General features: G+C 39.9%; 1 protein-coding gene, 2 long non-coding RNA genes and 1 pseudogene across 6 annotated transcripts; 3 read left to right on the top strand and 1 right to left on the bottom strand.

Moving 5' to 3' along the window:
• The first annotated feature begins 4,412 nt into the window (after positions 1 to 4,412).
• Positions 4,413 to 8,983, top strand: LOC144710540 (uncharacterized). Of its 3 annotated transcripts, XR_013583314.1 has the most exons (3): positions 4,413 to 5,557; positions 8,343 to 8,429; positions 8,573 to 8,983. It is a non-coding gene; the product is annotated as an uncharacterized LOC144710540 (long non-coding RNA). The 3 variants fall into 3 exon arrangements; XR_013583313.1 differs by lacking the exons at positions 8,343 to 8,429; positions 8,573 to 8,983 and adding an exon at positions 6,576 to 6,807; XR_013583312.1 differs by lacking the exons at positions 8,343 to 8,429; positions 8,573 to 8,983 and adding an exon at positions 5,637 to 6,128.
• Positions 8,984 to 29,308: 20,325 nt separating this feature from the next.
• LOC144710470 (long-chain-alcohol oxidase FAO4A-like) lies at positions 29,309 to 32,513 on the top strand. The gene is made up of 3 exons (XM_078584263.1): positions 29,309 to 29,654; positions 30,252 to 30,521; positions 30,654 to 32,513. Exons 1-3 carry the CDS (start codon positions 29,424 to 29,426, stop codon positions 32,391 to 32,393), a joined length of 2,241 nt encoding a protein of 746 aa, XP_078440389.1. The 5' UTR covers positions 29,309 to 29,423; the 3' UTR covers positions 32,394 to 32,513.
• Positions 32,514 to 40,052: 7,539 nt separating this feature from the next.
• Positions 40,053 to 43,332, bottom strand: LOC144710597 (uncharacterized; annotated as a pseudogene). Its single transcript, XR_013583347.1, has 5 exons — positions 42,886 to 43,332; positions 42,003 to 42,503; positions 41,369 to 41,570; positions 40,829 to 41,245; positions 40,053 to 40,595 (listed from the first exon to the last, which is right to left on the bottom strand). The product of XR_013583347.1 is annotated as an uncharacterized LOC144710597 (transcript).
• Positions 43,333 to 48,229: 4,897 nt separating this feature from the next.
• On the top strand, positions 48,230 to 50,917 carry LOC144710658 (uncharacterized). Its single transcript, XR_013583363.1, has 2 exons — positions 48,230 to 49,559; positions 49,719 to 50,917. It is a non-coding gene; the product is annotated as an uncharacterized LOC144710658 (long non-coding RNA).
• The last annotated feature ends 21,172 nt before the right edge of the window (positions 50,918 to 72,089 follow it).

Raw genomic sequence — 72,089 nt, 5'->3', positions numbered from 1 at the left:
TGGGAGTCCAGAAATAAATGGGCGTAGCAATCAGCGGTGACGTCCACCTTGGCGATCTCTACAGACAAAGGGCTCCCAAAACGCAAAAAGAAACGGACGAACTTCTATGATGAGGGGAAGATGCGCGAGAGAAGCCCTAGAACATCATCTTCTTCATGCAATATCTGTCTTCAGACTAACAACGATTACAGACTGCCCCCCATGATCACTCCTCCCATCCTTTTTAGTATAAGGAGGAGCAGTTGTGGAGTGCCATACTGGGGCCCTTTTAAGGGGGAAGCTTATTGGGCTTCCTCTGAAAAGGTCCTTTAAGGGAAAAAGAAGATGGACTTCTCCCCCTAAAGGTGAAAACCAGAACATCAAATAAACAAGCACACATGGGGGAGGCCCGTACACACATAGGAGGGGGCCTCCTTACAGTCAAGGGACACTGAAAAGGAGTAAAACGACGTGATGACGGGCCCGTACACGAAGAATAGGCTGTCATAAAACCATAAAAAGACACGACACGAAGCAAATTGATGTGCATACAGCTTCTCAAACCTCATTGCAGAAATTTGGATTCTTTGCATCGACTTGAGTTCTGCAAAGTGGCTGATGACGAGTCCGAACATGCTCAACTGGATGGTCTTCCATCACATCAACACAGCTCACATTCATGATTCCTTTGGTCCCTTAAATAGCCATGTGGACCTGCTCAAATATGCAGCCTCCAGAACTATCTACGTGATCCTCGGGACGTTGACTATCCTTGCATTGATGAGCTACATTTATCCTTCGTCCTTTTTATGTTGTCATGATCACATTCAGAATTGAGAGGAGCAAATGGGAGAAAGAGAATAAGGGGAAGGCCTATCAATAATTCTTCCCTGATTAAATTTCACTGAGGGCCTTCCCTAGTTATACAAAGTGGGTATTTTCATAAAAACACCCAAACTTTAAGTGCATCTTCTGATGTCTTAAGGAACATTTGCGTGTTACTCTTTATGCTCATGTATTAGTCGAGTAACCAACACTAGTGACCCAATAACCTTGACTAGCCTAACATATTAGTTAACTATATCACCAGATAGAGTAAGTAATGCTGGATCCATTTAACCTAATCCTTAGGTCGAATGTCCAATCCATATGATGTAGACCTGCACCTCATTCTCTAGTAGATACAAAGAAGTGTGAGTGGACTCAACCATGGAACATGTTTGTCATTGATTACCGTGTATGTACAGTCCCTCATCTACTTGCTGCTCCTATGATGACTTAAGGTATGGTCAGCCATCAAACCCTAATTGGTCATCTCAGTTAGTACTCATGCCTTCAAATATCATCGAATAACTCTTATCTAGTATTTCCCTGCCCCACTAATAACACCCTAAATCGGGTCTTTATTTCAAGCAATTTTGCACAATTTTAAACATTTAACGAGGTTAAAAGGGTTTGTCATCATATATTTACATGAAATTAATGCTTTCAAGTGATTTCTGATTTTTTCCTAATTTTCTGTTAATTTTATGAATTTTTAGGGATTTATTTGAGCTTGAAATAATTATTTTTAAATGAAAATGGCAGGTTTGATATTTAATTTGGAGGTTAATTAGTATGGGGATGAACTATTAATTTTTCTAGAATTTTATGGAATTTTCTATATTTTTAAGGATTTTATTGGATTTTATGAGATTTATTTAAGTGACAAATGAATTTTTCAATAGGAAAAGGATATATTTATAAGGAGAAAACGAGCTTTAAAATAAGTTTTACTCTTTTTGGAGCTTTTCGTAATTAATCCCTAAAACAGCTCTAATAAGTGTATTTTTAGGGATTTATTAAGTGTATTTTATGTACCATAGAATTGAACCAATTCCCCGGGGGGAAGTTATGTTTACATAATGTAGAGGTAGTTTCTGAAAGAACTTGCAATGGGGGAACCGATTGATCCAATAAGTCAAAGTTGCATACAACGAATAAATGTTTTTCTATATAAGCCTTTCCATTCTTTTTAACTACAGGTTTATTATCACCCATGGAAATGGACTCAAGAGAGATCAATTTTCTTTCAATCATAAACTTAAGCAATCTTCTACCTATTTCAAATTCTTTACCTTTTTTATGACTGATATCACCTTCGTTACTACTATCAACTCGAATACTTGTCATTTTATTCTTATTAATTATATTAGACCGTGTTATAAATATTCTATCTATGAGTCCCAAAAATGTAGATACCCTCACAACAAATTGCGTAGTTACAATTATGTAAAAGTTGCAGGGATTTAATTGAAAATATGTTTGGTATTTTTGTGATTTCAGGAAAAAATCAGAGGAGAGAGAATGCACGAGGGGCATATTCACAATTACTTTTTGGGCGGCGTTCAGCAGCAATTCCACGCTTTCTAAAGGACTTTTGTGCAAACAAAGAATTCAAAATGCGCCCGCCAATGAGAGCACGACACATCATGGCGTGCTAAAAAGGAAATGAATAAGTAAATGAATTTAAATCCAATGGCCTAAATTGGTTTAAAACTCATTTATTAATAACTTTAGATCCTGAAGTCCGATTGAGATGATTTTTTTATGGATTTGCTCGTCTTGATCCCCTCCTATTTGTATGTTGGATCATTCAGATCAAGCCTACATTGATAGATAAAAATTAATTACTAAATGGGGGGTAAAATGGGAATTTTCACCATGGAACCTAAGTATAAAAGCTGGATTTTGAGAGGGGAAGCTCATTCTAGATGGTGCTCTATACAGCTGCAAGACATAGAGGAGCTCCAGCTTGGATCTACTTGTTTGGTATTTTTTCCTTCTTTGTATTTGAACTTTTGGTGTATTTTTGGATGTTGTTAGTTGAATCTCTTAATCTTTCCTCTTGATCTTTGTCTGAAATTTTAAATCGCTTGGCTTAAGCAGTATGTACAAGCCCTGACTAGGATTGAGAGGAGAAATTGAGAGATTTACCTAGCTATTCGAAGTGCATATCAAGAAAACTATATAAAAAAACTTATAAAATGGGTTAACTTTCTAGGAGATTAAATTTCCATTTTATTATCCAATAAAGTAATTATTCCTGAATTATCAAACCTACAAAACCAACCAAAACAAATCAAAATTTTCTTCTTAATCTCTCTAGTTGAATTATTTGATCCTTTCAATTGGATCAATTAATTCAATTTAGAGCCCCATATTTTTGTATTCCTCTCATCTCTCCTATCTCCCTTTCTAAATTCCTCATTTAAGTCGGGTGATTTGATCTTCATTCAAGATCAAATTAACTCTAACTAAGATTGCATTATCAAGAAAATCATCAAACTGAATTCCTTACTAGCTTCCCTTAGAGGATACCTCTACTTATCATTATACATCTTAAGGTTTTATAAATTTTATTGTATAAGCCAAAATTGACAACGACAAGTGATTAAATTTGGTAAAATTGGCCCCTATTTTTTTCGCTTATCAATTGGCGGGGACTTCATGATATCTTATTCCTAAATCCTTCTCCTCTTATACAGAGGGAAGAGGATTCCATCTTGACAACTTAATCCTCTTTGTCAACTTCTTGATGGATGGAGAATTCTAACAGTATCTTGATAGGTGTAAGGACCACTTACACAACGGTGGTGTGAATCTATCTTATTGATAGTTTGGTCGAATACCATTCAGGGATTGGTATATATCAATTAAAGACAACCTACTGTTGATACTGTTGATAGCTTTGGGAAAGGCCATACTCATCATATGAGTGAGGTTAGGAAATGCTATTATATCAATATACTTTAATGTTCTTCTCGAGTATCAATCGAGAAGGAAGATTAAGAAAACATTCTAGAGACTAGTGCTATCCATATTAGTATCTAACCACACTTCAATAATTTTGACCCAGTATCCATGGACTTCATTGTAAGCATCACATGTGCACTATAGTGAATGAATTCTAGAAATAAAAATGGAATAAGATATGAAATCTGTGATTAGCTTGCCAGCCACGTATATTTCCATCAATATAAAGGAACCTGATGGTGCACGCCATTGGAGATCGTCGACGACGTCGTCCACGATGCCCGCCACCGTCGTCGAAGATTGGGTGACGAATGCTCAATTATCGTTTCTTGTTTTCATCGTTGTTTCTTTCATGTTTTATGTTTTCCTGTTGAGTCGCTGGGTTTTCATCGCGTTCGCAACTCGTTCCGTACATCCTTTATCGTCGTCAAGGGGAAGGGTACCTAGTCTTTGCCTTCCCCCCTTGTTCTCTTTTTATGCTTTTCTTTCCTCTATTTTGTAATTTGGGGAGCCCATTTGTATAAGAGCTCTCCTAATGGGCCTTCCCCCCCCCCCCCCCCCCCTTTTGTTGACCAACTTAAGGGCCCATCCCTTTCCCCTTTATAAGGGAAGAGGGGGGCGCCCTAATCCTTCGACCAAGAAGAAAAAGAAAAGAGGAATTTGTATCATTTTTGTCGGTCTCCCTCCCTCGTTCAGAGAAGAAAACAAAAGGGGAGGAGAGGAGCACGATTGAAGCAGCCCGACACGAGAATTACTTGACGGAGGTAAGGGAACCATCCACAATCTTCCCATCCCTCCCCCGCAATTCTTTCCACCGATTCTCCCTTCCCGTGGAGAGAATTCCCTGACCATAGTTCACAATCGTATTGGTGAATCTCCCGTACCTACCGGTCAACAGACGCTCGCCACGTCTTCCATCTGGTCGGAACGCACGGGAATGCAATTTGGGACTTCTCCCCCTCATGATTCTGCCGTCTCAAGTCTACGTCTGTCCCTACCGACCATCTCCATCTGCTGGTCTCGAACATTTTACTGGCCACGACACACAAGATTGTGACCCAATTGCGCCCCCGTCGACTCAGGAATTCTGATGGGAAGGATCTCTGTTCTGGTATGAGGGCCTCATCGAGGTCGCAATTCTCCATCCAGCACCCCTTTGTCCGTGAGATGCCGACGCCTGTGTGCTTGTTCACTGACGCCTGTTGACGTCGTAACACCCAGAGCTGTCAACGGTCATCGCACAACCTCTTTGGTTGTTGTTGAGACCGATAACCACTATGGTCGCCGTCTGATTCTCGGCAAGGCCCAAGAATTCGTGACTCCTAAGACCATGTTACAAGTGGCCGAGAACCAGGCCTGGTCGAGCATCACTCAATCCGGGCACTCTGTTATTCAGGCCGGTCACTCAATCCGAGGTTTCTTTCCAGATGAGAGCTTGATCGATTGGGTAAATTTGCGCCAGCTATGAGCTCTATTGAATGAAATTTGGCTGGATCTGGCTGCGGACCCTGGATGTTCTAAGCCATCAGCTGCCGGCACATTCCCACTTGCTTCGCCATCAGCTACCAAGCACAAATGGGACTCCATCGAATCCACAAAGTTGCTCGAACCGCATCACGATCGTGAGAAGCTCCATCGTCTCCTCTCCTCCAACCTTTTATGTATAGCTCCAGCACTTTCGTCGCTCGCCGAGCTGCCGCCTGCTCTCCGGCGTTTCTCTGCCCCACTCGCTCCGACCGCCATTGACTATCATCAATTTCTGCACCAAGAGCCCGCCGACGAGGTACGCTGTCCTCTCCTGGTGCTTGTTTACTTACTCCTTGCAGTATAATTTTGGGTTGACTCAACCGCGCTTGGGCTAGGTATTGAGAGAAAACTACAAATGACTTTGAGTGTCTTACTGGTACGGAGAAGATCGTCCGTTACATGTAAGCCCAACGGACAACCTCCGTTCGGCCATAGATGCCTACGTCGCTCTGACATGGTTCGAGAGGCCGCCGTCGCTATCACTCCGTGACACCTTCCAATCTTGGAGCTCAGCACCTCCCTCGAGTCGGAGCCTGCATGTACGAAACGTAGGGCACTCATTTTGCGCATCATAGTTACATAACCCGTTAGGGTGGCATCCGTCGGACGACAACACCGTCGACGTTCGATACCATCATCACTTATCGGCACCTAGCCATCATACTCGGTGTCGACCGGACCACGTCGTAGACGACGTCCGACATCAGAACCCTACTAGGAGAAAACTCTCATCACCTTTTTTTTTAGGCGAAAATTCTAGTCATTGTGAATAATGTAGCAATGTGTTCCTTGATAAAGGAATGATAGTGAAGATTTTTATCTGTAAAGGGATTTAGGAGAGCCTACCAACATACTTGATATATGAATCTATAAATGTATGTCAATAAGGTGATCACCATTCTCCAAATCCATGGACATAGTAATCCCAACTAAAATGAGGTTTTCAGGTGGAGAACTTTGAGAAAGGTCCATTGTACTATAATAATAACATTCATTAGTGACACCATTCTGCCTTCAAGTCCTAATTTTGGTTAAGCTCTAACTATCATGAGCAATAAAATGAAGTGAGATAAATTCTTGATTGAAAACAAATGGGGGTGTTGATGGTTGATGTAATGGTTCACATATGGAAATGGGATAAAATATAACAAACCTTTTAAATTTTACTTTTCTTTAATTGTTTGGGTTTTTTCTTTGAACTCCAAATGTCACAAAGGAGAGGCGCTACAAAATACCCTTGCGTCAATGTAAACACTAGTGAAATTGGAATGCAGGAATCTTCATTTTCAACCTGAAGTCGCTTGAGAGTCGCCATCGCTGCCGTTGCCAATGACCGTCGCCACTTCTCTAAGCTTACCTATGACTCATTGTCATCCCTACCATGATTGTTGCTGTCTCCCACTTGATGTCTTTATCTTCAGTGTCATCATCACTGCCCTCCAAAATTTTCATAAATGAATTTGGAAACAAAGTCGAACGATCTTAATGGATCCATCTCCACCACAACCTCCATTGCTGATTCTTTCTACCCCTTACTACGATGCACTTTTGCAATCATGGTCGAGGCGTTTTAGAAGATTGCCAATAAATTCCAAAGGTTTGAACCTAACATGGACAGAGTTCTTCTTGAGGGTAAGAGGGCTCCATTTTCCCTTAAGACTTGTTGTCTTGACACTCCTAATACCATCTCAAGTTGTACCCTGCATTGTGGATGTCTTTTCACCCACTGCGTCTTATGTCAATGACATTACCATCAGTCACCTCCATAGCCTCCACCATCCCTCCCACCTCAAGTACTAATTAAGCTATTGTTTCCATTATAATGACAGCTGTGGCAAGCAATAAGTTTTGAAATGGTCTGTCATCAAATCTGCCATAGAGCGCTTGGGTCCTGTGGTCCCATGAGATAGGTCCCATCAGATCCTATCGCACCAATGGGCACTTTACAGGTCCCAATGACCTACGAATTAGGGCACCTGTGGATCTGTTGCACTTGGTTAACAGGACCCACAGACCTCCCCTACCAAAGGGATTGAAACTGGTCAGCCTACAAGAGCGTTATGTATCACAACCTCTATGGTCCCCATAGCCTGTTGTCATCATACTGACGTACCCAACTGCCACTCCGTTGCCACCTTTGCTCATCAGTGCACTTCATCGTCCCCCTACTTCACTACAGCACTACCTCATCACCGACACACCTCCATGATCCTGTGGTGCTGCATCACCATATTGCTGCATCATCACCACACTTACACTATCACTTCCATCATTGGGCTGCCATGGCTGCATCACTATTGCTACAAATGCATTGTTGCTACCACCCTCATGCCACCTTGATGTAACGCAACGTACCGGGATCAAATGACTCGTGTTACACCGTAGGGGACGGACGAGAAAGCTTGATGCAACGAGGTCAAATGATGTATCATTTAGTAAATTCAACAAGAAGTACGATGGAAAAACCAACTGATCTGACATGTAGGATCAGATAATGACACGAGGGGACAGGGCACAAACAAGCTCCCAATGACCCGAGTAATCGGCTCGAAGGCCAACGGAGTGAGGGATGTTCACCGTCTGTGTGCGTCCACATCGTCGTCACAAGTGATGCCAATTTGTCACTGATGAAGGAAAAGTCACTAACACAAGTACGGTGGCTAGTCATATAACACGTATAAAATCGCTTGAGGCAGCGGAGCAGTGAGAATTGGGACTGATGAAGATACTAATACTGGAATGACGGAATGAGGGTGTGACATGTGAGTTTGAGCTCATGTGTCCAATATGAGGTGCAACCACCGCGAATAACCAAGTTTGTTTCGGATGGAAAAGACATCGAGTAACTTATTGTGGTTATTTTGGCTCTCAAGATCTCCTCCGCTGATAGAGTCCGCACTCTCATTAACGCAATCATTTGTCCACGTGGTTTCTGGGATCCGTTTGTGGCCGGGTTATTGCATTGATAGTCTACTCACTACCGCTACATAAACCAGCATCTTTGTGTTACGACCTATCAGACATATTGTTCTGGGATGCAGCCGATCGACCAGTCTTCTAGGAGGCCTAGCTATTTCTCACCAACAACAATTAATTGCCACCACAAGCTCCTAGCATGTAACTAGCAGGTCTGTTCTCCTTTCATTTTTTGCGTTAATTATTTATTTCAGTGTCGATTTATCAATTGCTCATCGCCAAGAGAGAGTTCCACGCGTTTTGATAGGATTAGTCACCATAATTGTGATAAGTACGGTTTTGTTGACGGTGTCAGATCTGAACATTTTTGTCAACGGTGCGGACGCTTTTGGGCATCGAACGTTCCTCACCTCATTGGTTTTCGAACTAACTACGCGGGACATTGGGTGCTTGCTCGTGACAAAAAATGCCATCCCGTGTCATCCAATTGAGATGCGTCTTGTGTCATTCGATGATTGACATACTTCTCATCTTAATATTCCACGTCATAAACATCGCATCTTAGAGTTTCCCCTTTGGCTGTAACACAAATTGTCCACTCTGACCATCATGTTACATCAATTAATACTTTGGAACGTTAACAAAGGAAGAGGTAAGTCCTAAATATTTACTCTATTTCCCCATCTTTATATCCATTCCACATTCTCATATCACTTCACTCTTTGTTGTAAGTTATTAAACTCAATGAGCAGGGATTAATGGCTTATAGCACCCATTCCTAATTAGGGTTTTGATAGGAAACCCCTAATTGTGGTTTCTTCATCACATCCATTCATTCCTCTCATCCTATCCTCACTTCACGATTTTAATACTGTCCTAATCTCTATTATAAGTTTATAATTCTTAAAAATGATAATTAAGCACTTATACATATAAACTAATTTAATTAAATTCACAATATATATCTAGTATCTCTTCTTTCCATCCTCTATTATCTTAACCACTTTCTAAATATCAATCTTAATTACAAATCCTTCTCTTTGGTTTGACCCCTTACTCACTGATTTACATCAGTAATGAGTAAATTAGGGTTAATTATAAATATTATTGTGTAATACTCAAAATTACACATCGACTAGGTTAACCACCTAAATTTTAACTTATCATGGTCCTCCATAAACAAAAATGAGCAAAATGACGCAAAAATGCGATAACGCAAAAACTCAGAGGTCATCAAATCGGTTAGCAAAAACTCGGGTTCTTCACGTTGGCTTGGGCTATGAGACGTGGCTGATGATGAGTGTGGAATTTCTCTACTGGATGTTCCTCCATCACACCTTTACTTCTCTTGCACTGCTGCCACACTCTTATCGCCAAACTTGTGCCCACTATCACACTTGCGCTGCCACCACACTCGTACCACCATGCCACAATTCACTGCCATCACTGCATCCTACTACGGCCTCCCCCCTATCTCCGTTGTTGTGTTACACTGCCCCATAGACATCACACTACCACACTTCCATCCATCTAACTCTATCATCTTGCTCAAGTGCCCCCAGCCTCTTCATGACAATGCCTCATAGAACATATCATGCCCTGGCCCATGCATAGTCCACTCTAGCTTGCATGTGCGTTCAAGTGCCTACCCCTGCATGCTCCACACCAACCAACATGCACCTACCAGTAGGCATGACATGTGTTTAACACAATCCCTCCACATGATCCCCTCTTCTACACCTAGAACGTGATTCACTTGTCATTAAGTCTCCAACACTTACGCTTTATACTAACCCACTCAAGTCACTAGAGTTGAGTTCTTTACAAGGGGAAGAATTGATAAAGATTGAATGGGGACGCTGACCGTTAACGTAATGGTAGATGTGACGAAATGGGATAGACAGTCAAATATGTTTTGAAATCTCCTTATTTCAATACTTTGGTTTTTTTATTATTTGACATCCAAAACTCACACGAGAGTAGGATATAAAAGTCCCAACCTTCATGTAAGCGGATATAAAATTTGAATTGAGAAATCTTCATTTGCACCAAAGGAATTTCTTGCGGGCCATTGTGGCCACCTTTGCCTATAGCCACTGCCACCTCAAGCTCTCCTCTCACCTGCAGCAATTTTATTCATGTCGTCATTGTTGCCATCTCATACTCCTCGCCTTCATCTTCATCAACATTAAGGATAGATAATTGGCACTCTTTATAAGAAATTTTTTAGTGAATTGATCCCTATGAATTCCTGAATGGTATTATACTAAAATGTAGTGAATGGACAATGTATGTTGACTAGCACCTAGGATTTTCTAATCATGGAATTCCAAACAGTGGTAGTTTATGTTCAGCAACAAATTCATGAGGATAATTGAGTTTTGAAGATGCAACCCTCCTCCACTTGTATGAGAGGGTACATATATGGGAAGACAATCCAATAAACTGCATAGCCAAGGTAGTGGAATAAACCCAAAGGATTGTCCAATGATTGAAAATGCCCTACTTTGTCCAAGGAGTGTGAAGCGGACAAGGGACTACCTGTTCATGGTAACTAATGAGAAATAAGTTCAATGAGTAAATATACTCATTTGGATCTTCTACAGCACGGGGCATAGCTTGGCACTTCATGTGCTAGAGACCCAACCTATTTTATAGATTAAATTGATCAGCTAGTACATAATCATATCATTATATAGTTATTTCAATTAGAAGATCAATAAAGGTTATTGGGCCATTAGAGCAATTAAGTACACTGATTTAAGGGCCATGATGGTCACACATGTAAATGGTTCGAATATTATACTCTGAATTTGGAGATCTTTATTCAGTTGTTATCAGGTCTCGTTTACTGAATCGTGATATCGAACTCATGATCTACCTAAGGTGATGTGACACAGGTTTTGTGTTTTCTACTTGAAATTGGGCCTGGTAGACCCAATTATGATATCTGATTAATGATTTGTCATGGTCTACCCAATCATGATATTAAAGGATGTGCCTTTTCTAGCTCACGAGATTTGAAGATGATACACTCCACAATCCTCTGACCTTATTCAAAATGGAATCTCCCCCTTGCCATTCTGGACTGAGTAAATAAGGGGTGGGTTTACGAGTAGGTTTTCCAACTAATAAAGGAGATGAATATTTATACTTTGGTTAATCACGTACCACACTAATTCTGCTCTTAAAGTCACCTTTTGTTGCAATCACTTTTAAGCTTGTGCTTTGGACCCTGAGCTTAGCAAGTTTTTGAATGATGTGTCATCGAGTCACATATGGCTGAGTTTTACTTATGATATCTGCATCATTGGGTGTTTTTCAGTACCTTAGTATCAATACTCCTCTCATATGAGATAGGAAATACAATTTTACCATAACATGAGGGGGAGTGGAAATCAGATTAGCATGCATATAATTCTTGGGAGGCCCAAAAACATTTCGAGTATAAAAAAACCAAATGTAGAAAGTATTTCAAAAGGCACCTAACTGATAAGCCAACAAATGCACGTAAATATGTCGTTGACTTTGGATTTAGACTTATACAATAAAATTTATGATTTCCCTTAATTACTAAATATGGAATATAGAGCAAGTAAGGGGTCAAACCACAAGGAGGCAGCAAGTGAGAATTTTATCCAATTTCAATGAATTAATTCAAAGATAAATTAATTTTGCAAATAATAGTCTTAATTATGCTTAATAATATTCTTTAATTAATCAAAATTAAGCAAGACTAAATTTTGATTTTAAATATTTTGGTCAGAAAATTCAAGATAGGAATATTTTAATTTTGAGATCAGATTAATTCAGATTATTAATTTCCCAATTATTATAAATTTTAAAACAATTTTATGAATTGAAATTGGGAATTAAATAATCAAGAAAGGGATTTCTAAATTGGACTTCAAGATGGATGAATTTTCAATTCAAATTTTATTTTTAGGTTTTTTATATATGTAATTAAATTCCTAAACAATAAAACTCAAAATCTAGAGAGAGAAACTAGACAAATTTACCTAGAGAGAGAAAATGAAGAATTTGGGGGAAAGATGAAATCCGACCCTAAATTAAAAATCTAATGATGTAGAAATATTCTAAATTGATTAAGAATTAAAGATCAAAAATCAGATATTGAATCAGAATCAAAATGAAGTGCTAATTTCATTCAAAATAGACTTCTAGGGCATGTACATTTTGCCCATGCCTTGGCGTTTTAGAATCGTTCAAGAAGATGATTGAAATACAAATCAGAGACTTGCAAATTTGAGTTCCAAAGCAAGATCTGTCGACTTCGAGAGCCCCTGCTGTGTCCTTCCTGGCCAAATGCTTGGGGAGAGCCTCCAAAAGTGAATTTCGCCCATTTCCAAACCTCCATTTAAAGATCCAACAGTCTGGATTGTAGAGGGGGAAAAAATGAACCGACCCTCAAAATTTCAGCCCAATCGGACGTCTAGGTCTCAAGATATCGAGGTTTTAGTGAGGATAAATTTGGGCCGTTGGATCTCTTTCATCTTTCTTAAAAAATTGGATTTTTCTATTGGCTGGCATTTATTTTCTCGTTTTCCCCATCCTTGGATCGTGCACTGTCATGTTTTTACGTGCTTGAAAAAGTTGTAATCATTGTGAAAGAGTGCCTCGCTTGAATGATCCAGGGAACGCCACGTCACCCTGTTCTAATAAAAAAAACATAAAAGACAAAAGAACACTTTACCTTTTCGTCGAGCCGCAATATTTGACCGCGTTATTCTTTAAGAAAATAATAAAAAACAAAGCGGTAAGGTTACCTGCGCCGTTTTCTTTAAAAAAAAAAAAACGCAGCGTTGATTTTCGCGTGCCTTTTAATGCACGCGGCGAATCAACGCCGCATGCATGAATAATAAAAAAAAAGAAACTGTTTGTACGTGCTTGTCGGTTGCTGCGTGCGTTAAATGCACGCGGCAACTCGACGCCGCATGCACGCCCTGTGCGCGTGCATGTCGGTGACGTATTAAAAAAAAACATAATCTCTCTCTCTCTCCTTATTATTTGACAATAATCATCCAATCATTCGCCCGAATTTCGGGCGAATGATGTGGATGCCCTTAAGTATATATAAAAATACCCAATAAATTAAATATGTATTATTTAAATATATAAAAATCATTTCTTGCTATACAGAGGTTGAAAAATTACATAAAAGTATGGGAAAAATCCAGAAAATTTTGAATAGCCCTTACCAACCTTTAGCCAAATATTTAAGGCCCTACAAAAGAAATATTTCTTCACTGAAATGAGGATAAATTCCATGTAAAAAATGATAAAAAATTAGAAATAATAGTAAAATGAAAGTGTAAGTGATTTATCTTTATTTTAATATGATAACATGCAAATATAGTCATTAAAACACAGAAATATAATGTAATATTCATTAATTAATCATGTTAATTTGCAAGTTATCATAGCCCCCCACTTAAAACATTACTAGTCCCTTAGCAATGTACCATTATTTCTTTAGATGACTTCTTCATCCATCAATCCTCATTCATCTGCATGAAGTGTTAGAATTATCAATAACATGCTCAAACGAAACTCTCCTCGACAATTTGGATTCCACCTTGTAAGGAATATAGGTGCCATCCTCTTGGTTTTGGGTAGAGCTAATGAAATGAATAGAAAGATGTACTTCTCTCCAGATATTACACTATGATCAAGAATGCTTCTCACTGCAGTCTTCAAATGGTGTACCTCTCGCCTCTCATATCAAGATCACTCTCTTCCGGGTAGCGGCTACTTGTGTTAAAATTCTCCACTAAGTTTCCTCCAACTATAAGATGAAATCTAGACATTCTCCGCCTCCCAGTTAGCACAGAATATCAAATAGTGTGATGGCATGGGTAAGAGAATAAGAATGAACGAAAGATAGCATGCTCAAAGGGGAAGGGATGGACTTCGAATGAAAGGTTTCATCAAGGATACATCATTTCAGGTTGCCTTCTCCCAAGACTTAGACAAATGAGAAATAAATTGAAAGAAAGAAATTATGAGTAATTCCCTTACTAGATTTTAACTTGAAACAAAAGTAATGTACTAACAATGCCTATCACAAAAATCCCCCTTTTTTTTCCTCATATTTTGCTTGAACTTGAGGACTTTTCTTTTCTCTCTCTCCTTTTTTTTGTTTTTTTGTAAGGGGTAAAGAATATACTAAACATTGTGAACGAGAAAACAGAATGGAATTATCATTGACTCTAATAAGGGCATTATTTAAAATCATTGAAGAGAAGAAGAGGTAATAAGAAATTGAAGAGCGAAATTAGACAGAAATGGTGATAGAGATGGGATAAAGGTGATCCCATTGAAAGGGAGATAGAATGGCTTGGGAGATGGCTACCATTCATAAAAGGCTGTTTGGTTAGAAAAAAGTTCAAGAAAGTGGATAGGTATATGGCTCATGGTTGAACAAATGGAATGACATATAGTATGACATGGCGAGGTAGATGGAGAATCAAGAAAAGGAAATTCTGTGCTTAAAGACTTGGAGAAATGCCTATCTTCCACCCTAAAGTGAGATTGACTTAAATGAAAGAATAAAAACATTCAAGTAGGATCGACTCAATTAATGGTGCCGCGGTGGGGGTCCTCAATTCACTCAACTCTCTACCATTTTGAGTCATAGTGCTTCAATCCTTTGATTTTCCTATCCCCTACACACTCACTAGATACCCTAGCCATTTGGAAATTGACTCCCAAATTATCCAAAATCAAGGTTTGTTTAATTTTTGCATGATCATGATCTGTTATATAAAACCAAACTTCCCTACACATGTAATTTGAATTCATGGATGAAGGTCTCCTAAAGGTGGGTTTTCAATTATACATGGAATTATATGACACAAAGAAAATTAAAGATTTGCACTCCTAAACACATGAAATGTTCTCCCCCCCACTAAATCATACAATGTCCTCAATGCATGGGAATGGATCATAATTGTAATTCAGAAGTTCAGAATTGCAAGCCTGCTTAGGCATGATCTTTGAAGAACTTACTAATGATGAGCCGACATCTCGTGTTGTGTCTGAATTGTACTTCTTCTTCTTCTTCTTCTTTATTCCTGGAAAAGCCATAACTGAAAACAAAATAAAAAAAGAAAAATTGAGAGCTAGGGAATTAGGTTAATTCCCATTATTTGCAAAATCAAAATGCAATAAAAAGAGAAAAGTTCTAGAATCCAAATCCTAGGTTGATGCTTCCTGTATGGTGGGTTCGATCGGATTTAGTAATATTGTTGTTGTGGATTGCGATAAATCTTCTGCCTCCACATATGGTTTTAATCGCATGCCATTTATTGTGAACTCCTTCCCTGTCTTAGGATCAAAAATCAAAACAGCTCCATTATCAGATATGTCAGTAATTATAAATGGTCCATCCCATCTTGATTTTAACTTTCCTGGAAAGAGTTTCAACCTTGAAATGCTTCATCCTGGGTTTATAGATTCTAGAATTTTCGTAAGCTTCATTCCTCAGCTCCTAGAGTCCGTGCATCTGCAATAAACGCTGTTTTCCTACTGCATCTAAAGAGAGATTAAGTTTCTTAATAGCCCAAAAAGCTCTATGTTCTATTTCCACCGGAAGATGACATGCTTTACCGAAAACAACCCTATAAGGAGACATCCCTAAGGGTGTTTTGTATGCAGTTCTATATGCCCAAAGAGCATCATATAACCTACTTGACCAATCTTTTCCATCAGGCCTAATAATCTTTTTAATAATCTTCTTAATCTCTCTATCTGAATTCTCAATTTGACCATTGGCTTGTGGATGATATGGTGTAGTGATTCTATGTTGAACCCCATATTTTTTAAGCATGGTCCTGAATTGAGAATTGTTGAAATGACTTCCTCCATCGCTAATAATTGCTCTAGGATAACCAAACCTGCAAAGTATATGCTGTTGAATGAATTTAAGCACTACTTTATGATCATTTGACCTAGTGGGGATTGTTTCAACCCATCTGGAAAGATAATAAACTCCCATCAAAATATACTCATGTCCATCTGAATTTGGGAATGGTCCCATAAAATAATCCCCCATAGGTCAAATATTTATACTTCAATGATGGGCTGTAGTGGCATTCTATCATTCTTTTTGATATTTACCACAACTTGACATTTTAAAAAACTAGAGCAAAACCTAAAAGCATCTGAAAATAAGGTTGGCCAAAAGAACCCACAATTTAAAACTTTAAATGCAGTTAATTTTGGAGCATAATGTCTAGCACATAAAGAAGAATGGCAAGCATCTAATATGCTCCATTGTTCTTCCTCGGGTACACACCTTCTAAACAGATAATCAACACCTAATTTAAAAAGTTCAGGTTCATCATAATAATAGTAATTAATATCTTTTTAAAACTTCTTTCTATCATTAACATCCCAATCATTAGGTACTAATACTGTGACAAGAAAATTTACAATATGAGCAGAACCATGGAAGCTTTTTACTTTGAATTTCTAAAATATATTCATCAGGAAAATCATCATGGATAGGAATAGATAATTCTGTAGATAATCTTGAAAGATGATCTGCAACAGTATTATCTATTCCACGTTTTTCCTTTATTTCTAAATCAAATTCTTGTAAAAGTAAAATCCACCGTATTAATCTAGGTTTGGTTTCTTTTTTATTTAATAAAAACTTCAAAGCTGCATGATCTGAAAACACAATTATTTTACTACCTAACAGATAAGAACAAAATTTTTCTAAGGCAAAAATAATAGCAAGCATTTCTTTTTCGGTTGTTGAGTAGTTTATCTGTGCTCCTCCTAATGTTTTGCTTGCATAGGAGATGGCAACTGGCTTATTGTCAATTCTTTGTCCTAAAATAGCTCCCACTGCACTGTTAGAGGCGTCACACATGATTTCAAAAGGTTTACTCCAATTTGGAGCTTGTAAGATTGGTGCTTGAATTAAAGCCTATTTAATCTGCAAGAAAGATGCTTTAGCATTTTCATTAAAAACAAACAATGTATCTTTAGAAATTAAATTAGTTAAAGGTTTAAATATTTTAGCAAAATCTTTAATAAATCTTCTGTAGAAGCCAGCATGCCCTAGAAATCCCCTTAGTTGTTTTAGGGTTGTGGGCAGGGGGAGGTTCGTGATGACCTCGACCTTGGCCCTGTCCACCCTTAGTCCATCTGTACTTATATGGTGCCCTAGGACAATTCCTGCCTCCACCATGAAGTGGGACTTCTCCCAACTTAACACCAGATTGTTCTGTACACATATCTGCAACACCTTGGTTAAATTAGATAAACAACTATCAAATGATGAACCAAAGACTGAAAAATCATCCATGAAAATTTCTATGCAATCCCCTACTAAATCAAAAAACATAGCATTCATACATCTTTGAAAAGTATCTGGTACATTGCATAACCAAAAAGGTATCCTTTTAAATGCAAAAGTACCTACTGGACATGTAAATGTTGTTTTCTCTTGATCATTTTTGTTAATTTTAATTTGATTATAACCTAAATATCCATCTAGAAAACAATAAAAGTTTTGACCTGAAAGTCTTTCAAGAATCTGATCAATGAATGGTAATGGATAATGATCTTTCTTTGTCACAGAGTTAAGCTTCCTATAATCTATGCATACTCTCCAACTAGAAGCTACTCGAGTTTGAACTTCATTACCATTTTCATCATTCGTCACAGTTATTCCTGTTTTCTTAGGTACTACATGAATAGGACTTACCCATGGGCTATCTGAAATAGCATATATGAAATCAGCTTTTAGCCATTTCATGATTTCTTTCTTAATAACCTCCAACATGTGCGGGTTGAGTCGCCTTTGAGGTTGTCTCATTGCTTTAGAATTTTCTTCTAAGAAAATTCCATGCTCACAAATGTTTGGACTAATGCCCTTAATGTCATCAATTGTCCATCCTATAGCAGATTTATAAGTAGATAAACCACCTAAAAGCTCTAATTCTTGTTCAGATGATCACAATGATGATATAATTACTGGAAAAGAATTGCATGGTCCTAAATAAGCATATCTCAATGACGAAGGTAAAGGCTTAAGCTCAATTTCAGAATGTAATGAAATATTTGTTGGCATGGAAGATTTTTCATTCAAACATCCATTAGAGTTCACACGAAAATAAATCATAAGAGCACGAATCAAAATCAAAATCGTCTTCTTCTACCAACCCTAGGAAACAAACATCCTCACTTGTGTCTTTTGGGTATTTCATTAATTTTGATATGGATAGTTCAATTTTTTCATCTCCTACTTTGAGTTCCACCGTACCCTTATCCCGATCTGTTGTGGCTTTCGCCGTAGCTAGGAATGGTCTACCTAAAATAATAGGAGCATGGCTCAAATTTCCTGTTATTTTCATATCTGCAACTATGAAATCAACAGGAAATTTACAATTCTCTACTTTCACGATAATATCTTCTAATTTTCCATAATGTTGCCAAATTGAACCATCGGCTAATTGTAATTCAGGAAAAATAGGTTCAAGTTCACCAAATTTAAACTTATCATACAAAGCTTTAGGCATTATGTTAACACTAGCACCTGAATCAAGAAGTGATTTGCTAAAAACCATTCCTCCTATTTCACATTTAATGAGAGGAGCCCCTGGATCTCTTTGTTTTCTAGGAATATCATTCAATAAAATTGAACTAATATTTTCAGAAAGTCGTACCCTTTTCTACTTCCTAGAAGGGGTGCACAATTCCTTCACATATTTTGCATAGGAAAGAATATTTGGTATTGCCTTAGTAAGGGGAATAGTTATGGTTGCATTTTTAAATATTTCAAGCAAATGAGAATTTTCTGGTTTTTGCTTGGTTATATTTAATGCACTAGGAAATGGAATGGGTGGTCTATAACCAACTGGATTAGGGTCTGTCATTCTTGGATGCCTTTCCTCATCCTGGCAACCCTTATCTCGTTGATCATTTTCCATCTCTCCATTTTCTTTATCTTTAGCTTCATGCAATCCTACACCCTTTTCATGAGGATCCAAAAAAACTTTCCCACTTCTTAATTTTGAAATTCCATGCACTTGCTCATTATTATTCATATCTTCTTCACAATTATGTAAAAAATTATTCGTAAAACCAGTGCATGATGCAACATTATTATTTTCACTAATGCAAGATTCATTCGTATTTTCGGAAGATACAAAACATGATGATTCTAAATTTCTATCTACATACAACATGCTATTCTTTGGATTAATATAAGGCTGGGTAGGGAGTTGACCTGGATGGCCTTCTCTTAGAAGGACTTCTTCTGATTTACCTTTCATTCTGAGAGCTGTTTGTTGTGCTTGAATGCCTTGTCCTCGCTTGAGCATTTCAATTTCCTTTTTGTGTTCTTCTAAGGCCTGCATCAACATCTTCCTTTCTTCATGCATGATTTTTCTCTCTTCCTGCATTTCCCTAATAAAATCCATTAAAGTTGAGTTAGTGTTGTCGTTATTGTTGTTAGGATGAGAGTAAAAAGGCTTAGAAAAATTTTGAAAATTTTGCTGATATTGCTGCGGTGCAAATTGCTTTGATGCGAAGTTGTTGTTTCCTCCTTTGCTCCAATTCTAATTAGGTCTTGCATTCCATTGGGTATGTCTTGCATCTTGTCTTCAAAATGCGTTAACCTGTTCAACCATAGGACAAGACTCATCAGAATGTTCTTCACTAGAACAAAAATAACAAGGGTTGTTAGTGGAATTGTTGCCCTCATATGTATTCGCTTTTCCTTTAGTTTCCTGCAAAAAAGATTAAAAATTATTGCTCATATCTTCAATTGTTTTCACAATCTCGCTCATGTCTCTTTCTAGCTTATCCATTCTGATCTCAGGCTCAACTGCTTTGATGTCAATGATTCCTCCACGCTTTGGACCTGCATTTCGGTTAGTGTACGAAAAACTTTGACGATATGTCCAATCTTCCACTAACTTTTCCATAAGTTTCATGGATTCATCTGCATGAGTGTCAAGGAACATTCCTCCAGAAGATATATACACTAGATGTCTTTCCTTATCATTCAATCCACCATAAAAAAATTGAACTAATTCATAAGATGGAATACCATGATGTGGGCACTTCCTAGTAAGTGACATAAATCTCTCCCATGCTTCTCCTAGAGTGTCAGTTCCTTGATAAAAACCCCTTATAGCTTTCCTAATTGAAGTGGTCTTTCCATAAGAATAGAATTTCTTTAAAAAGCTAGATTGCATCTCACTCCAAGATTGAAATTCTTGACCTACCCCTTTGAACCACTCTTTGGCCCTATCTTTCAAAGCAAATTGAAATAGCCTGAGTTTAAGAATTTCCTGAGGAACACCTGCATAACTATAAGCAGAACATGTCTGGTTATACTCTTCTAAAAACTCATAAGGCTCCTCATTAAATCATCCATAAAACGTAGGTAATTGATTGATCATATTCAGGTCAATTCTAAAATTAACATTTTCAGGTAAAGGAGCATAAATTTTAGTGTATGTTTCACTCTCTGCAGGATCAGAAAATTCTCTCAATCTCATTCTTCTAACTCTTTGTTCAGCTCTAAAATTTTGGTTATCCTCCATTCTCTCACAAATGTGTTGATTTTCCCCTTCGGAGCTCTCAAAAATGTAATCAAGGCTAGGACTTCTACTGATTGTCTCAAGGTTCACTAGATAGGGTTTCAAAGACCTCCTACTGTTCATGAAATGTCAAAACACACAAATACTCAAGACAATTAGCTTAGACAAACAAGAAAAATCAAATATAAGATAGAGAGAAATAGTAATTTTTGCAATTTTAATTCTGCGTTTAAAATTCACAAAATATTTGCAAAATTCAATTCAATTCAAGAACTCATAAAAAAAATTGATAGTCACTCCAAAAAGAATTTTTAAAATTCAAACCGTGCCTCCCCGGCAACGGCGCCAATTGATAAGCCTAAAAATGCACGTAAATATGTCATTGATTTTGGGTTTAGACTTATACAATAACATTTATATTTTCACTTAATTACTAAATATGGAATATAGAGAAAGTAAGGAGTCGAACCACAGGGAGGCAAAAAATGAGAATTTTTATCCAATTTTAATGATTTAATTCAAAAATGATTAATTTTGCAATTAATAAATCTTAATTATCCTCAATAATATTCTTTAATTAATCAAAATTAAGCAAAACTGAATTTTGGTTTTTAACATTTCGGTCATAAAATTCAATGTAGTAATATTTTAATTTTAAGCTCAGATTAATTCAGATAATTAATTTCCCAATTATTATAACTTTTAAAACAATTTTGTGAATTAAAATTAGGAATTAAATAATCAAGAAAGGAATTTTTAAATTGAACTTCAAGATGGATGAATTTTCGATTCAAATTTTATTTTTAGGTTTTTTATATGTTGAATTAAATTCCTAAACAATAAAATCGAAATCTAGAGTGAGAAACTAGACAAATTAACCTAGAGAGAGAAAGTGAAGAATTTGGGGAAAAGATGAAATCCTACCCTAAATTAAAAATTTAATGAAGCATAAATATTTTAAATTGATGTAGAATTAAGGATCAAAAATCCGACCTTGAATCAAAATTAAAATGAAGTGCTAATTTCATTCAAAACAAACTTCTACGGCATGTACATTTCGCCCATGCCTTGGCATTTTAGAATCGTTCAAGAAGATGATTGAAATACAAATCAGAGACTTACAATTTTGAGTTCAGAAGCAAGATATGTCGACTTCAAGAATCCCTCCTGTGTCCTCCATTTAAAGATCCAACGGCCTAGATTTATCATCACTAAAACCTTGATATCTTGAGATCTAGACGTCAGACTGGGCTGAAATTTAAAGGGTACACAGGAGGGATTCTTGAAGTCGACTGATCTTGCTTCTGAACTCAAAATTTTCAAGTCTCTGATTTGTATTTCAATCATCTTCTTGAACGATTCTAAAACGCCAAGGCATGGGCGAAATGTACATGCCCTACAAGTTTATTTTGAATGAAATTAGCACTTCATTTTGATTCCGATTCAAGATCTGATTTTTTATCCTTAATTCTAAATCAATTTAAAAAATTTCTGCTTCATTAGATTTTTAATTTAGGGTCGGATTTCATATTTTCCCGAAATTCTTCACTTTCTCTCTCTAGGTTAATTTGTCTAGTTTCTCTCTCTAGATTTCTATTTTTATTGTTTAGGAATTTAACTCAACATATAAAAAAACCTAAAAATAAAATTTGAATCGAAAATTCATCCATCTTGAAGTCCAATTTAAAAATTCCTTTCTTGATTATTTAATTCCCAATTTTAACTCATAAAATTGTTTTAAAATTTATAATAATTGGGAAATTAATTATCTGAATTAATCTGAGCTTAAAATTAAAATATTCCTATCTTGAGTTTTTTGACCGAAATAGTAAAAACCAAAATTAAGTTTTACTTAATTTTGATTAATTAAAGAATATTATTGAGTATACTTAAGATTTATTAATTGCAAAATTAATTCATTTTTGAATTAAATGATTAAAATTGGATAAAAATTCTAATTTTTTGCCTCCTTGTGGTTCGACTCCTTACTTTCTCTATATTCCATATTTAGTAATTATGTGAAAATATAAATGTTATTGTATAAGTCTAAACCCAAAATCAACGACATATTTATGTGCATTTTTAGGCTTATCAGCATCTTACATGTGTCCCTGCACAAAAAGCCAAATATTTGTTAAATACCCCACATATGATGTGGCAATGGATTTATGCACTCCTTGTCGTATGGTGTTCCATTTAGTTATATTGCCACAAGAGACAAGTTGTATCATTATTTATGAGACATGTGATGAAGTACCACAATATTAAACCTGTTAAATGAATAAATGTCACAAAAGATATTTGGATTGCAAGATTATTAAAATAAACTGGCGTCATTAGTGATTTGGGTGACATGTTTAATGATGCCATATTGGGACCCTTTCACGACGACTTAGGACCTAGTTATTTAATAAATTTATGATAAGATTCCATTAAACTAAATTGAATTGTGACACGCAAGACCTCGGATAATTTAGCCCAAACACCTTTAGTTAATCCAAATTAAATTAAATATAACTCCAAAAAAATTTAAATTATTATGGTAACTCTGGTAAAAATATATTCTTGAACTTTTTTCATATATATATTAAAAATTATATTCTATCTTAAAACTTTATTTTATTTTAGGACATGACGTGGAAAAAATCTTTAAATTACCTAAAATATTAAAAAATCAAAATATTATCTAAAGAAAAATTTATTATTTCAGGCCTTATAACAGACACACGTATATAATAAGCTGCATCCAAAGAAATATGTAAAATATGGCCATATTAATCCACTATATATGTCTGTTATCTTAAATCACGACTAAATGGCTTTGGTATGTGTCGTTGCTCATCTTGCTTCATGCTGGCATTGACTTAGGCCTTCCTCAAGCTTCCTTGGTATTGCATCAGTTAGAAATACTGTAAGATGAGCATATTAATCTGATACTTGTATTGGTTGGAATATGGTGAAATAAAGTGTGAAGAAACCTTTAAAATTGTCAAGGAGGGTCCTCCTGCAGCATCTAATAGTGTGAGCCATGTCAGGACAACTATCTTAGGTGAGGATACACCTTGGTATTTCCCTCACTCAGATCCTGTCACATAAGCAGAGAAATATGGTGACTAGAGGTAGAGATTGAATTTTCTGCCCCAAGGTGTCAAGTATTTTGAGTGAGATGGGTTTATAGTTTTAATTAAATTTTAGCCATGGACATTCTTTTGTACTAGTGTCCTATGGGCCGCTTTAGCATCTGTACCAGTCACCACAAAGCCTTGTAATCTGTCATTGGCATGGGCCCCATCATTCTACTAAACAGGCAATAATGGGTCTCTGCCTGTAGAAGAAATAAAACAAAAATTAAGTTATATATATAAATCAAGCCGGCATAATTATATTGCAACCTAAAAGTAGCCCCATTATGATGTGGGATTGGGCCTGGGTTTGCTTGACGACAGATTTCTTTCTTTATATATATATAAAGTCGAGGCCCAGTGTCTTGCACTCCATTTTTTTGTCTTCATAAGGTTGCCCCACGTGCGGATGCAAGAAAAAACCTTGTATCATAAAAATAAAACTTATAGCTCCTATATAAATGATGAACCCATATCAAACTTGATATACAAGAAAATCATCCCATGCATGTGTGGGCTTTGCTCTCTGTCCTTGGATTCCTTTCACGTGGGCCTAATAGCTGGGCATTGTTATGATTTGAGTGCTGCCTTGGCACATTTCTCTTGCTTTCAGCACTAGCACTCGCTGGCATGTGGCTAGCTTGAGCACTGCTGTTGTTGCTAACTCACGCCGAGATGCGACACTACTGCTGCCTCTTCTTTTTATTTTTTCTATTATTTGAAAATCAAATCCTCAAATATAATTAAATCAACATCATAATTTGGCCCAAATTATACTCCACCTTACAAGATCACAATACCCAACTGAACATGATTCAATGATACGATTTGTATCAAATAATGGGCATATAAATCACATAACATTCATTATGAAAAATGTAAAGGCAAGAAAACAGACCAATTAATCCATGAAATGTCATTTAACATTAAAATGAGGAAAATTTAGACATAGTGATGCCAAAATAATTATAAGACGTGTACGATTGCATGCATAAAATTGGATTGGTTAGTGAGAAGAGATGTCAAACTTTGGGGTTATTCATATCTAACATATCTTATATATATATATATATAACAAATCAAAGCCTCTTCGATTTCTATGAATTCAGTTGGTTTTGATATTTCATTTCTCAAATCTTTTGATTTTGCTAATATATATATATATATATATATATATATATATATATATATTTTTTATGACTTGATTCGATGCTTTATATATATGGAACTGCAGTGGGACCTCATTAGGCTTATCTCCTAATATCTAAATGGTTGCAAAATCAAATGGCTAATTAATAAAATCCAAGAATTCACTCCTCATTGATATTTTTCACAACCTATATAATTTGTCTAACTTGCATATCAAAAACTAGGTACCAACTGAGCTCCGTAGTTATAGTAAATAAAGAAGAGTGGCACATAAAATAAATCGCAACCCGTTCACATTCTCTGATCAACCAAGCTCTACTAGATCTGAAACTTTTATGTGGCAGAGTAAATTTGAATTTTCATCACTTGCTTTTCTCCAATCAAATAATCCGAAAGACATTGATAGAGCTAGGTGAGGTGTCACTTTCACCATTCACCTACTTTGATAGGCTTAGCATTGCAAGCTTTTAAAGAGGAGCGCTAACCTTTTGTTTCTATTAGTGTCACTAGATAGTTGTAGTTGGTCCAATGGGAGAACCTCAGAGGAATTAAATATATAAATCTCACCTTGTTTCTAAAAGTTTTACTCAATGAAAAGGTACATATTGTAATCAGAATTTCTCTCAAATTTTATAAAAGGCTCTTTTAGAATTATAATGGCACTTGCACCACATTGAGATCATAAGCTATGCTAGACTCAGGTCACGAATACGTTTTTTTAATGGATGTACTGATGAGACAATATGCATGACGTAACCAGATAACTTTGGGATTAGATACCCAAAGTCTATTGTACGCAATTTGAAGAAGGCTATCTATCTTCCTAAATAAGATTCTCATAAATGATATCATAATTTTATCAAATCACTATCTCTTTTCAGTTTTATATAATTTTTGGCAATGAATGTGTGTATCGTAGTTTCAGTGGGATACCTTAATAGGACAATATTAGCCGCAAAGGATACAAACCAAATTTGCGAAACAAGGAAATTTTTGTCAAGTCATGCTGAGATGAAGGATTTGAACGAAGCCTCTTACGTTGAAGTATATATATATACTGAAAGCATCCTTAAAAATTTAAACCCACGTATATTTCTGTTGGCCCTGGAGACATTTAGCGTCAAACGGTGTCTAAGGGTCCCGTTCAGAGACCATCACACGATTCTACATCCTGTCTGATGTCCGATCTCCTGGATGGGATATCTAGGAAAAGTACATTTTTTGTAGCTAAAATTCTTCTCAATTTAGCTGGCTGGATTTCCGCCTTCAAGGAAAACAAGGCAAAGTCGGATGAAGGGACATGAACGATATAAAATATACCGTAAGATAAAAAGTACATTTTTCTAGTCGGTAAAGATAAAACACATTGATAAATAGAAATGTACCCAACAATTTGCACAGATTCTCAAAAAAAGTAATGCAAAATACTATCGGACTTGAAAAGTCAAATTCACATAACTTCAAAAACAAATTCAGCGAGTGGCGGAACTCCACGATTAACGCCAAAACTAAGCGCTATAAAGCAAACATTTGTAGCTAATTTTTTTTCCGGAATGTAATGAAGAAAATTATTCTCACCGCTCTTACCTGCGACTATTCCAATCGTAAAGTGACTGCTGTTGGCATAAATAAAGAGGATGGGCTTGGCCCATGTTCAACAGCCAGCGCTCTTACCTGCCTCTCAGCTCTCGTGTCCGCTTTCCTTTGTTCTTGGGACCATTGCTGCAGAGTCTCTGGTTCTATCTTGGATTTTGTCCTTAATTCTCCAGCGAACCCTACGGTGCTTGACAGGGAGACGGGTTCAGCCTTGAATTAATTCAAATGTCTTTCACTACCGGCGTTGGAATGACCAGAAGAGGCCCTGTCCACCGTTTCTTCTGTGCTGATATTCGGAGAAGGATAATAGCAAGTGAAGGCGCAGCACGTTATTCTTGTGTTTCAAGCATACTCTAAGATGTTGCCGTTAAAATAACTCCATTATACTTTCTCTCTGGCGACTATTGTTAGTCTTTCAGACACCGAAAAAATGGGGAGCTGTTTCAGCAATTCTGGACGTAGGTAAGACAATTCGAGTGGAATTGGCATGTCAAATTTGTAAGTTTGTGGTATTCATTAGGCGTCAGGGGCCTTCTTTTTAGGCTTTCCCTCCAAAACATGCACTAAAATACAGTTAGTCAAAATAGTAAATGATTTAATGTCTTTCCATGTCATTGCTACACTTTTCAGATGAGTAATTAGTTCGTCTATAAGTTGCGCGTCAAAAGATTAAGTAGGAGAGAAACCGAGCTTGCTTTAACACACAATTGTTTCCACGGAGTTCACGTCTTTCCAATCACCTTGCATCACTTTCTTGGTGAGATAATTAGTTCGCTTATAACTTGTCCACTTAACAAAATATTTAGTTGGAAAGAAACAGACAGATCGGTGTTTTGTGGGGAATCGTATCGGTTGCTTCGAAGAAAAATCACTAATTTTTTGTATTCCCTTTTTTATTTCTTATTACATCGGAGAAACCTGTGCAGGAGACATTGCTCGGAGATGAATTTTATTCAATGGGTATTCTATTACGAATGGAAGATTGTATTAATTAGATAGAACTGGTGATAATGTAGTAGTATATTGTATTATTATGTCGAATAAAAGCCTTTTCTCGCGCGGGAGAAAACCGGAGAAGGAAATACTTCTGGGAGATTTATTATATTAAGATAGCATCAGATAGAATATAAATTTTCGAATAAAAAATTAACTTTTTAGTAGAATAGAAGAAAGTTACAGAGTATAAAACGTCGTCCATAAGTCGCCAAAATTAAAAAGACAACTAGCTCGAAAGTAATCTACGAACCTACGGTGGCACGACAGCTAAGGCACAAATCTATGCATTATTCTTTCCTACTTGCTCCTCTCTCTATCAAGGGGGAGAGACGTGTATAATAAGGCGGCTATAGCTTGATTTACTCTCGGGCCTGGTCCAGGGTTGACCTTAGAAGGCGAAAACTCAAAATCCGTATTTTTAGTTTATTTGGGTTCGACTCTTCACGATGCAGGTCGAAGATTGTGCAGTCTACTCTCTCCCATTACTTTAAATACTAAAGAAATCGCTGGTCTTGCTAAGAAAAAAAAACTCACCACTAATAAATGAGACTAAAGTTCTTCCCACATGCACAACCTCCTCTCCTGCTCCGGTCTCTGCAGAAAACGAGGTAAGTTTTCTCCCTCTTGTAGAAGTCCTTGAGCTTCCTTTTCTTCTGGCTGCGCAATGAAGCACAGTTTGGATTTTTTTGGAAGAAGGATGCCCCGCCGATGTGGACGCACCACCGATCTTTCTCGCGAAGTATTCCATTGGTCACACCGACAATGTCTTTGGCCACTCCCGTTGAGACATGCCCTTGGCCACAGCGACAATGTTGCGTACCTCAAAATTCACGTTCTTCATCTTTCTCGTGGCCAGAGGTAGGGTCAGCCCAAGCCCGTTCGCCTTCTTTTCTAGGAGAAATATTTGTGTGTTTAGCATTAATATTGCTCGTGGCCACACGCGGGCAGTCTCCTAGCCAGTGGACCCTCCCCAACCACAGCAGGGTTCGGTCATCACTACAAACTAGAGGAATCGCCGTCCGTTTGCTCCGATTCTAACTATTTCTTCAATAGTTCTTTGAATCCTTCTTGCCTTTGATAAAAGAAATTACGTGGTCCTCAATGGTGGAGTCTGTTGTTTTTTAATGTTATATGAACATGGATGTTGTTGCAGTTGAGCCGCTCTAGCTCTACCTTCTCGCTGGGCTTGAGACCCTTAGCAAAATGGTGGAGCTTATCCACCTCTGAGATATGTGTGATTTTCAATAAGACTGACGATAATATCTTAACGTGCTTCCCTAAGTTTTCCATTTATCCAAGTTAATCCTATACATTTCATGCCCTCTTGATTAGTTGAAGAGAATAAAATTATTTATTGCTTTATGTTTCGCTGTTTCGTTTTCTGTACTGAGTTTGTTGGGTCTTCTCCGCAGCATTGTTCTCCTTTTTTCAGCTTCGTAAAAAATGGGCTCCGCAAGCGTCACCACTGCAGTGAATGCGGTGACTGCTCCAGCCAACCGCATAGATCCGCGACACGTCCCGTCTTTTTCTCCTTCGATGCACACTTCAATTAAAATACACTGCTCGTCAGCAGCTGACAGCGTCACGCAAGGAGGCTATAAAAATCACGGAAGCTATCCTACATTCCCTCCGCGCTCTCTCTCTCCCTCTCTCTTTCACTCGCTTTCTTACTCTCTAACCTCTACCTCTCTGACTCTATCTCTCTGTCTCTATCGTTCCTTATATCTCCTCTCTCTCTCTCTCTCTCTCTCTCTCTAGGATGGTGAACTGGAATGAGGAGAGCTCGCCGGATGTGGAGGAACTCGCAGCTTTGCTCCAAGGCGGCCGCTCGCCTCCTCCGAACAGGCTCTCTCGGTCGCAATTGCAGGCGTTATCTGCCTTTTGCGACGCACTGATTCCCTCGGCGGAGGCTCCTCGAGACGCCGTCGGAGACGAGGCGCTCGCTCGCTTTTATGGCACTTCCGCCTCCATGGCCGGGGTCGCGGAGCAGGTTAGTGCGCGAATTTTTCGTCATCTTTTCCTCAACGAGCTCACGGAATAGAAGACAACAAAAGCAGCAGAGATTCTTCAAAGTCGCTGCTCACTTGTCACTTTGATCTCTCTCTCTGTCTCGCTCTGTCTCTCCCTTTTCCCCTTTCTCGATCAATCAATTTCTCTTTTTCCCCTGTCTAACTCTGTCTTGCGCTCTCCCTTTCTTACTTCATCTATTTGATCTTCATTCTTATTCTTCTTCTGTCGCGCAAACTCTCTCTTGCAACCCACCTCTCTCTCGTTCTCTCTTTTTCCCCTGTCTAACTCTTTCTCTTCTGCTTCCTATCTCTCCTTTCTCTCTCATTCGCTGTCTAAGCCGTTCTCCATCTGCTCAATTTTCCCCCCAAGTAGTGTTTGCTTTCTGCCTGTAATGCTCTTTATGCCTTCAATCTTTGGCCCTCTCTTTCTCCTATTATTCCTCTGCACCTCCTTTGCACCTCTCACTAGTGATCGGTCGCGAATTTGAGAAGCGAGGGGGAGAGAGAGAGGCCATAAGAAGCGTCGTTGGGCTGTTTATTCTCACGCTCGTTGTCTTCCCTTCGGGTTCTTATGAAAGGTGGCGGGTCTGGTGTGCAAGGAGCGTCTCCACCCGGCGCTGCCCCTTTTGCGGCTGGCTCTGTGGCTGCTCTCGACTCGGTATGGCACCCTTCTTCTCTGCGGCACCGGCGGCCTGACCGCCAACTTGCCCTTCTTCCACAAGTTCTCCGACCTCGACGAGCTCCGCAGAGAGAAGATCCCCTTCAAACTCTCCCGCAGCTGCTTCGGCCTTAAGCGGCTCCTCTTCCGCGCCCTCCAGCTCGCCACCGTCCGCCTCTACTTCCAAGCGGTGAGCGCTTCCACTGGCTCCTCCACGCCTTGACGTGACTACCTTTTGCGACAATCTTTAAGTGCGTTTTACTACTTTCCTCAAAGGCTATGAGGCTGAAGATAGCGAGGGCTCTTCTCCTCTTCTCCACAGGTGGACGAGAAGAACCGGAACCCGTCTTGGGCCGCGATCGGGTACTGCGGTAGCGACCCCGACCGTCCGCCAGCCGAGTCCCAGCAGTCAGACGACCCTCTTCTCCGGGCCGTGATGGACATGTCCTCCATCCCGCGCAACCCCCCCCTCCTCCGCCCCTTCACCCCCGATCCTTCGTCCCCGCTGGCCCTCTACTGCGACGTCGTCGTAGTCGGCTCCGGCTCCGGCGGCAGCGTCGTGGCCGGCGTTTTGGCCACGGCGGGATACCGCGTCGTCGTCCTGGAGAAGGGCCGCTATTTCCCCGCCGCTTCTCTCTCGCTCTTGGAAGGGCCTTCAAACGAGCAGATGTACGAGAAGGGGGGAATGCTCAGCTCCGACGACCTCTCCCTCCTCTTCCTCGCCGGCTCCACCGTCGGCGGGGGCTCCGCCATCAACTGGTCCGCCTCCTTCAGAACTCCCGACTCCGTCCTCGAAGAATGGCACCGCGCCCACGGCCTCTCCCTCTTCGGAGACCCCGCTTACCAGCGCGCGTTGGACGCGGTCTGCGAGCGAATGAAAGTCCACCCTTCCACCACGGCGGGCACCCCGGCGGAAGGGATGAACAGCGCCGTGCTGAGGCGCGGCTGCTCCGCGCTGGGCTACGACGTGAAGGCCATCCCCGTCAACGCCCCCGACGGGCACGACTGCGGGTGGTGTCACCTCGGGTGCAAGGACAGGAAGAAGCAGAGCACGCCGGAGACCTGGCTGGCCGACATGGCCGCCTCCGGTAACGGCGTCGTCCTCGCCGGCTGCGACGCCGTCCGAGTCACCACGGCCAGGAACGGCGCCGCGGGACGGAAGAAGACGGCCACCGGGGTCATCGCCCGGTTCAGCGATGGGGAGATAACGGTGAGGGCGAAGGTGACGGTGGTGGCCTGCGGCGCGCTGAACACGCCCGGGCTTTTGAGGAGAAGCGGCCTGCGGAACCCCAACATCGGCCGCCACCTCCATCTCCACCCCGCGGTGATCGCGTGGGGCTACTTCCCGGAGGAGACCGACTGGCTCGACCGGGACAAGAAGAGCTTCACCGGCGAGCTGCTCACCGCCATGGCGCCCGTGCCGGGGGACGGCGCGGACGGCGCGAGCGCGGCGCTCATCCAGACGCCGGCGATGCACCCGGGCGCGTTCTCGGCGGTCACGCCGTGGACCTCCGCGGCGGACTTCCGGCGGCGGATGGCGCGCTTCTCGCGGACGGCGACGCTGTTCGCGCTGACGCGGGACCGCGGGTCGGGGAGCGCGGCGCGGTACCCGGACTCGGTGAGCTACGCGCTAGACGAGGGCGACGAGCGGGCGCTGCAGCGGGGCACGGAGAGGATGCTGCGGGTGCTGGCCGCGGCGGGGGCGGAGGAGGTGGGCACGAACCACCGCGACGGGGGCGCGTTCAGGGCGAAGGGGGCGAGCCGGGAGGAGTGGGAGGCGTTCGTGAGGAGGGAGAGCGGGAGGGGGCTGCGGAAGGGGGAGACGCCGATTTGCAGCGCGCACCAGATGGGCAGCTGCCGGATGGGGACGAGCGCCAAGACCTCGGTCGTGAACCCCCAAGCCGAGACGTGGGAAGTGGAGAGGCTCTTCTTGGCCGACACCAGCGTCTTCCCCACCGCGCTGGGGGTGAACCCCATGGTCACCGTCCAGGCCATCGCCTACTGCACCGCCCAGAATATCCTCCAAGTCTTGCAGCCTACTCTCGCGCCCTTCCCAACTTAGAAGACCGAAGAGAAAATCGCTCAAAGACTTGCCCCGCCCAGGCAAAGACTTGAAACTAGACTGTGCGCTAGACCGTATGTTTAGGTGTCCGGTGTCATAAATGAAGTTCCATTCGTTTCAGATGATTTCACTTAGTACATCGTTTGGAATTTCAGACTTGGAAATTTATTTAAAGCACAGATTAGGATATGGGGCTGCGCCTTCATTATTTTTTCTGAATTTTAAAAGTTTGAATCCACCTAATGGAATTGTGGCTTGATATTTCTAATCATCTATTGCCATCACTGAACCGTTACCGTATTTGTCATAGTCCTCGTACATGGGTTGATCTTGAGGTTTTTTGGTGCCTGTTACCATCACGTATGTTTGTTCCCACACTATACTAAATTAGGTAATACATTGTTATGAGCCTAGGAATTTCACTTTCGTATAAATTATTTATGCATAGGTGAGAATAAGAACCATAGGTTTTAGCTAAGACAACAACTACCTTTTAGTCGTGAGGAAGGAACTAGGAATTCGTTTTATGGAGAAGCCATCAAACCCTATCACCTGATGCGATGATGGGAAATTTTAATCACCTTATCAGCTGTTCCCTTCAAAATATAATATTTACTATAAAACACATCAAATTACATTTCAGTGATTTAATTTATGAATTATAAAGGGCTGAAACGTAAACTCTAACCTACTAATGTCCCTATTGCATTCTAGGCCTTGATCTGGATGATACAAACTGGATTCCTTCAATGGAAGACTTGGAATGGACTCATGATGGCATCGATAATACAATGGACCCTATCACTCAAGATCAAACTCATGTTTCTAAATTCTCAATCGAGACATGTTGAACTGATCAATTGTCCAACCTTTTTGTCATTGTAATGTCACACTTAGTCCTCGGATATTATCCACCTATAGTTCCTCCTCCACTTGATGCTCCTAGGATGACTTAGGGTATGGTCAACTGTCAAACCATAATTGGTCATTCTAGTAAACATTGATGTGTTAAAAAATTACAGGAGAATTCTTCTTTAATATTCTGCAGCTTTGGCCAAAGATATCACTGCATTAGCTTCTTTGAGCTGTTTACTCTTAAATTAAATGTAAACCTGATGGAGGACCATTCCGTTGAACACGCCCCGACTCGTCATCAGCCTCGTCGCGGAGTCTGAGCCGACGTGAAGAACCCGAGCTTTCACTACCAGGTTTGAAGAAAACTGCATCCACATCTTGTTGTTTTCTCGTATTCGTGTTGTTTTACCATATTACGGAGACTCCTCACGGTCTTAGAGGGGGCCCTGTTTTGCGTCGTTATTTTAATTCGTCACTCTGGACTGGGGGGTGGGGAAGGTAAGCCACACCTGCACGTGTACAGCCCCCTTCCCCGTAGCTGTTTGTATTCCATATTCCGTTTTGTTACATCCTTGGTGGAGGGGAGGCCAGGCATGACTTCTCCCTCATTGGAAGATTCTTCAGGGAGGGGGGTAGCCCACTAGGCCTTACCCCCTAAAGAAGGGCCATTAGGACGCCTCCTTCCTCTTTCACTATATAAGGGGGGAGGGGGGCACTGTCCTAGGGGACTTATGCGACTCCTACCACTCCTCGCTCTTCCTGGGTGGTTCCCTTCTTCAATCAGGCCCTACTTACGTGAAGACTAGTCGTCCGCAACGCTGGCGCAAGATGACTTAATGGAGCATCCTTGGCGAGCTCCCGCGCGATCATTGCACCGTTTGGTCGGCGCGGTGCGTCGTGCGCTGCCCCCGAAGGTGGACCCACTTTCCGATGGTCCGCAGGTCAGGCCCCAACGTCCTCGAAGTGCTGTGGCGGACCCCGTCCCTCCACCTCGCGCTTCTGCTCTCCCGACGTGCCGGCCAGCCACCGGGCTGTTCCATAACACTCGCCCACCGCCTCGTCAGTGATTGACGGGTCACACTGGTGCAAGAGTCCACGGCGGGCGCCCCACGTTGACCTCCTCACTGCCGCATTGCAGACTTGCGGCTCCACCGGCCCGCTCACGAGTGGCGGGTGCCTCCCTACCTACGAGGGAGAGTGGCGCGGCCGACTCTCCTTGGACGGGTCGGTGGGACCATTGACCCGGAGCGATTCTTCTTGTTGATCAAGCCGAAGCTGTCCGTCCACCGGGTCATCTACTCTCTGCTGATCAGGCTGACAGATCACTCTCCTCCGACATGACCCTTGCTGTCGCCGACCAGGCTGCTCGGTTTCTTCTTGTCGGTTGGATATAGTGAGCGATTCTGCCGTTGACCCGGTCACCCGGACGGTTTTCCTGTTGGATCACGGACAGAGTGAACGCGATGCTGTACGTGCCCGAACCCTCTACCAATGTGCACGTTGAGTGATCCGAAATGCACCATACCGATGAACTCAACTGGAGATGCCGACACTGATTCCTCCACCTCTCCATCACTGGTCGGGCGGACAACCAGGGCAAACGGTTCACTCGTGCATCCCGGGTTGGTCGTGCTTCGCCGAAGGGGCCCGTAGCGGCTGCCTTTCACAGGTCAATTTCTTTCCTTCTTCCACTCCATATTATTTTGCAGTATCATCACTCCCTCCAATGCCTTCCTTGTATGTTCCTCTGCCTTGAGAGATCCTTTGGCAACGATATAGGGCTAGCTACCTTCTTGTGTTAACATACTTCTTCACGGTGTTGGGTTAGTTGTTAGCGACGACGGTACAGACGCTGATGAACGGCATTCGTCCCTCACTTCGTAGGGCCTCCAGCTGAGCTCACCGGTCACTGGGAGTCTGGACAAGGCTCGACACTTCCCTGTGTGGTCACCTGAACCGCGTCCCAGATCAGTCGATTGCTACGTTTTCTCATTGAATTTCCAATAAATTTGCATGCGCTTTACTATGTTGCTGTCTCCTTCATAGTGATCAATCCCGGTGGTGTGTCACGACGGGTCGTTCGTGTTACATCAAAACCATTCCCATCTGAACCACTCGATCGTCTTTGTGAGAATTTTGTATAAACGTAACTAGGAATGTTTATAATTTCCCGATTAACTCTTACGACATAGTCAAAATACAAACATTGGTCCATTATGCGTCAAAAATGAGAAATTTATGATTTATTTCACTAAGCTCATCTTTATATATTTTATTGATTTTCAAGACTACACCACTTGACTCTTTAGGGTGAAGTGATTTTCTCACCTCTTCATGGAGCCTTATTTGAGAAACAGCACTAAGAATAATACAACAGTGAATTTGAGATACAAATGGGAGGAAAGTAGAAACTTAATAGATGATAAGAGGAGGCCAAGTACACATGAAGCCCATTTTAGAAGCCCATTCAAACCTCCTTAAAGACCAGGTCAACTAAAGGCAACACTTGTGGAACTGACCCACAATTTGAATTTCAAGGTTTATTTTCATATCTGATGAGGGCATGTGGGTCCGGTCCGGAAAACAAGAAGTCCTAGCCCTCCAAGCCCTTAAAATTTTATCCAATGGCTGTGAGAATCATGGCATTTCTATTTATTGTCTTCTCCCCTATATGTGTATTCCACCTTGAATTCTTCCCCAACATTTTTTCGGACCTAGTGCATCATATTTCCTTGATCCATTTTTTTCATCCGAGAGCGTTGAAGAGATAGTTCAATGGCAATCAACATTCTTGGAGAAAGATGACTACTTGGCTTTTACAGGAAGTGACGGTCAGGTTTGTGTGATCTCCTAAATGCTTGATTTAAATTTTCTCATAATGTTTCTGATAAACATTCCATAGTATAACCTAGACTTCAGGCTTTTTGATGCAGCAAAAAACACTGAAAAATGCATCACGTAGCAAAAGTTACAGCATTTTTAGTCTACAACCCGCAAGTGGAGCATTTTTTGGATTGCAGCTGAAATATCTTTAATGCTAAATATTATTTATTGCCATATAAATAATATAGAGAACACAGTCCATTATTATAAATTAAATTAAGAAACAGTAAATATGTATTTCATTTATTTTGAATTGTTTTGACTAGTACTGACATTTTGAAATTTATTTCCCCTTTAGGAAATACTTTAAGATCCCAAAAAAATCAATTAAAATATTGTTTCTAGTATATTGTAATTGAAACTTACTCTCACATTCCTTTCTCCTTATGGATTCCACCCCTGTATTTACGCACTTCCAAGTAATAATAATTTATAAATACTGTTGCATAAATCAGAGCCATTAACAACATATTTAATCAGAATTCTCATTTTTCAAGTAACTTGGAAAGGTTTGCATTGCAGATAAACATTTTTCACTCTTCTGTGATAACACATCTTAGATAAATACAGGCAAAAACTATTTAAAAAGGTAGTAGAAATAAGGGAAATATTTTTAAACAACTAGATGGAGGGGGAGATGGCAGAATTGTTTTAGATCTACTTCGAGAATTCAAATAAAAAATATGCAAAAATCTAAGGACATCATGCATGAAAGGGAAAATAGAGCATATGGTAGACACCTTGAGAAGGAGGACATATTGAATAGGACCACAATGCAGAAGGTTTAAAAAATAACAGTATGTAAGTACTTATATAGGATTTTATATACTCATGTTATTACACCAAAGGTTAATGATGTAATTGAGCAACCAAGTTAAAAAATTATTGCAAAAAAAATAAAACTTGAGAGTGCACAGTATTCACTATGAGCACAAAAACAAGATCACGTTGAAGAATGTTCACAATTTTCCAATTAATTCTATACATATTGCTCACAAATCGACTGGAAAACAAAACGATAGAACACTCAAAATTAGTTAATTATATTGGAACTATAACATAAACCCGATTCTTAGGAAATCATACTAATAAGTGACATCATACATCTCCAAATTTTTTATCTCAAAGTAATAATCCCATTAAAATCAATCTCTTTTGAAAAATGGCTTTCTTCGAAAACATTAAAAATGCAGTAGATTCGTAAAAAAAATATTGCAAGGCAACAAATGAATATAGGGAATAAGGTAATCAAACTGAGCTTATCTTATCACTTGATGTGCAAACCAATTTTTTATTTAACTGTAAACAGAATCGTATTTAATAAGATTGATCTAAACTGAAAACTACGGAATTTAGAAATATAGATGTTAATTATTCCTGTATCATAATGTTAGACTGCATCAGTAGCGAGGATCATCCTGTCAGTCAGCACAAACACAGTTGTCTGTTTCCTGTGAGAACACCTGCAAATCCTTCAATTTGAGTACTTACCCTTCCATTAGGTGCATACCTTGGCCTTGTTTCAATGTGCCAGCTGTTTCATATTAATGTATTTGTTAATAGAAAAATGAAATACTAAGAAGTTCTATAATCAACTATAAGAATCAAAGTGCATACAGATTTCCTTCTGACAAAAATTAGATGATACTTTACACTTAATGATGAAAACTAATTTTAACTGATATGACTTTTAGCCTCGAAGACAACTTCTAATGACATCATCAATGGCTATCTTTATTATTAATTTACAGGAGAAAGACGTCAATTGGATGGATACATGGTGAATGATAGTTTCTGTTACTACCTTAACTTGGCGTGATCAGAATCAAAATCTTTTTAATATCCCTCGAGAATATAGGACAAATAAGGAAATTCATTTTCAGATGTTAGTCAATGTTGTTTAAATAGATACAATTCATCTATTATAAAAATTTTGGAACCCAACATATTAAGAGCTTAAAAAATATTTTAAAAATTTTAATAGATATATATTTGGGCATGTTAATACTGAGTGTGATAGACTGAAAGCTGCGACAAAATATGACAAATGAATAGGAGAATTGTATAAAAACTTAATGCATTTCAATTTAATTACAGCACTGCTCAAATAGCTACTTTTTTAACCCAAGGTTAAAGCCAAATAAAGATCCAAAGGTACTGGAGTTCAAGGCCTTGGGTTATTTTAACCATATGTTCTCATCTCATTATTTTGGAATTTATCATTCAGACATTAAGTGAACTCCAGATGAAGAGACTAAAGTAGAGAACTGTTGAGTTTGTAGCAAACCCAATTTCCAGGAAATTGAATTTGATCTACAAGTGAAGAATCCTAACGAAGGGCCAATACTAGGTGTGCTCATGGCCCAATTTTACAAAGTTTTTTAATAAACATTAACTAATATAGATGCATCTTTGAGACGACTTTTTTGAATAATTAATTAGGTATGGCATTGAACGTGACTTTCCTACCATTATATACTTAAAAATTAGCCACCTTCATTCTTATTGATGGATCTTGGTCGTATATAATATTAGCGATATAATACATGGGACAATCTTGCACCAAATTTGAATAATGTTTATATCTTCCAGAAATAGCTTCTGATTAAAATCCTGGTCATGTGAACAAAAAGCGACCATTATGTGTGTTGATTTGGTTCAAAACAATTCTCAATCACAAAAGCACAAGAAACATACTTAAATTTCCTAATTAAATTGGTTACATTCTGCATTTTGTGAAATTTAAAGGGCCATGCTAAAAGCATTGGTTGGATTGAAAGTTGTCTGATTTTGCTAGGCACATATATGACTACAAATGATGAAAATTTTCGTCAACTTTTTTTCATTTTAATTTAGTATACATCTTAAAAAATAATGAATACTTGGGTAATATACCATTTGAATAGAATATATGTTTAAGGGGTATTATGCCATTAAAAAACTCTTACGCATTAGGAAACTCATATTGTTAAAACCCTGATTAAAATTTTCCTCCATTGGTTGACTGCCTTCTTTTGATGTACACGATGAACTCACAAAATAAATCCATCTAATTATGGCTAATTTCTTATGGTGAAGAAATTATGAAGGCCACATACACCAAGAAGTGCCTCCAATATCTGGGTCACATACCAAATGAAAAAAGAATATAAGTTTGTGGGAAAGCAGAGTTCAACTCTGATGGAGTTAGGAAAAAAGTTGTATTAATTCATGATTGAAATTGTCGTCAACTGACTGGCTGTGTGCTTTTGATATACAACATGAACTCATAAAATTAATCAATCTAATTAAGGATAATTTATTATGGTGATATCAATGGGAAATGATGAAAGCGAGAAGAGTTACCCCTCAGTAAAATAATATTATATGAAATTAATAGTAAAACACACGACCATGCTCCATCATCTGATGCAACACTGCCACCCCAACATCCCAATTATGAAATAACATCATCATTTACCACTGGCCAAGTGTCCCAATTTGGTTTAGTTATTAAACTACAATTTTTTTGAAGCTAGAGTTAGTGTCTCTCTCATCGAAACCCTATAAGTAGGCTATTGTTATTTTCTCTCCTTTTAGTGCTTTCTCGCCTTCCTACTCTTCCTGTGTTAGACTTTCAGTGTTTTCTCGTCTGTTTTTATATTCGTGGGACATAGCAGAACAGGTTAGTCGAATAGGTTTTGTTTTCTTTTCGAATATCATTCGGGATTTTAAATTTGGAGCATTATTTTACCACGGGGGTTGTATGACAGTATTTCCTCCCTCAAATGATGAATGGGATTGCACCATAACCATTTTCTCGGAATTTCAATATTCAAAGCGATCTGTTGATTTGTGGTCTCTTTATCCATGCTAGGTAGCATTTAGTGAACGTCTGATACCCAGAGATGGGAACTAAGCTAGATGTCTGGTCATTTAAGGGCATAAAATTCAGGAATCTGATATTAACCACACAACTAAAATATCACAACCAATATTCATTATTACGCCACCCAGGTTCTGTAAGACAAAAACGCTTGTCTCACTTTTTCTCTGGAAGAGCTAAAGCATGAACGTGATTACATCTGGGTGAACCTCTATAGGTGGCAAAACCTGAAAACCTGGGAAATTTGGCAAGGCCTGGGCAATCTGCTTTGCAAATTGAAGAACCTCCTTGCAAGGTGGTGGCGCCACGTCCTGGCGAGTCTTCCCCTGTGCGAAGAACATAATCTGGGATGCCAGAGCCTTGGAAAGATGGGTAAACCGCGAACGGTTCCTTCTTCCCCGTGAATTAATCTTTATTGGTGTTTCATCGCCTCTGTAATCCCAGGCACCAGTGATCCAATCAAAGTTATACAGCGAGAGAAAACGGTGGCCATACTCGGCAAGAAACTCTATCGCATCGAGCACAAACTCCATCTCCTCAATAGAAGTATAGTAAGAAAAACTCACTCTCGTGAACCCCGGCTTCAGCCCCTCGTATCCCTGCATGGGGAATTTTGAAATGTTAAACTTCTCATTAGACCACAAACGATGAAATCTTGCATTTAAACTAAACAAATGTCATTCTCATACAATATTACCTCTTAATCGGGTTCTGTTTGAATCTCACAGTTGAAAGCCTAGGAACTATGTTTGGTTTCATCATACTTAAATTCATCCATCTCATGGGAAATTGCATTGAAATTTGGGAAGGCGTCATGGTTGATCGTACATGCCTGTTTTATGTAGTCACGATAAGCCAGCGACGTTTCCCTGGATACACCAAGTAGAAGATGGCCATAAGGCCCAGCGCATGCGCAGCCCCCACGGGCTTGAATACCGAAGAGGTCGTTCGACAGACGGGTTGTGAAATGGGAGTGGAGATGCTTGCCGTTGGCAAAACCGACACTCGGATATATGATGAAGGAGAAGATGGGTTGTTTTTCTTCATTGCTCAATCCCATGACTTTGATATTTGGATTTGAACCGAGCCGCGCCGTCACATATCTCACCATTGCCACTTGTATCTGCCGAATGAGATCTACTCCGGCAAATGACTTCACCGCAAAAGCGAGTGCAGCGCGGATAATTGGCACAACTGGTGGCGTGCCCGCGTTCTCCCTTTCTTCTATGTTCTCGCTGAAGAGAGTTTCCTGGCACAGCAAGAGCAATGTTACAACTTCATTTGAAATCCAAATTATTCTTCAAAACTCGTCTGTTCGTAGACATGCTATAAGCCAAAAAAGTCGTGACATCAAAATTGTAAGAACAGTTACCTGTGCATCGTAGCCATTTACATAATGGACAGTGCCGCCGCCGCAGGTCGACGGTGGAAGGTCATTCAATTTGTAAAGATCCTCATTCATTAGAAGAATACCTGGGGTGCTGGTGCCGCCAAGGAACATGTGGGGGCTGATGAACACTGCATCGTAGCCGTCGTCGTCGTCAGACCTCATGTGGATTTCCACATATGGCCCACTGATTTGGCAAATAAGAAGAAGATGATCGTCTAGGGTTTCAATACTTTCAGATCTTCATCATATTTTATAAATAAGAAAATGAAGAAAAAGAAGAAGAAGAAGAAGAATAATAAAAAAAAAATAATACTCAACAAATAATAGAAAGAGTAAAAAGGCCTTTAAAAACAAGACGAATAACAGTTTACTTTGTCGGGCAACAAGGCTTTATCATCGAGACGAAATAATGAACAACACAGTTGAATACAAAATAAATGGAAGAAAAGGAGCCTTCATAACGAGGAAAACTGTATGAAAAGCCAGAATCTTTTAGGACGATAAAGAAAATAGTTTCTAATGAAGAAGAAGAATAATAGGACTGTATGAAGAACAAGAAAATCTAATTTGTCGAATATAATGTACGCTAAAGATTTAGGGTTTGGCGTCTATGCACCTGCAAGCAAAGTCGAAGCAGGCGTAGGCACCATGGCGATGGAGCAACCTCGCCACCGCACGGGTATCAGTGTACACGCCGGTGACGTTACTGCAGGCGGAGAACGAGCCAAGCTTAGGACGGCCGGCAATATCTGGCGAAAGCAGTGCCGTCTGAAGAGCCGCGAGGTCAATTTTCCAGATTCGTCAAGCCCAATTTCTACCACGTCGGCAAGACTCTCCCTCCATGAGAGGAGATTTGAGTGGTGCTCGTAGGGGCCGACGAAAACGACCCAGCGTTGGTGCGGTGCAATAGTCTGGAGGAGGAGATGGCGTAGAGTCGGTGGGGCTGCTATTCCCATAACTTCTTGAAGTCGTTTGATGGCCGCCGTTGAGCCGGAGCCGCAGAAGAGAAGGATGTCACGAGAGCCGGCGCCGAGGCAGCTCTTGATATAGAGGGTAGCCTGCGTCACTAACTCGCTTGTATGGAGGCCAGCGTAGCTATCTACTGTATGTGTATTTCCTGAAAGCTTGCGCCATTTAATAATAACACCAACGAAAAGAGTATTGACGCATTCATACTAACGTTCGAATAGCGAAATAATGCTATTAAGAATGATAATTTGAAGAAGACGAGGAGGAGGTTGACGACGAAGATATTGTTAAAGAAGAAGAGGATGCCGGTAATCAAAAGGTCGAAGAAGAACAAGAAGAAGCTGGCGATAACGATGATGGAGTATAATAATAATAATTTTGTTGACGATAATAATAATAATAAAAATATCAGTAAGATGAAGAAGAAGGATAATACGAATAGACGTTGGAAGAGGAAAAACGAAAAGGGAATAAGAAGACAAAGAAGAAGAGGATGATAAGAATGACACAGAAGAAGATGAAGAAGAGACCATAGAATGGCAGAACATCTCGTATCAAGTACTCTTCAGCAAACTGGAGGAATCTCCCAGAGGCAGTATGGTCGCTGTAGACGATACGCCGACGGCCAAACGGTGTGATCATATGCGCTTTAGCGCCGATGATCTGAGACGCCAGCCAGCGAAGCTTACTCTCATCGCTTCGATCGCTGCCGGCGTAATATTCTACAACCTTCGCCAAATCAAGCGACTTCGTGCTCGCCTCAGAATTAAAAGCTTCGTGTTCTGATGTACAATGACAGTTTCCAGGACTGCGCATGGGGGACGCCGTTGGAGTGTATGGGGCGGGTGCAACTGCCATTTCAGTGGAAGGCGCGGCGTAGAGGCTTTGTATACCCAACCTACAATGCAAGAAAATCCACAAAGGCATAATAACGAGATACGGTTTTATCGGGCCGCGAGTTCTCTCCCACGTGCAGGGCTTGTCATGAGCTGGCGCGAGACTTTAAAAACTCATTCAATGGTCAAAACTAAAAGACTAGAATAAAAATAATCACCGCGGCCGCCGTGGGTCCAGCGACAAACTGCCGTGCAGGTTCTTCCTGCTGGTTCTCATTGAGACATCTACCGAGAATTCAGCCGATGACAGGGTATTTCATTGTATCACTAAATAATAGAAGGCACAATCCAAACTGAAACTGTCATAAAACATAGAACATATAACCATAGTATCCTAACTGATAACTGTTTACAGAATTAAACCTATCTTCAGTAAGTATCGATTATGATTATGTGATATTCTTGTGTAAGGTCTAATGCATGGCTCATTCAACCCTTTCGGATGGCTTGGAAAATTGTGGAAAATGAAACTACGCATGTCTCTGTTATTATAAATGTTCCATTTTGAATATCTTTACAGGCAAGAGAAGATTTAAGTGCACATTCGCCGCCCTCCAGTAGCGATACCCGTCGAGAATGTTCTGTAAGATTGCGTAGACGAAGATCACACCCATTGCCATATTTATTTTCGTTCGTCTCCTTTCTTGTTACTCCATCTGCGTATTTCTCTCTCACTCTATCACTCTTTCTTTCCTTCTCCCCTATTTGAGAAAATAATTTTATCTTACGATGGGCGAAGGGACAGGTGTCATTTGAAAAATATAATGCCTTCAGTAGTGTAACAGTTTCGGCTTCTTCAACGGCTTAGCCGCCTTTGGAAAGAGTCAAGGAATTTAAATTCCATTTCCAGCGCACGCCGTGTGGATAGCATAGGGTCTACCACAGACGGAAAAGTCAGTTATTGCTTTTCGAATCGATCTTCGTGTTGACTTCGACCCCCCGTCTCCATCCATCTACCTCCGTTTGTTTAGGTTTATATCTGTCCACCTCTATCGATACCCATCGATAGCGTTTAACATTTTGGACAGGGGACCGGATATTGTTGATAAGTAAATAATTTATTCTTTGTGGTGAACCCCCTCCGCTCCCCCATCGCCCAAGTGGTGCACCTCCTCCACCCTGGTTGCTCTCCCTCTCGCCTCGGTCGTGTGACCAGCAGAGTACTACCCGGCCGAGGGATTGGGTGGGGGGGGGGGTGGGGTGGGCGCGCGGCGCCACTATCCCCTCCCCTTTTCCCTTCAAGTCACACGCCTCCCCCCTTCCTCCCTACTGGTACCCTGGCACTCCACCTCCTCCGTCTCGTGATCAGCCCTCTTCTTCTTTTCTCTTTTTTCCTCTTCCGTTATCCTCCTCTTCTATTACTCTTGTTCTTATTTTTCTCCTCTTCTTTTATTCTTCTTCTTATTTTTCCCTTCCTATTATATTATTCTTCTCCTCCTTTTTATTCTTCTTTTATTGTTCCCGTTATAATTATTATTTTTCTGTTCTTCATGTCCTTTTCTTTTACTATTCCTTTCATCTTCCTCTCTTCTTCTTGTCTTTTCTTCTCCTTTTTTTTATTCTTATTTTCTGGTTCCTTTCTTATTCTGTTTCTCTCATTCGTCTTTTTTTTACTGTTTTCTTATTTCTTTTCTCGTATTTTGTTGTTATTCTCTTTTTCTCTCTTTTTTTTATCTTTCTTCTCAATTTCCTTATGCCACCTATTTGTTTCATTATCCTATGCCTCCTGATTTTCCAATTTCTCATTATATTTTTTTCATTCTTCCCTTCTATTTTTTATTTAGTTTTCTAATTTTTTTCTATTATTTTTTAAATCTTCATCTCTTATTCTCGTTTTATTTTGTATTATTTTTATCTTCCAAAATAGAGTTTATAAATTACTTTGCAATATCTTACTTCTCTTGTATTGTGAATCATCAACGTGATAGGACCAGGACCAGACCAAAACTGGACTGGGAACACATCAGACTGAACTCAAACAAGACCTAACTTTAGGCAAAGTTTAGATCCTTGTTTAAAACATGTACCAACCCGGGACCGTCAAACCTACCCACCATATCCTCTTCAGCTGTCTGTCTCCATATTGGGTTTCGCTTTATTTTACTTTTTTAATTTATATACTTTTAATCATTTTTTTTGGAGAAAAATATGTTTTAATGGATAGATTTAGCATTATATTGGTGTGAGTGTGTTTTTATACATTCTCATACTCCAACCCTAGGAAATACCTTACTTCTACATTTAATGACCTCAAAGTCAGATTTTGCAGTAAAATTTTCTTTTAAATTTTGGAAACATCTGGATCATTTTCAAAGGTAACATATGGGCTCTCAAAAGTTCCTTCCAAACCCATTCAAACCTTTTTTCCTCCATCCCACCTATCATCATATTTTCTTGCAAGAATATAACCTACATATGTCAATGTAATATCTTTTCCGATTACATTTTAGTAAGTTTCAAGACATATATTTCTGAAAGCATGCCCACAATGAGTCATATTTATAACAGCCCAACACGATAAAATCGAGATTACAAAAAGTAATGCAAAATCATTATAATTAAGAACACGAAAATGTTATGTTGAAAAATGAGTGGAAAGAGGTTTCTAGACAGGAATGAAAATATTAATTTTCAACGAAAACTAAGAAGACTTTCTGAATAAGAGAGTAGATAATGAAGAAGGATAAAAATTTATATGGCCATGGATGTGAAGAATGATAATGCTATTCATGACAGTGAAAATTTTATTATGAGGAATAGTAATTTTTACTTTGTGATGAAGAAGATAAATGACTATGAAAAAATGGATATGTTTAAGAATTGTGATTTTTGAATAATGACAAGTTATGAGGATCGATAACCACGAAAAGGGATATAAATTTTTATTAATTCCTTGATTAAACCACAAACTTATAATATTTTCCTTGCTAAGGATAGACTTAACTAAGGGTGGAACCATAGAGCAAGAAATCAATTAGAAGATTTTTCCATCTGATTATATATATAGTATTTATATATATATATATAAAAACAAACTGAAATCTACGAGAAGTAGTAGTTTATTTTTTGAGTCAGCAAAATGACTTAAATCCTAAATTTTGTTGACAATAACATAAATTATATTTTTTCAGCAACTTTTTTAACGTTGTAATATTATCAAATAACAGAGTAACTACTTAAAATGTCTTATGGCAATTTTTGTCACAGGCCACCAAGGTTTGGCGGTAGGAGCATCCCATACTTGGCGTGGGAGCGCTGGAAAGTGTTGTGGATCTCTGATTCAAAATAAAATGCAGTAAATTGAGCATTATGACGAACATTATAGTACAATTTGTGGCATTGAGAGGCCCCGGATCTTGGGTATCACCCAAGCCAGAAAAATTGAGTGTGAACAGTAGGAACTTTCAAGAATGTACAAACCTCTAGTGTCCCTTCCTTTCAGACCATGGATGAACTTTTCTTCAGTTTCCTAAAAATATATTGATCTACTTCCCTTGTTCACCCAAACTGACACTTAAATATAGTGGATCCAATAAAAAGTATTGCACTCAAGGATGCCAATACTGAGTTTGGGAAAGCAATTTGGTGATGTTTACAATGTGAAGCAAATTGGATGTAAATAGGGACCTTAGATTCTCAATTTGAGAAACCTAGATTGTGTGGCCAGGATTTGGACTTGTAGCTAGTCCATCTCATGGATATGTAGCTAGCACCCTTTATAAGGAATAACAATGAATCACTCACTTGAAATTATCCTTTAAAATAGGCTGCTCCTTTTGCTCGAGTTAAACACTTCATGGGATCCGGATTAGGTATGCTCCATAGTTGGCTTCCTTGGCTTTATCTCCCTCTCTCCACCACGGCTGACATATCATTAATATTCTTGTTACCTACGTCTTGTCATAGAATCAAACTCAAAGGGAACCAAGAGAAAATTAACCACTTGGTTCAGAAATCAAGGTAGGTTAGTTTATAAATCATTAAATCAAATTAGCTAAGAGCAATAAAATAACAGAGTGTAAATTTCATTTTTAACGTGAATAAGTGATAAATGTTTTGTATATGCTGAATATATATTAGTAAAATAAACGGTAAAATAAAATGTTTACCATTATAGATTTGATATCATAAAAAAATAAGATTCAATATGAAGAAAATCAAGACTGTATTAACAGTCAAAAGCCTTTCAAAATAGGCTAAATTTATAATAAAGAGTAGGAGAAAGGAGAGGTGTAGAAGATGAAGATGTCTTTATGAAATTTAAGTATTATACTAATTTAGACAAAAGAGAGTTTTTTTCTGGATTTCGTACTCAGGTTAGTATAACTAGCTATGAGTACTCATCTCCTCAGGGAACCTTGATGGAGGGGCTAATATTCTTTAAATAGTGATTATTTTCATGTGATGAGATAGATATAAATACGAGATGGATGGAAAAGAAAAGTTATGGTGATGGAGAAATAAAATTAAGATGATTGTATACCAGGTAGAATTTGATAATAAGACTATTAGAAGAATAATCGATAAAGAACGAGTGATACCATGAAAGTAATACATTAGGGCAACGAGATGAAATAAAAAATCCATGTTAGGGAGATGATGAATGGGATGAAAAAGATATGAAAACATAAAAGGGGTAAGATGTGTGATGTTGCACGCCATCAAAGATCGTTGACGACGTCGTCTGCGCCGCCCGACCCCGTTGTCGAAGGTCGGTTGAAATTGCTTGAATTGTCGCGTTTTGTTTTCTTAGCTCTGTCTCATGTTTTGTGTTTTTCTTGTATCGTCATTGTGTTTCGTCGCATCTGCGACGCGTCTCTACATCCTTCGTCATCGTCACTGGGAGGGATCCTTAGCCATTTTTGGATCTCCTCCCTTGTGCCCTTAGCCATCGTCTTTGTTATCTTTTCCTTTATTTGTTTTAATTTCCTTGCCCCTTTTTATCTTATAATGAGGGGGCCCATTATATAAGGGCCCCCTTAATGGATCCTTTCCCCTTTGTTGACCCACATTAGGGGCCCATTTTGACCTCCCCCCTTTATAAGGGAAGAGGGGGCGCCCTAATGAGATCAGACCAGGAATATTAGAAGTTGTTGTTAGCCTTTCTTGGTCTCACCCCTCGATTTAGAGAGAAAATCAGAAAGGGGGAGGAGAAGAGAAGATGCAAGGGATGAGGGGGAAGAGAATTGGGAAGGTCGGAATTGTTTCCCCACCCCCCAAGTTCAACTCAGTCTGAAATCATCGCCGCATTTCTCCACTGATGCGGTTGGCCCTCACGACAGAGAATCTCCTTCTGCCCCACACACCACTGCAGGTGAAATTTGTGGCGGACCACCCACCCACGCTGATCATTTTCCGACGCGTCCGATCTTACAGCAGAAAATCGATTGCCTTCTCTTAGGACCAGCGACTTCTCTCGGGCAGTTAATACCGCCCTTGATCCAGTCAACTCCCGGCCGCCCAGCCTACCATGAGATAAGAATTGCGGGACTTCGGCGACTACCGTTTGCGAGCTGTCAACCTCTTCCCGTGCTGGTAATTTCTGGGTGCTCGTTCTCTTGACGGGAATGCCCTGCTGGAGTAGGCGGAAGCCATCCCGTAGGGGACCCAAAAATTGGCCTGTAGTGGTTAATTCCGGAGGCATTTGACGAGCGGGGGAATACCCGTTCACTAAAGCAGACAAGCCCGACAGAGACTCGGACTGCTCGGAGACCTGGTTAACGCAATCGACCTGGTTGGTGCTCAATTTGAGCTTGTCGAGTGGCATAACGGGGTGAGTTCTATTGAAGCCACTTCCTGACAGGAGGTTAGCTCCGCGAGTGATGAATCACGATGGTGGATGCGTCGCACTAGCTCATCCCTGCGATAGTCGGCAGTTAGTCTGTTGTCTGTTGAGCATGCACCAGCTTAACCGCACGCCCTCAGTGGCGAGGCCCCACAGTTTGACTGGCGTTGGACAAGTGTTTGACGGGTGATGACTCACCGTGTCCCTGATCGTCCACTGCCAGCCCCGACTCACGACAGTCCCTGATATACCTGTGCATGCCGATGTGCTGAATGCCACTGCTCGCGTAACCTACCTGCCTCGCCCGCTCCAGTCCACCAAAGGAGCATGCCCAGGGTTAGGACTACGCTTGAGCCAGTTCACCGTGGCCCCTCCGTATTCTCCTCTCCTCCGACCTTTATCGGAGCTCTAGCATCACCTTGCTTGTTGAGCCGGCGTGTGCTCTCCGGCATCTCTCCACTCAACCTGCTCCAAATCGGCGCCAACGTCAACAAAGTTCTGCACCACGAGCCCCACCTGCGAGGTACGCTATCCTCTTCCGACGCTCGTTTATTTACCTCTTACATTTTACATTCGCCTCGACTCCACCGCGCTCGGGCTAGGTAGGTGAGAGAGAAAACTATGACTCTGTGAGTGTCTTACCAGTACGGATATGACCGTTCGTTACGTGTGAGCCCAACAGGTAGAATTCCGTTCAGCCGTAGATGCCTTCGTCACTCCGATGAGGTTCGAGAGGCCACCGTTGGCGTCACCCGGCGACCCGTCCCATTTTGGAGCTCAGCACCTCCCTCAAGTCAGAGCCTGCGCGTACGACCCATAGGACAGTCATTTTTGCATCCTAGTTACATTTACCCATTAGGGTTTATCCGTCGGATGATGACACCGTCGACGTTCGATACCATCATCCCTTATCGATACCGAACCATCATATTCGGTGCCGACTAGACAACGTCCTAGATGATGTCCGACGTCAATGTGATATAAGGGTATAAAGATTCAATGAATGGGTTCAATGTGATGATGAAATGTCTGTAACCGATTGATGATGCTGAGAACAAACATTGTAAGATGAGAATACTTACCCTAGACCCATTCATTGGGCTAGGATCGGACTAATTTGAAAGTGCAGGTAAGCTTGTCATCTTCTATGTTACCTCTTCTCATCCACCCAAGACACCAACAACACGCTTCATATATCTTAGTCAATTTCAATCAACTCACAAATGTTGGAAGCAAATTTAAGGATGAATTTTGTAAAGATCATTGCCTCTATTTACAGATCAGGAATACAAAAAGAGGGTTACAAAGAAAGAATGATCAAACTCTAGGCTCAGTTAGGTTTTTACCAAATTTTAAGCTCAATCCTCTCACTTCATATTCTGTCTCTCCTCGTCATCGGTCATGTCACTTCCTCATTTTCTGTTGATGGTAAAAATCTGAAATATCCTGCCATTATATGATTATCACAGATACTTCCTTCCTAGTGAATGCCAACTCAGAGGGTGACATGTGTCTCTTAGTAGAGGAAGAGTTAATCATCATGGCGTGGTGCCATGTGCGCATGCGCAAGATGGCCACCTTTTTTTAAAGTTTCAACTTTTCTTTCAAATGATACTCTGATTTATATGATCAAAAACAAATCTAAGATCTATGAGCTGTGATGAAACCTTTCTACGTGCCTTGTCCCTGATGGAGCACGCCCAAACGACTTCGACGAATAATCATTGGAGCCATCTTCATCGTCATCAACATCACCGCTGGTCCGTGTCCAGCCCGACCAGCACGCCAAAGCAACCGTGAAGACGCCAGGGTTTAAATACCCCGGGTAGAGCACGACCGTGCGCGCATTCACATTTTAATTTACCTGTTTTGTTCATCCGATTTCATGTTCGTGTTTATCATGATGAGCTCACCGTACTCATCATGATGCGTCCGTATTGTCGCATTTTACCAGTTGTTTTATTTCAAGTTGTTTTAATATTTCTCCATGTTTTTTTTCATTTTCAGTGTTGTAAAAGGGGTCCCTTATTGGGCCCCTATGTATTGTGTATTGGGTCCATCATGGCCCTGTATAAGGCCACGATGGACCACGTCCTTGTTCAGATCTGGATTTTGCATTTCGGCAGTTGCAAGCATTTTTCAGATCTCACATTCAAGAAGAAGAGAGGAGGAAGAAGAAGAAGAAGAGGAGGAGAGGAGGAAGAGAGAGCAGTGTATGAACAAGGAAGGGAAATCGTAGTCCGATCTGGATTTCTTCCCTCCCCTTGGAATCGGTGAGCCGCCACTAACGCTTGATAATGGCTACGTCCTTGATGCTCGATCGAGCCCGCACCGTTAAGTGCAGTAGCAGCCCACACTCGCCTTTGTGTGGATCGGCAGTGATCCTTGACCGCCCCCACACTTGCGATAGGCTGATCGGCGCTCTCGGGAAGTGCAAATCCCACCGTTGGCCACTACAACATCGTGGATAAACTTCTCTTTGCAGACGCTAATCCACACGTGACTGGCTGACCTGGCCCCTCGAACGGGTGCACTCAATTGTTGGACCTCTACACCGTCGCGGACGGGTCTCTCCTAGCGGGATGCTATCCCCACGCCTACAGCCGGTTGACCTGTACACTCGAATGGGTGCAACTAATCATTGGGCTTCAGCACCGACGCAACGAGATGCTTCCCGCAGGTCGTTAACCCATGCCAGCGGCTGGTTGACCTACGACTACGAAGGGACAACCCCGTCCCCTAATACAACGAGAATTCAACTTGGATCAGGAGGCAAATACCATCCCCTCTACTAGTGGTCGCTGGTGAATCTCAGACAGAGCGCCAACTTGTTTGGATAGTCTGTAACTGTGGGTGAAGACTCTTGTCCTACGGACCTTCGTTTCCTCTCAAGTCGCCGCCAGTCAGGTCATTGTTGGCGGTTGATCACCATGCCATAGAGTGACGCTGCTGCTACCGACTCTCCCTCCCCATCGCTTCTCCCTCGACTCCTCATCTCCAGAATTCTAAAAATGCTCCTTCGCCACGACCGCCGTCAGTCGAGCTAAGTTTTGTCCACGAACAGCACTGCGCCGCCTATCATCCCGCATTGGCCGTGCTTCGACTAAGAAGCTGACGATGAACGCCCAACCGACATGGTACACTGTTCCCCTTCCTTGTCCATTATATTACGTCTTTCACTATATTTTCTACTGCACTCCACTGCGCTCGGGTTAGATAGGTGAGAGAGATTACTGAGAAAACTACGTCACGAGTGATTTCCTAGGTACGGGTTGACCACATCTGTTACATGTGAGCCCCTACAAAAATTCTTCCGTTCCGCACCGTAGTTACCTTTGTCGCTCTGATGAGGGTCAGAAGGTCACCGTCGTTGTCCTCGGTCGCCCCCCCTGGAGCTTAGAATTCAACAACTTCTCCCGCGAGTCGGACCTGCACGTACACTCTGGCTTGGTCATTTGTACTCACGTAGTTACATTCACTTAGTGATTTACCCATCGGACGATGCCATTGACAACGTTCGACATCAGTCTCCATCATTCAACTTAAAGCCATTTTGGCAGTAAAAGGGACTGGCATTTGTGCTGCCATAACTTCTGCAATTTTAATATGATTTTCAATTAAAATTTAGTAACATTTTAATCTGATCATTCTTTGCATTGATCTACACCACCTAGAAAAAAATAAAGGAATCAATAATGACTAGGATTTATAAAGGGCAGATAACCATGGCAAAAGCTCTTGATCTACCGAATAGAATTATATTTATGTGATATTGTTTTTATCAATCAAATGTGAACACATGGAGAGTGATTTTAAGAATGAAAAATAATTACTATTTATTATAAAATGCTTAATTTAAGAACAATAAATAATCTGACTAATAAATTAAGAACCTCATTAATATAATGCCAAGAATTTCATAAAATGTGTCCCACATTAAAAATTAATTTCTTTCTTGACACAATGTCAATAAATTAAAAAAATATTTTCAGTATAATATTTTAATGGATGAAATACCTAAATTGGATAGCAATAAGCCCATGATTGTTGTATTATCAAATATATATAAAATTAATTTGAATGGTGATTTTCAGTATAATATTTTAATGGATGAAATACCTAAATTGGATAGCAATAAAACCATGATTGTTGTATTATCAAATATATATAAAATAACTGAGTTATGGGTATGGTGAATAGGATGGTTTGATGATAGGAATAATAAGTTGAGGGGAAATGAACTAAATAAACATGCAAGTGATATGCACATGAGAGAGAATTTTATTTTAGTTTTTGTGGGATTTATAATTTATAGAGAGTAGAGGATGCAAGGAATATGTAGGATGAAAAATATGTATTGGTGATTTTATAATGCAAGTAAAGATTGAGATATGCAGTCGAAAAAGCTATATTCATGTTTTAATTAATATACAGAAGTAATAAGTAAAGAAACAAAAAAGCAAGTGGGAGATTTTATAAAGGATACATAAAATTGATTTTAATCGTTTGGGTTATGTTATTAATAAAATGAAAGCTACATACATCAATTAAGCGTAACATATGTAGTAAGTCAGTGTATTTAGTTTTTGATTTAATATTTAAGGAAAAGTACACTGGTGAGGGAATAAGAAGGGGACATATAGTGAGAAGAGAATACTTAGTTATATTTACATATTTTAATAAAGATGAATATATATTACATATATGATGGGAGTTTAATATATGTATAGGTAAGAGAAACTGCCCTAAAGAGCCACTGAGAGAAAATAGATTCTAGAGATTCAACTGACCTGCAAAACGGTCAGCTAAAAAAACACATAATGCACTAATGAGACACAAACATAATACGATGCAGGCAGAAATCTGTTGGGAGTTAGGAACTTACAAAACACCTGCTTGTAAGAGAATGCAAAGGGGCACTAATCGCCAGTCCTAGCCTTGTTGTGCTTACCTTCCTTTGCTTCTCCATGCTGTCACGATTCTGAAGTTCGCTGATTGCCTCCTGAGTTTACCAAAGCTCTTGACTGAGAAATTTTCATGGTCAGAACTAGTCTTCAACATTGTCCTTATTCCTTCAAAAAATTACAATGAAAGCAAGGAATGCGTTTTCCTTTTGTATGGTTAAGAGAACCCTATCTCAACCATTGATCATGTGACCCACCCAAAGAGCTCTCCCCCGATTAGGGATTGACTAAGAAATCGCCCATTGATTGCCTCCACCAACCAACCAATGGGGCCAACAGCTAGGGGTGTAGAAGGATGGCTTTACGCCCTGAACTTTTGATCTCCTTTATAGAGGGTCCATGGTTGAGATCAAATAATAGCCACGGACCTTTTTATTAGTTTTTGTGGTACATCTCTATGTCACCGCTGTTCTATCAGAATCCTCTACCCTGTCAGCATATCTTACCATTAAGCTTTTCACTAGGCTCATCATTCTCATCAGCCCCACCAGCCAATCAAACCAGTTTGAACCATAGAGATGAAAACAATGGTTAGATGTAAAATCATACTGTTTGGTCTTCTTTAAGAATAATGAACAGTCAAAAATTTGTAATCCTTATCTTTGTTTGATTGCCAGCTCAGGCAGACCTAACAGAAAAATGTTTCAATCCCATGTGGAAACTTTTAGAGCATTAAACACCAATATAAAAGCCGCAATGACCTGTATTGGGAATCTGAAATATCATTTTTGGGCATGCATGGGATGCACCTTGTGTGCATGCTCCTGCTCTTGTGCTGTCTCTAATTTCTAGAGCTAGTACTCCAGCGTTCGCTGACCTTTGTTGGCTTGAGTGCTTCATCCTTCTAGTTGGTGGGTAGCTTGAGAGCCTGCTGCAGTCACTTGGTAGAGGCTGTTTGCCACACAAATTGTAATCATTTTATTGATAAATTATTTTTTTTAATTCAACAGGTCAAACATTGGGCCAGTAAGTCATATATAACGTATGATAAAAAGGTAAATTTATTGGTACGAACCAAATAGTGCATGATATATAGTTTCAAACGATGAACATAAGATACCATAATATCTTGAAAATGAGTATGATTTTTATGGGTCATATTGGATGGGTAACACAACAAACATGCAGCAAAAGTAGTACCATCTCAAGGGCAGTAAGTTCAATGTTGCAAGACTTATCAAGGTTGGTGGCGGAGATATCAACAAAATGGTCCCACCATGATATAATATTTTTAACACTTGATGCTGATTAATAAAGAGTCAATCAACACAAGGAGTCCAAATGACAATGGTACTCTATTAGTAGTTGTGATGCACGCATCATTTTTTCAGTTGTAGAGAGATATTGGGACGGAGTATCCAATATCGAGATAAGTATAAACCAACATACGAACTATCTAAAGATTTAATGAATTGGGGTGAGCATAAATGCATATAAATGAAAATGATGCATATTAATTTCAACCAGAAGTGATAAGCGAAATAACTATTAGTGCACTAACTTGTAGTGCTAAAGTACAAGGAGAAAAATCACATGACAGTATTGATCAACAAGACACTATGAAACTATGAACAAGTTACCACTAACATTACACGCATGTAATGAGAAAGTGCACTTCAGAATGTTAGTATTTTCACCTTATCTGGGTTTATAGATCTTCAGGTATTTTTAATGTTTTTTGGATTTATAATAATGATATGTTAAAAAGTGTTTTTGAATCACTACATTTTATAATATGTTTTGAATTTTTCTATATCTTGTAGACGCATTTTTAACTACTTTGCTAATATATTATGTGGATAACTAATAACTTTGTAAATAAAACAAAAAGCTGATTTTTTTATCAAGAACATTTTTATGCCACAAGACACATGGGATAAAGATTTCTATTTGGGTATTAAGGAGACATATTTTTACTTCGATGCGCAAAAACATCATGACAAATTTCTTAGTAAAGCTGATTCATGATTTGATAAAAAATCAGTTTTTTGATGAATGGAATTCAGGACGGTTTGTGGTAGTTTAAGAGGATGAGTGTGACAAGACAAATGTCAATTGGTTGAAATATTTTCCTCTTGGGAACAGGAGCCACATAAGTTTTGATCCCAAGTTTTTATTCTATTTTGCAACAGTCCAATAATCTGGAAATCTTTTAGTGGGCCAGGAAGGATGTTCAACCTTCATTAGTTTTTTCTCATTGTTTTTAATGACTGCCTTCTCTGAGAGCCCATCAGAGCTGTCAGCATGTTAGCGATCAAGAAATAACACAAAGAAAACATCGTGGACTAATCATAGCAGAGATATTGGACCATCTGATGATGCTTGGAGGAAAGACAAAATCCATCCAATGTGTAAGTTTTAGAAAAATCCAAAACACAACTTCTTGAGATACAACCAGCTGATCTAGCCCAATCATTGAGGGTAGGCTCATGCTTTTACCCTCTACCCACGTAAGTCTTGTGGTTTTTATGTCAAACTCCTGGTGACAGAAACATGCTACCCACAACATAGTTCTAGAAAACATACCCATATGTTAAAACCCATATAGGTATCTTTAGATGGGCACTTATTTATATGTAACATCCCAGTCAGAGAGGGGTTTATAGGTCTTTTTAGTTTTTGTTTTTACAAAAGAAAGGGAAATAAGACGAGGATGCCCAAACAATTTCAAAGCATATCACCTCTTAATTCACCAAATAGAGAAAATCCCCTTGACCATGAAAAAACCAACTGAATATACTCTAGGTTACAGTTTCTAGAACTGAATTTGAAAGTTATTGATGTCCCATTTATGAATGGATTTGGTCATAAAGATTTGAAGGAGCTTTTCAAAAAGATGGAGATCATAAATATTGCTGGACAACAACTTAAACGTCAAATCAGTAGAGATGAGCCACAATAGACAATGATTTGGAAAATATTGCATAAAAGAAAAGTTTCATAATACTCAATCTGAATTAATAGAAAAGCAACCTATCTTTTTTGGGGCAATGTGTACCTTGATTATGTCAATAGTAGAAGATTGTAAATTGATGGGGCTGGATCAGAGTTGATAAGCTGGAGCTCATTAGATAAGCATTAAACTTGATCCATCGGAGAGAAATTATTAAACTTAAGACTGAACTCCATGCTGACCTAGAAGCAATATTAAGGTCAGACAAATTAAGTAACCATATACCATCCACACTAATTTAAGGCCTATGTATCATATCTAGAATACATCACAACAGATAAGGAAGACACTACAACTGTGGAATGTAAGATATCAAAACAAATGAACATTCCTTTTACAAGTATAAGTAATTATCACTTACTAGAAAATCTTTACATGGAACCGGCCCACTCCTTAGAAACTATTAGACAATATAGTCAGTCCAACCAATGAGTGCTACTCTTCTTTGGAATAGTAGGGAATAGCTCAAGGTTAGACTGATATTAAATCAAACAAATGTCAGGAATCTACAAAGGAAATATACTAGCCATCATTGAGCCAATCGAAAATAGGATATATACTGGTAAATTCAGAGCAAGAATATGACCGGAATAATGTTGGGCATAATTGAATGGAATGATTTGGCCATTTTGGGGTAACAAAGGGAATCTGCAAGCAAATGATGAGTACCCACAAAGTATTTCAACATCAGTGCAATGGAATTCACTGACAATAATGATTACACTTGTTTATGCATCATGCTATCCTGGGGTGAGAACATTATAATGGAAGAACTTGATCTATCAATTTTATGAATTTAGATGTGACATGGATAGTGGGTTGTGACAATAACATTGTACGTTTTTTTGGGGAAATAAAAGGAACAACACTCCCAATATTAAAAATATGCTTAAAATTTTTAATCAATGTGGGATCCATAATCTTTCAATAGACGAGATCAGATATCGTCAAAGAGACCTACCAGACCATGGCCCAATCATTACTTCATTTCATCCGCCTTTCATTGATAATAAAGAAATCTATGTTCTGATTTCAGGCTATGAGAACCAATTACCATAGCTGCCATGATTTAATAGCTCATAATGGGCACAAGGTAGAATACTCTGAGCCAATGAAGAACTTAAGCAATAAAATATGTTCCATTAAATAGTTCTTAAACAATGGAACACCCTATCAATTGGAAATATTGATAGATAAAAAGAAAAATTAAAAGATCATATCAATATGTGGGAAATAGACTTGCTTACAAGTTGGAAAACCTTACAACATGCCAGCCATATAAGAAGAATAGTATGACATGTTTTTAAAATTGATGTTGGACGTCGTCTAGGACGTTGTCCAGTTAACACCGAATATGATGGTTCGGTGCCGATAAAGGATGATGGTATCGAACGTCGACGATGTCTTCGTCCGATAGGTGACCCTAACGGGTCGATGTAAATACGATACAAGTATGAATGTCCTACGTGTCGTACGTGCAGGCTCCGACTCGAGGAAGGCACCGAGCTCCAAGCTTGGATGGCGTCACCGAGTGATGGGGATAGAGGCCTCTCGAACCTCATCAGAGCAACAAAGGCATCTATCGCCAAACAGATTCTATCCGTAGGGTGCGCACGTAATGGGCGATCTCGTCCATGCTGGTAAGACACTCAAAATGTCATACTTTTCTCTCAATTTGCCTCTCTCACCTACCTAGCCTGAGAGCGATGAAGTGAAGACAAAAATTTACTGCAAAGGATAATTAAACGAATGGCGGGAGAGGACGGTGTACGTCATCGTCGGGCAGCTCAATGTATAGAATCGTCGACAGGCGTGGCGGTTGGAGCGGGTGTGATGGAGAGGCGCTGAAGAGTTAACGGCGGCTTGACTGGCATAGTGGAGGAGCAGTTAGGTTGAAGGAGGGTCCGGGGGGACGTGGGGTGAGGTGAGGTTTTAGTTCAAGCGAGAGAGGGGGCGACAGGGTTGTATGGCGGGCGTGAGGGATGGGGTCATGTGGGCGGCGGAACGTCACTAGAGGCTGAGTGGTTTGGTGGAGGCATGGACACGCCCCGAGCGTTGGAACATGGTTGACAAGTGTCAGTGTGGCTGGCGTCAATCTGACCAGCGATGGCTCGATCAGGGAAAATTGACCGCTGGTGGCAGATCGGCAGCAGCTCGATCAATCTCAACCTGGCCGTCAAAGCCAATTATGGTGGTCAATGTAGGGGTACCTCCAAACTAATCCCAGTGGCATGGGATTGACCAACAGCAATTGTCCTTCGCAACGATGAAAACTGCGGTCAACAAATCCATGGCCAAAAGTGCCAACCGGATGTTGGGCCACGATGTCGAGATCAGATCCGTCCATCTTCTTGAACAGCCGATGCAGCCGTTAGAAGATGTCATGACGAATCGAGTTTGGGAGTTGAATGAGCGAGCGCGTTCGAAGAGGGGGGGAGGCAGAAATCTGTGCGTGATCCGGTGGCGGTGATCAATCAATTCACGGTCGCTCGTCGTTGGGTGGTCGTGCTAGCCTGAACCTGCGGGAGCCAGTGACTGAAGATACAAAGGGCGGTCTGCGAATGGCGACAGATTCAGGGTGGTACTAGAGGCGAAGATTGCTTCATGGAAGGGTTCACAATGTCGATCCGGCAGCAATTGAACTAGAATCCGTATAATTTCTTGAAACATCATGTTAGTCCTTCTTCTTATCGATCTTCCTCATACGTCCCTTCTTCCTAATGATTTTGGGCGAGACCAAGTAAAACTAGAAAAAAACTCCCAAAACAATATTACATGGTCTGAGGAGCTAGGGCGCCCCCTCTTCCCTTATAAAGGGAAATAGGTCAATTGGGCCCCCTTAGCTGGGTCAACAAGGGGTAGAAGGTCCATTAAGGGGGCCCTTATTGACGTAGGATGACTACGGAGTGATCAACTAGGGAGTGGATGATGAATGAATGGACGATTGGGTTGACGGGGCAAACTATGGGTAGAGGGACGACGAGTGATAAAACAGCCACAGAAATCACACGATCGGATTCGGAATTTAAAACCGATGAAAATCTAGTGGTGTAGCTCCGACCCTTATCAAGGGCAGGAGTACTCTCTTCCCCCACCGTAACGATGCCTAAGCACCGAAATCAATATCCGAGTTCGCGTTGCGAGGATACACTCGAGAAAGAGAGAGAAGAAGCAGAAAATCCAAACCAAATCTAATTCTGATGGCGGTGGAAACTTCTCGGGAAAATACTGAATGGAGAACACTTCGACACCAAAGAGTTCAAGCGTACCTCGGCACCGTAGTGCGTGAAGAGGATGTGGGAAATTTTGATCGTGACGAGGCTGGGCAAATCTGGGCGTTGAGCGGCCCACTGGACGAAGGGGTCTGGGCGTTCTGGGCGTTGAACGGCCCTGGTAGTGAGTTGATGTCGTGGTGAAGTTCTGACGGAGGGCGAGGCGGGCGGACAGGTACCACCGGGGGAGCTAGTACGGCCTTAGCAGGGGCAGCCTGAGCGGCCTTGGGCGGCTCTAACGGGGGCGGCCTGGGCAGCCTTGGGCGGCCCTGGTTGGGGCGGCCTGGGCGTGGCCTTGGGCGGCCTTGGTAGGGGATGCCTCTGGGCGGCCTTGGGCGGCCCTGGTTGGGCGGCCTAGGCAGCCTTGGGTGGCCCTGGCAGGGGCGGCCTGGGCGTGGCCTTGGGAGCCCTAGCAGGGGCGGCCTGGGCAGCCTTGGGTGGCCCTGTTGGGGCGGCCCTGGCAGGGGCAGCCTGGGCGGCCTTGGACGGCCCTGGCTGGGGTGGCCTGGGCAGCCTTAGGCTGCCCTGTTGTGGCAGCCTGAGGCTGGATGCGGGAAATTCTGATCGTGACGAGGCTCGACAAATCCAGGCGTTGAGAGACCCACTAGACGACGGGATCTAGAGGTTCCGGGCTTTGAATGACCCTGGTTGAGACTCGGCCTGGTTGCTCAAAGGTCGGAGTGCTTGGGCGTGGGCGTCATTGGTGGGACGACTGACGTGCGCTATGACAGGGTGTCGCAGATCCAACTGCGCGGTCACTTGGGGGGGGGGGGGGCAAGGGGGGAGTCGCCCCTTTGCGGGGTTCAGGGCAGCGCCCCGAAACCTAAACGGTATGCGCCGCCGTAAGAGGCTTGGAGGGCGTTCGGAAGCGCAAGTGACAGAAATGCGGCGTGCACGGGGGCCCTGGGCGGCCTGGGGTACAGCCTTGGGCGGCCTAAGGTGCAACCTTGGGCGCCCTAGGGCGGGATGCCCTAGGCGGCGTGGGGTGCAGCCTTGGGCGGCTTGGGACGGGGTGCCCTAGCCGGCCTAGGGTGCAGCCTTGGGCGGCCTGGGGTGGGATGCCCTTGGCTGCGTGGGGTGCAGCCTTGGGCGGCTTGGGGTGCAGCCTTGGGCGGCTTGGGGTGCAGGCTTGGGCGGCCTAGGGTGCAGGCTTGGGCGGCCTAGGGTGGGGAGCCCTAGGCGGCCTGGGGTACAACCTTGGGCGTCCTGGGCGGGATGCCCTGGGCGGTCTAGGGTTGCTACCTTGGGAAGGAGAGAGAGAGAGAGAAGCGAGGAGGATGGAAGAGAGGTGATAGGCCGGCGACACGCGGGCGGCGCCGGCGGTGGCGGCAGGACGGCTAGGGTTAAGAGGGATAGGGGAGGTTGGAGTCCTCCAAGAAGAGTTAAACAAACTCAATTCTAGAAATTATGACTGCGTAAGTGTTTCTTGAAAACAATGGCCTATATATAGGCCTTGGAGGAAAGAGAAAATGACGAGAAATTAGAGTGGCGAATTTTGGTGAAATCAATACAGATATTAATAAGGACATTTTCGAATAGAAACTGGAATAGTGAACTCTTGGATCAGAGGCTTCTATCAAACTCTTGGTTTAAAAAATGTTGGGTACTGATCCAACATACATTGTATAATTATTGTGACTTACTTTTGAATATATTTTCTAATAATGAAACTATTTTTAAATTTAATTTCTGTTGACTTTTGAATATATTTACTCGAATTCATGTCTGTTAAACATATTTTCTGCTGAAAATGTATTTCAGTGGAAATTTGAATTTATTTTAATGAAATTAATGAATTTTGAATCTACTTTCTCCTGAAAATGAATCAACAGCAAATGAATTTCAAATTTTGAATCTATTTTTGAAAATAATCTATTTTCTGCTGAAAATGGATCAACGACAGATGCTGAAGAAATTGGTGCATTGCGCGAACTGTCTACACAAGTGCTCGGGAAAGGAGAAGGACAAAGAGAAAGACTGCAATTCAAAAAATGGTTCTCATTTTGATGTAGCTTTATCTGCGTAGGATTACAAAAAGGCTAACACCGTGCCCAAAAACTTTGTACATGAAATAGTCTGCCTCTCTTTTTCCGTTTGAGGCCACTCCAATATTAAGAAGCAGGCGTGGAGCCTTTGAGAAACTGCAATAGAAAAACTTGAAATCTACAGAAATCTACGCAATAAAAAAATCTTTAATCCAATACACAATCGATTTCTGATTTTCGAGTGCAGATTTCCATAAATTTTGAAGTCTTCATTAATTCTTTAGGGCATGATATCCAAAAATCAACATCATCATCATGGCTGTAAATGGGTAAAAGTTCCACCCGTGAGAGGACCCAGTCCAAGAATTCTTCAGAGATGATGAGCCCGACAGATGGTAGTAATCAACTCCTCATGAATTTCTGCTCCTCTCTCCCTCTCTATAAAATCGCATCTTTCCCTACCAGGGCGCCATGTCTGTTTGCTTCTTCCTTCATAAAAATATCTTCTACTTCGTCTGTTGCCATCTGTCGTATGGCGGGCCGCCAGAGACAAGTGGGGGTGCAAATGCATTGCCGCAAGACATTGCATACATCTTGACATTTAAGTATCAGATCTCTCTCCCCCTTCCTCCACAGACAGCTAAGAAAAATCCACAAGCTTTAGTTCTCTTTGAATTAAGTCAAACTGGCTGAAGTTAAGATTTTTCTTCTCTCTCAAGAGAGTATTTATAGGTTTCTCTTAAGTCATGCCCAGGGGCATTTTCGTAATTTTGCCACTTGAATTTTTGCCCACTTCTGTTGATCCTCCTCTCTTCCTTGATCTTCTTAACCTGTTTCTGAATGTTCACTAGCCATAAACGTTAAATATATTCCACTTGATTCAAAGAATCAAGTGGGGTTAATGATTCATAAAACAATACATATGCATGAACTTAGCATGAATTCACAAGATAATTGTAATGAATTTAAACTTGAGAACTTGATTATTTGATGACATATTTTAGAGTCATCAAAGTGCTCGGGAAAGGAGAAGGACAAAGAGAAAGACTGCAATTCAAAAAATGGTTCTCATTTTGATGTAGCTTTATCTGCGTAGGATTACAAAAAGGCTAACACCGTACCCAAAAAACTTTGTACATGAAATAGTCCGCCTCTCTTTTTCCGTTTGAGCCCACTCAATATTAAGAAGCAGGCGTGGAGCCTTTCGAAATACTGCAATAGAAAAACTTGAAATCTACAGAAATCTACGAAAAAAAAAATCTTTAATCCAATACACAATCGACTTCTGATTTTCGAGTGCAGATTTCCATAAATTTTGAAGTCTTCATTAATTCTTTAGGGCATGATATCCAAAAATCAACATCATCATCATGGCTGTCGTCGGGGCAAAAGTTCCACCCCGTGGAAGAGGACCAGTCCGAAGAATTCTTCAGAGATGATGAGCCTCTCTCTCCCTCTCTATAAAATCGCATCTTTCCCTACCAGGGCGCCATGTCTGTTTGCTTCTTCCTTCATAAAAATATCTTCTACTTCGTTTGCTGCCATCTGTCGTATGGCGGGCCGCCAGAGACAAGTGGGGGTGCAAATGCATTGCCGCCAAGACATTGCATACATCTTGACATTTAAGTATCCAGATCCTCTCTCTCCCCCCCCTTCATCCACAGACAGCTAAGAAAAATCCACAAGCTTTAGTTCTCTTTGGTGCGTCAAACTGGCTGAAGTTAAGATTTTTTTCTTCTCTCCTAGGATGAGAACGACCCTGCTTTCTCTCTTCTCTCTCTATAGAGGTTTATCCTTATTGTTAATTTTTTTAGTTTTCCAAAATCTGGCTATGATTTATTGTTAATATTAATGGTTAAAACCATTCGAGATACTCATTTATGATTTAAAGATAACTGATGCCCAAAACCCACTCTGAAAAAAATTAAAAAATGGCTATGCTTTCTCTCTCTTCCCCATTTCAGAGGTATCAAAAATGCCAGGCGAGCATTGCGAGCGGGCCCCACTAGTATAAATAAATGAAAAGCAAACTAATGCTTGAGCCCATAGGTTGCTAAGGTTGCTAAGCTTAATGCTCTAGATGATACAAAGGACTGTATTGAGCTTGTTTTTACGTCATGTCTGCCATCGGTTACATGAATGTATAGTACCCTGTTCCTCTTATGTTTTTAGGATGATCAAGGTTACAATGAAATGCTAATTGGTCGTCGACATTAGTACTGATGTATTCAAAGCTTATAAACAAAACCTTCATTAATATTTCATTATTATGGCCAAAGAGTTCATCGTATCATTTTCCATGGCTTGCATCGTCTTCAACTTCAGAAACATAATCCTATCATAGCCATTTAATCATCTCGATGAACTTTTTGGTGCACCTGAACAAAGACTGTTTTCAAGTCCGTTGTGAGGAACTTGTAGGTTATATTCAAAGTACAACCTTACATCCATGAGATGTCTTTGGTGTCTTAGGTCTGAAGATGATTTACCCAATCGTGATAGGAATAAAAAAAAATATAGTTTGAAATATTTCTCTATACGGATTTGTTTTATCAAATCCCAATTTTTTGTTTAGGTAAGTAGTTTATAATTTGGGTATTAAGAGACAGATCATTTTTTCCATATGTAGGTAATTTTTTATTCTTTATTAATTGGTAGTTCCATGATTACCTCCTTCATTAATCCCTGAATTATAGCAATCCATTCAAGTGGATGAAATACATTTTCTACAAAGCCGCTTATTGCCATTTTGATATCCATGATTTGATCATAGCTGTCATATCTAAATTGCTCATAGAAATTATCCAATATTTGCATTGGTCAAGTGATGTGGAACAACAGGTCAGGATCAAACAACCATTTTAGTGTCAATTGGGTGGGTGAAATGCAAATGAATATCTATTCTAATGTGACAAGAAAATTAGTGAGAAGTACAAACCAACGGCTGCATTGCGGACTACACAAGCAAGGTGGTGGCAATGATGCGGATGATGACATGTGCATTGGCAAGAGCGGTTGAACGGGAAATGACATTGGCAATGGTATGGCCAATGGCTTGTGCAACACCCAGATTGTGGCAAGGGTCTCAATGCCCACGACCCTGATGGGGGGGGGTCCGGAGGCGTGATTGGACCAATGCGGAGCCAGGGGGAACTTTGCAAATGGAATGAATGGCGACACTACTGTGCCTGGGTTGGCCCAATTGCTGGTACAAGCTAGAGATCAGAATGACACATGGCGATATGGGGACAGCACGGGTGGAACATCCAGCGATGGTGCATGGCTATAGCAAGATGGCTAAGGTTATGCCAAGAAAATTATAAAACAATACAACTATGAACACAAAACTGAAATATTAAGTGATCATGTTAGCAGTATAATAATAATGCGAGTTAAAAATAAATTCAGGAATTTCAAACATAAAGTATTTGGAAATAACTGCGTCATACAAGGGGATTGTCATCGATGTTATATGTAAAAGTCATTGTTTTGAATTAGGAATAGTGACTAGCCTATTGTGTTTTATATTCATTATCTTATTTCTATAGGTTTGTTCAGTGTTGTGCATTGTTCAGTCCTATCGTCAAAACTTTGCCACAGTCTCATCAAAGCTTTCTGATAGTAATGATAGGCAGATATATGTGATACTGCTTGTATGTATTGATTTTGTGGCACTTCCCATGGCACTTGTCATTTTCTTGTCATTTAGCTTCCCCATTTGTCGCTAGAAGAACAATCAGGTGCCTAAGTTCTTGCATCCTAATTTTCCTACAGAATTGGATAAGATTTATTTTCTCAGGATGTGCAGGGTGGTAGGGAAAAACATGGAAGCCCGAGAAAGGGTGATCGGGATATTAGCACTTTTCTTTTCCCATACAAATTCAATATCTTTGAAATCGCCTCATAGAATTTACTCTGTGGTGATTTCACTGTACTGATTTTTAAACCTCACCAATAATGGCGCCCTGAAGTCAGATATGTATGATACATAGATAAATATAATCATCACATAAAGTTCATAACTTTGCATTTTTTGCAGTCATGCATTGAGAGCATTCATTAGCAATCTGCAGGTTAATTTATTTATCGCAATAATTTTTTATTTTTGATCGAGGATGTATGAGTGTATGTGTGTAAATACGTACGTACCTATGTGCATCTATATGTACTGGTGTAAGCAGAAGATGGGCACTCTCGCGCCGCTTCTCTTACTTTGTCAATATTATGTCCTCTTGTGAGAAATGATCGTTAGGATATCCTTCAGGATTTCATCATTGTCCACACAGTGTAGATTCATTGGTGAAGTAAGTAGTTAATGTAACTTAGTGAACATTATGTACAGATGTTTTTAATCTTATATTAGGCCACCTTATATGGGGAAAACATGACTTTGTAGTATATTATCGATTAGCTTATTTGATCTTTTCAAAATCGTAAATTTTCGAACACAAGAACAGGCCCATGTGAACATCTTTTTTAATGTATTAAAGAGGGTGTCACTAAATGGTTAAACGCTGTAGGTTTTCAGAAATAGTCATTCATTGGATTTTAGACCACCTACACTCTGGTGATAGGAAACCACCTTGATGAACATACCCGGCTGCCCCGTTAAAAGAATCAACACTCCAAATGGGTACCCCCTTGGGGAACTCTGCGGCTTACTGATCCTTGAAACAGCTGACCTTACTTAGGTCATCCTCTGATATCCATCTATTCATTTTTTCAAAAGGTTTTTCCTTGGGTTTTGGCTACAAATTTACTTAAGTTCGTAATGTGATCTCATAACCTATTGATGTGCTCCAAATCCAAAATAGTGCAAGCTCTAACTATAAATATGAGTTGATTTCAACTTTTTTCTTTCATTCTAGACTCTGAGCATTTACTCGTACCTTTATAAACCTATGTAATAAATGTATCTAAGTGAATGGTATGTACCATGCTTTGCAATATTACCATCTTCTACTAGACTGTCTGTTGTCTGCAAAATGATGAATTTATATCATATTATATACAAGAGGATTTGATATTTCAAGTATCTTTTTTTCAGCATATTCAATAAACAAATTGTCATTTTATATCATACCATTTCATTCAGAACGGAACGTGCATTCTATTTTAGTTTACATGACGCTCTTTGATTGTCTGATTTTTTGGTTTTGTATGTATGTATGTATCTCTGTGTGTGTATGTATCAATGTATTTATAAATCTATATATGCATGAATATATATATGTGTGTATAAATATGTATTTACTTATCTATCAATCCATCTATTCGTCTTTTTTTTAACTGCCATTCAAAAGCATATATTTTTTATGGGGCCTGAGTTAAAAGATGCTAGAGAAGAAAGGTACAAGATCTTGGACCAATTGACAGATCCATCACGAGATCTAAGGAAATCATGTGTAAATATTGCTTATCTGAGATGTTAGTTTTACTATTTCTACTATTGAAAGTGCATGCAGTTCTATGGACCCCAATGCAGCTGCATGAGGGATTCTGTAATTAGTGATACTTGGCATTAGTTTAAATCCATCTTATGATTAAAGGAATAAACTTGTAATGATTTCTCCTATTGGATGTTCTCTCTTGTTTGTGCTACTGGAGATGACTGTAGCCCTTGATCAGATTCTTAGGCTCCGGTTCCAGCTATGTGTGGAATTTCTATGAAATTGTGGGATGATGATACGTATGTGAAAATAAGTGATGCATTAAGACAAGTTTATCTATGTATTGATTATAATCATAGAATTGCCTTGCCATCCATATGATTGCCATATTGAATGAGATGGCTGGACATGATTCATAACCACAATTGGAGTAAATATGGCCGGTTATTCATGTAGGACAATGTCACTTGTACAAGTTAGCTACACCAAGTGTACTCATATTCCGCTGAAGCCAGGTCAAAATATAACTGAACTAGATGAGGGTTTGCATCAATCACCCTTGAGGGGGAGTAAATATTATGATGATTATTGGGCTTGAGCGCTTTTGTTTTTATAAGGCTGTAAGATGATGACTTGGGTGTTTGAGGCATGATCAGCGAAATATGTGGCACATTAGCCCCTTGATGTTTGCTTGACACTTTGGATACATTCAGAGTTATGGTGTTTTGTTGCCTCCCTAACAACTTTGGCTTTTGATTTATTTTCTTCAATGTCATTGGTTGTGAATTTTGAGCTCCATCCTGTCTGATATAGTGGTCCTTCCTTTAGCCCATTCTGCTATATTTGTTTCCCCATTTACATTCAACTGCATTGATAAAAAACTATACGGATTCAACTAACACCGTGTATAAAAAACAATACATAAAGTGGTAAACCAGGTTAAAAGGCAGGGACATACTATGCCAATAGTACTCATAAGAAACCTCTAGTGATCTTGCTACTCTTTATTAATTTTGGACCAACAACTCTAATGGAAAGGCATTCAAATATATATTTTGTTGAAATCTTGATCATAAGATGCAATATGATGGCCCGATGCGTATGCTCAAATACAATTCTGCAATGTGAAATATATTTATATTTGGTGTTTTAAATTCGATTATTTTTGGTATTTTTTCATAAGATTTTTTAATAAATAAATGCAATAACCACATGCAACAAATGTATGTAAAATGACTTAGTTAAGAATTGTATGCGCCTGGCGCTCTTTCCCTGGTTAAGAGTTTGCGCCAGCATGATGATTTAGATAGGTTTGGCTTTCTGTGCTAAGAATTTGTGCTAATGTCTATGTCTGCAGTTTATGGTCTGTCCTTTGAGGCTTCAATATTGGGGGAGCTTGTTTTTCATCACAGAGTGATTTCCGTATCGATGCATTCCCTTCCCACGTTTAAGATAAGGAATGGGAGACAAGTTGTACTGAATCTCCCTTAGGCCATTGTCAGCAGATCCACTTCCATGCATAAAGTTTGTCTCTCCTAAACTAAAGAATAGAGTAAGATCATTAACTATATAATTCCCCATGGAAAACATGTGGAATATGTGCTGTTATATGCAGGTGTGATAGGATTTTAGCCCACAAGTCCTTCAATTTCCATATATGAAATTTCTCGAATTTGATCATATAACACAATACTCCTGAATATGCTTCCCAGCAAATGTCCTGATTCCCAAATTGCGCCCAAAATGTTAAACCATCAACTATAGCCCGATATTCAACTACCCTATTTGTGCCCATCTCAGAAAAAAAGAGAAGTAAAAAATTATATTACCATTGTGATCTCTAAAGATAGGCCCTCTAGAGGATAATCCTTCAATGCCTTTGGAAGTTCTATCTATGTTCAATTTGCAACTTGAAAATGTTGGTGAGATCAATAATTTAATATTTTAAATGTATGAAATTTTCCACAATTATAAATCCAATGGAAAATTCCTTGCAATACATCGAGAGAGGTGAGTTTTCTTGGATGGATAAAATGGTCTACCATTTTGAGCCAGCTTTTTACAGCATGCTTAATTGATTTCTCATTAACATCCTTAGCTCCAAACTTTCATAATTCTGGTGTTTCTAGATTTCCCAAATCATAGACATGCTTGAATATATCTTGAGAGACAACACTTTACTCGTTTTAGTTTTGAGTTTTTGGAACAACATGAATGAATCAGCAAGTTACAACTTACACATGCATGGGATGCCCGATTTATCGAGAACCAGTTCCATTAGAAGGTCACCTATTCATCATTGAAGAATAATGGATCTTGGTTTCCACCTGTGGATCTGTAAAATATCAGACACATTAAAAACTAATTTCTACTACAATATATTTTACGTTGGTATCAAATAATAAAATATTTTAAAGCAATCACGTGATGAAAAAATGTATCTTAGTGTGGATTTCTGTTTGGCAAGTGAAGAAAAGTACGATTCAGATAATGAATGGCAATGGATGGTAATAAGGGAGATAGTATTTATATAACTAATGCATCTGTTGGAGAAAGATAAGGTAAGGTAAGAGACTAATCTTAGATCTGTACATTCTGTCTAGATCAAGGCAATTTATTGATGTTGATCACCCTTTCGTCTTCTCTATTGAAATTCAAAAGATTCTAGAAGACCGTAAAAAACATCATACTTGAATTATATGCCTTTATAGTAGGAAGTGAGTAAAGAGATATTTTTTTAAAGTGTAGGGGGAAAAATAGATAAATATGTATCTGCTCCAAGGAAATTCAGCTCGATCAGCCTTCTAGAGCATCATATATTAATTCCTAAAGTTGGAGAGCGGCCGGTTGTTGATTGTATTCATTTAATTATATTCCCTATTCCTAGGATTTTGCATTTACTTTGACATCCAATTGAATAATTTTCTGATATTTTCTACATTGTACTCAATCGCCGGCTTGCATGATACTATCTGTTGACATCAGTCCATGTGACCATTTATTGCGCAAGAAGTTGGTCCTTTATTTTATTAGGGGATGCCATCGTCGAGTGTAAAAACACATAGTAAGTACTGTCATCAACACATCACTCATTTTGGTGTCATAGAACTATCCTTGAATCATTGACGGATGCCAATCATTACCAAGATTTAATGATTGGTTGACGCCACTAAATAATGAGAGTAATTTAGTACTCTAAATTTCAAAATTTGAACAGCAATATTTTACAAAATAAACAGTGTGCGCATAAATTTTAAGTAAATACAAAAAATAGTAAACAAGGTAAATAGATATGTTTTCAGAATTATAAAAAGCATATCGCCCTGCATACAATTCGAAACAGTTCAGAAAAAATCATATCTTGAAGCAAACAAAATTAATTATTTCCAGATAAGAGTCAAGAAATCCCAAAGATACAGAATGTTAAGGCAATTTAAACCACTATTCTTAAAAATGAAATTTTAATTTAGGGGTTCGTAGGACAAAGGTTCAGAAGCCGTCAACCGTCACATCACATGTCATGGTGATGGCACCGTGATGGATGACGTGATGGTGATACTGACGGAATTAGGGGCCCATGACAAGGATGGCGTCGGATGACAACCTGGTAGTGATGGTGACATGACAATGACAAGGAGCATTGGACAAGGGACGACGGTGATGGATGACGGGTGTGACATATTTTTAGAACTCTTTAAAATTTGACAAAAAGCTTAAATCTGGAAAAAAAATTATTGGATTTTACGACTGCAACATGCATCCAAGAGCCATTTTAAGGACAGATTCGCAATCAAACTTAACAGTGCTCCTTTCGACATTAAAATATAATTTTAACTCCAATATTCCTTATAATTATAGCCTTTTTTAGATTCTAAAATTCATTTATTCCTTAAATAAATTCCTGAATGGGGACTCATATATTTATGCATCGCCATTACAAGTAAACAGAGACCCAAAAATTCCATATAATTTCAATACACAGAAAACACAGAAACCCGAATCATTTTATGCACTAGTAGGTATAGATATTAGTGATTATCTAGGAGAAGAATCTAGTCTATATGGAGAAAAAAATTTGGATAGAAAATATTTTGATTGTAGAATTCTCCGGTTTTGTTTTAGAAAAAATAGCGATATTGATACCTGGACTAATATGCATATTGGTACCAAGATTAATAAAAATACTAAAGCTGGAACTCATAATTATCCAAAAATTTATAATAAAGATATTTATCCTCTCACGATTCATCAAAAAACAAAACCATCCAATAAAAGAAAAAAACTTTTTGATTGGATGGGAATGAATAAAGAAAGGCTATATCGTCCCATATCAAATCTGGAATCTTGGTTCTTCCCAGAATTTGGACTACTTTATGATGCATATAAGCTTAAACCATGGATTATACCAATCCAATTTCTTCTTTTAAACATTCATAGAAATACCAAAATTAGTCCAAATAAAAACATCAACGGAAATGATCTTAATCTA

This window comes from Wolffia australiana, chromosome 12 (assembly GCF_029677425.1).
Source record: "Wolffia australiana isolate 7733 chromosome 12, ASM2967742v1".
Taxonomy (NCBI): Eukaryota; Viridiplantae; Streptophyta; class Magnoliopsida; order Alismatales; family Araceae; genus Wolffia; species Wolffia australiana.
The sequence above is the reverse complement of the archived record's forward strand: the minus strand, read 5'-3'. Positions and strand labels throughout refer to the sequence as shown.

Coding starts and splice junctions, on each gene's coding strand:
- LOC144710470 (XM_078584263.1), top strand. CDS start 29,424: ATGGTGAACTGGAATGAGGAGAGCTCGCCGGATGTGGAGGAACTCGCA. Junction 29,655..30,251: donor TGGCCGGGGTCGCGGAGCAG/GTTAGTGCGCGA, acceptor TTCTTATGAAAG/GTGGCGGGTCTGGTGTGCAA. Junction 30,522..30,653: donor TCCGCCTCTACTTCCAAGCG/GTGAGCGCTTCC, acceptor TCTTCTCCACAG/GTGGACGAGAAGAACCGGAA.